A 71,254-nucleotide genomic window follows, 5' to 3' on the forward strand; every position below is an offset into this window, starting at 1 on the left:
ACCACTACCTCCAGGACTACCACCACCATCCCCTGTTGGACCTTCCCCTTCCCCCACCCATAGCCCTTCCCCTCACTCTCCTGCCCTTCCTGTTCCCATCCCACCCCCTTTCCTTGCTGTTCCCCCCCAGGAGCAGCCCGACCAGCCTCAGGAGGGGGCGGCCAGTGAGATGGCGGCCTACTCTGCCATCTTGGAGGAGGTGCAGGTAATGAGAGGGTGTGTGGAGAGGATGGAACATGCCCTCTTGCGGCTGGTAGCCGAAAGAGGGCATGGTGCCAGCAGCCATACACCCTCTCAATGACTGCACCTCTTCCGCCCCCCTCGCCTGAGGTAGCTCAAGCTGCTCTTGGGGGGCACCCACCCTCTTTCCCTGCGTTGTGTGTTATGTAAATAGTTATTTTTTTCTAAAGTTTACATTTAAAAAAAAGTTTTCTATTAGAATAAACATTTTTTTTATAGTTTAAACTTTCCTGTGTGGTTTTAACCTTGTAGCATCAGCAGTTTAGTGGACAGAGTCCAAGGTAGATAGGGGTTCAGGAGGGACTGCTGAATGGGCCCTTTTCAATATAACAACAAGGTGACATATAGAAAGTTTGACAATCTTTATTGGGGTCTGTCATTCATTCTATTACCTGCTAGCCACTCTGATGTCAAATCATTGCAGAATCTAGGAAAAAAGTAAGTGAATGCAAGGGTATATGCAACTGTAGGTAGATGACGACATCTCAGCTATGATGTGCAAAGTAAGGCAGTCCCTGTTCCAAAGTAAATGGCTACATAAGGAAGAGAATATAAGTCACTGTGGTAGATTTGTTGTTAAGGAATAGGGTTACTGCTACTAAGAGTTGGCTCCACACCAGGAGAATCCAAATGAGACATGTGGGTTTTTCTTCCTTTCACCGAAGGTGATGGAAGTAAAGGCCAGATACCTCAATCTATCCTCCTGGTTCTTGAGCTGCACTATTTTGGTTAAGCAGGTGTGGAAACCACAAAGATGCTCACAGCTGCAATGCTCTCAGTAATACAAAACTCCATCTGACAATACTGCAGTTGCCTGTCTAAGACACCTGAAAACAGAAAAGAGGAGAAGCTGGTTTACACAAGGTTCACAAACAGGGGGTTCAACCCCCAAGGTCCATATCTGTCCTCCCTTCCCTGAAGCAATGTGTTAACCTCATTTATGTTGAGCTGCTTAGATGTCACCGTGGTAGAGTTGTTAAAGCAATAGCCTTAACTCGCTGATGGTGTGGGTTAATATCACCTGTAATCCTCCACTGCTACTGTTTAGAACTCATGTGAGGGAATAGACTAACTGAAAACAAAAAGTTTGTGTGCATATAACAGCAGGAATGCGTGCCATGGTGTTCTATGAGGCCAACATTATCAATTTACTATTGTTCCTGAAAGTCATCAAGGATACCTGTGTGACGAGAACAATAGAAGTGTGAAACATTTATTTCACTCATCAGAAGAGTGACTCAAGTGAAGAATAGTAGAGTATCATTCTCACCTACAACTGTTTGGCTAGGTGCAAGCTGGTGTGCTGAGCTGATGAGCATAGTTAACCTGAAATGAAGAATAGAGAAACTGTTAACAAAGACCTATGTCTCCAAAATGAAACACTGAAGTTGTGGCAGAACACACACCTAGAAGTAACAGAGGTGCTAACATACCTTTAGACTCCTTATTAAAAATGGCAGCCATTAGCCACTCATTAGGAATTTTCCACCTGAACCATGTACACTGATTGGATGTCCACTGAATGGCAGTGTTTCCCCCCCCCCCCCAACACACCCAACCTATTCTTATCAATGAGTTAGTACACAGAACCATTCCTCACCTGATTTTAACTTGCCTGTAATTTGATTCTACAAAGAATTAACTTTAGCTCTATGAGTAAACCCTCTCAGATGTGTGAACACATCCATTTTACTTACATATCCATATTTCTACCAGTAAAATATCTACCAGCATGGTCTTTATCAGTCTTCTCAGTCATTTTTGTCAGCCCTGTGGAATGGAGAGTAAGAGATATCAGAAATAAAATAACTATTATAAACAATTGCACACAACGAAAGCCCATAAAGAGAAGTCAGTTGTTGCTGGTTGGTTTCTTTAGTTCTATCATAAGGACACCTAAGTAGCTTACAAATTATCATTCTCACCTGGACTTACTATCTGAGCTGCTTCTAGAAAAGATAAAAAAACATATTAGAATGACATGTAGCTTGTTAATGGCTCTGTAGAATAGAGAGAAATGGGAGGCAGAGATAGGAAAAAAAAAGTAAAAGACTAAGACAGAGTAAAGTCTCAAACATCTGCATAAGGAATAGGACAGAATAGAAAAGAAACACTGCTCACCTAGACCTTCTTATACCCATGCACGCCTACTTAGCGTCTGACGTCAGTAGGACGGGAAAAGTTTCTCAATGCCTATTGGGCACCGTTCGGGTGCGGTTCCTTGGCCCGCTTCCTAACCACGCCCATCACACCTCATTGGCTATCCTATGGGGGGGGTGTTTGAACGTGTTCTACAAGTAGCCTGAAAAGATATCTTCACCTTACAACATGGCTCCAAAACGGAAATCGAATTTCTTGCATGGAGAGTTGCAGATATGGAAAATGGAAGTGGGGCAGACATTATGAAAGCTGGGAGAGTGGTGGGTGTAGGCATCTGTGTGTAACCTGGCCTGGCCCCTTCTTTTCCCTAACAATTGATTCCCCTCCACACTTAACACAAAACCTAAGTCCTCAACAATCCCTCACACCAACACCCAGAAAAATCCATAAACTAAAGAAATACAGATAATGGGGGTGGGGAGGAGTGTCAAAGGCAGAAGGGAGTATAAAGGAGAACAGGCAAGTCATAGCACAAAGTTTCATCATTGAGGAAACGGAACACCACAAACACCAACTCACATGAGGGGGTCTTACAAAGGAAAAATGGCTGTGCCAAAGCTTTCTATATACTAAGCACGCCTAATTAGCGACTGACGTCATAGGAACCGTTAGGATTCAAATCTAATTGGATGTGCATTGGATGTGGTTTTGCAATATACAGCTGTAGTGACATTGTAGTAATTTCCTTCACATCTCTAAGCTCTATGTTCTAAACAATGTTACCTCTATAGCTCTATGCCTTAATGCATTGCTTTTCATCTTCCATACATCAGGGGGTTCAAGTCTTGAGTAAGGTTAGCAAATAGTTTATATTCATTTCTCAGCCAGGACACCTGGTAACTCTTTAGCCTTGCCTTTCCATATCAATATTTTGCTTCAGCTTTTATTATGTGCAGCCCATTGTCTAATATTTAATGCAACCTGTTCTCTCTCATGCTGAACACCCTCCCCCCCCTAACTGGATCATTCTTCAACACCTGTCCAAGCCCTCTGAAGTTTGATTTAACTCATAGCTGTTGCCCAATGCCTATATTGCATCAAAAGAAACACATTCCTACTAGAATGGCTTGCAGTTAGGAGCAAATGAAAATATCTCATGCACCTGTGGCTGCAGAATGCTGAGGAGAAACAGCAAATTCCACCACTTCTGAGAACTGTTAGGATGCCAGGAAACAAAAGTGAACAACAAACAGCAGTGCAATCGGCTCTCTTTTGAAAGCAAAGAAAAACCAGCACACATTATCAGCACTTAAAAAGAGAATAAACAGATACACACCTTAACATTCCAGCTTCCCTCATTGCAAAATGGAGGTGTTCAGTTGCACAAAACTGACCTCATTGTGACCTCATCAATCTGCATTTTCCAAAGTAATATGACACAATTAAAAGATATGCCGGGTGTAGAACCCACAACCTCTGGATCTTAGGAGCACAGGCTGGTTCCTAAGCCACAGAGCTACAGCTGCTTGACTGAGCTGTCTGTGCTTCATTAGGAATCATATCAGGATGAACTCAAATAAGTTTAAGCAAAGGAATGCCTAAAGATTTGGAAAGTTTTCAAGTAGAACACAAATATGAAATATGTATTAAAGAATTGCAGCACAAAGAACGCCTAAACGGAACAGATTATTTACAGTCCTATATATGCATTAGTACAGTGCTTAAAATGAAGATTAGCGTGTGAGAAAAACAGAGCTCCACCTCACATGCATTCAAGCACACTTGGGAATATGGGTTTGGGGCTCAAGGAAAGCAGCGCTTTTAACCATTGAGCTACCACTTGTTTTGTCTCAGCCTACTATGACATTATAGCTAAACTCCTTTTCCCTTAGCACTTCACTAAGATATGATATGACAAGGGAGCCAGAGGCATTGTAGCTGTGGGTCAGTGAGGAAAGGCACTCTCTACCAATCTTCCGGGCTTTGAGGGTTCAAATCCCAGCCTGTATTTTACTTGTGGCGTATCTGCCTTCCAGGTGCACTTTGATGATGCTTTCCACTTCTTATAGGAGTTGAATATAACATTTCTCCTTTTAAACATGGCATACTTTGTTAGTTTTTATCGTGGTAAAGTATACATTTCTGAAATGGTGAAGAAACAATAAGCGGTATAAGCAAATCCAAACTGCTGTAAGCACAAGAAAGCATGTGTAGCTCAACATGCTAATGCTCCTCTTCTGAGCTCTGACCTCTGAAACTCCCCGGTTCGACTCCCACCTTTGCTCATTTTAATAAGGTCCTAGTTTTTTCCTGTTAGCTCTTATAACATTTCCCTTTGCAGGCAAACCTATTTTCAACTTACCATGGCTCGGACATCCTACGCAGTGATGAGAGCACATTAAGCAGGCGATCCACAAATGTCATCTTGCTGTCAGAGGAAAGGTTTCTCTCATCACTGCGTAGGATGTCCGAGCCATGGTAAGTTGAAAATAGGTTTGCCTGCAAAGGGAAATGTTATAAGATCTAATAGGAAAAAACTAGGACCTTATTAAAATGAGCAAAGGTGGGAGTTGAACCGGGGAGTTTTAGATGGCAAAGCTCAGAAAAGGAACATTAGCGTGTTGAGCTACAAATGCTTTCTTGTGCTTATAGCAGTTTGGATTTGCTTATACCGCTTATTGTTTCTTCACCATTTCAGAAATGTATACTTTACCACGATAAAAACTAACAACGTATGCCATGTTTAAATGGAGAAATGTTATATTCAACTCCTATAAGAAGTGGAAAGCATCATCAAAGTGCACCTGGAAGGCAGATACGCCACAAGTAAAATACAGGCTGGGATTTGAACCCTCAAAGCCCGGAAGATTGGTAGAGAGTGCCTTTCCTCACTGACCCACAGCTACAATTCCTCTGGTTCCCTTGTCATATCATATCTTAGTGAAGTGCTAAGGGAAAAGGAGTTTAGCTATAATGTCATAGTAGGCTGAGACAAAAGAGTGGTAGCTCAATGGTTAAAAGCGCTGCTTTCACTGAGCCCCAAACCCATATTCCCAAGTGTGCTTGAATGCATGTGAGGTGGAGCTCCGTTTTTCTCACACGCTAATCTTCATTTTATGCACTGTACTAATGCATATATAGGACTGTAAATAATCTGTTCCGTGTAGGCGTTCTTTGTGCTGCAATTCTTTAATACATATTTCATATTTGTTTTCTACTTGAAAACGTTCCAAATCTTTAGGCATTCCTTTGCTTAAACTTATTTGAGTTCATCCTGATATGATACCTAATGAAGCACAAACAGTTCAGTCAAGCAGCTGTAGCTCTATCGGTTAGGAGCCCAGCCTTTGCTGCTAACATCCAGAGGTTGTGGGTTCAACACCCACCACATCTTTTAATTGTGGCATATTACTTTGGAAGATGCAGATTGATGAGGTCACAATGAGGTCAGTTTTGTGCAACTGAACACCTCCATTTTGCAATGAGGGAAGCTGGAATGTTAAGGTGTGTATCTGTTTATTCTCTTTTTAAGTGCTGATAATGTGTGCTGGTTTTTCTTTGCTTTCAAAAGAGAGCCGATTGCACTGCTGTTTGTTGAGACAAAAAAGGGGGATGTAAAAGCCATGTGAAAATTATATTATGGTTTGGGCTGAAATGTGGTTTGTTATCCATGCAATATAATGTGTTCCATTGTTATGGTGTCATTATATTTATTAGGACAGAGAAAATATGAAAACTACCTATTGAAATTCACTATTGGAATTATTGATGAAAAAACACAGTGGACGTCTGCCTCGCGTGTAACAAAGAGCCGCAATTACGATAGTTGAAACGGCATTGAAATCCAAGTTAGACCAGGGTTTCTTACGTCTACATAATTCACGAGATTTAGACGCACAGGTTCGCCCAGGTAGCGCCTATCCAGCGTCCCCACGTGGCACGCCCACGGAACGCCCACGGAACGCCCACGTCCAGAGCTGCAGACGGGACTATGCTTTCGATAGACGTTAGTTCGTTATGTACTACCTAGGGACGTCTATGTGTCGTTCATTACCCAATTAACATTAATTAACACCCTTAACTCCGTGATTATTCAATTATATCCGACGTCCAAAGCACGCCTAAGTTAAACGCAGTAATAGAGAATTTAGGCCTAAGTGCAGAGGGTATGTCCAGCCTTTTGCATGAAAATCCCACATAGTTAACCAGGCACTGGTGGATATTTAAACAGGAGCCAAGTTAACACTCAGCCTTTTGCTGTCCAAATTTTACCCCCTTTAGTCAAGCTGCATATCAGAGGTTAGCTCTCGTTTTGCTCTTCGAGATTGGACATTATACCAACAATTTGAGTTCGACTGGACCCTTGAAAAAGGCTTGCCAGCCGAAACACAGCCCTTGTCGGGTCATGATAGTCTTTTATATGTTTTATGTGAACTTATTTTACCATTGTTCGAAGATATCTTGAAGAAATAAAGGAAAGTCAAGTCTCCACAGCATGTTTTCATTTGGATTGCTCCTTCTTCTGTGGAATTTTGGGTCTTCTTGCTTTGTGCCAGCAAAATAAGTGCGTCTTTGTTTTCCATTCCTTTCCTGATAATTCCTAACATTCTATTTGCTTTCTTAGCTGCGGCCGCACATTGAGATGAGGGTTTCAACGTATCCTCAACAATGACACCTAGATCCTTTTCCTGGACAGTGACTCCTAACACAAAACCCAGAATCACATAGCTGTAGTTCAGGTTCTTCTTTCCCACATGCATCACTTTGCTCTTACTCACATTAAACATCATCTGCCATTTTGATGCCCAGTCTGCTGGACGTCTGCTAATCTTATCTTAGTGTAATGTATAGGGACTGGTGATATATGAGTGTATTGTATAGGGGATGCTAAGGGGAGGCCTCCATGTACAGTCCTGCCAGTAGGAAAAAGGAGGTATTGATGGCCCTGTATAAGACTCTGGTGAGACCTCATTTAGAATATTGTGTACATTCAAAAAGATATAAAAAGGATGGAGTCAGTCCAGAGGAAGGCTACTAAAATGATGTGTGGTCTTCATCATAAAGCGTATGGGGACAGACTTAAAGATCTCAATCTATATACTTTGGAGGAAAGGCAGGAGAGGGGAGATATGATAGAGACGTTTAAATACCTACGTGGCATAAATGTGCATGAGTCGAGTCTCTTTCATTTGAAATGAGAAGTCATAAGATGAAATTAAGAGGTGATAGGCTCAGGAGTAATCTAAGGAAATACTTTTTTTACAGAAAGGGTGGTAGATGCGTGAAACAGTCTCCCAGAAGAGGTGGTGGAGACAGAGACTGTCTGATTTTAAGACAGCCTGGGAATGGCAAGTGGGATCTCTTAGAGAGAGGAAGAGATAATGGTTACTGCGGATGGGCAGACTGAATGGGCCATTTGGCCTTTATCTGCCATCATGTTTCTATGTTTCTTCCCCCAATCCAGCATGTGCCCTTTTTTCTCTCTCCTTCCCACTTCCATTCAGCATCTGCTCTCCTCTCCTCTCCTCCCCACTTCCTTCCAGCATCTGTGCCCCTCTCTCACCCCCCTCCACTTCCATCTAGTATCTGTCCCCCCTCTTTCTCCACCCAATAAAACTAAAGCACCACTCAACCTCTTCCCCTTGTTGGGCCATGTCCTTCCCTTCACCTTCATGAAGGCTTTCCAAAAAACCAAAGTTCTCTCTCTCAGAGGGTCCCTGACGTGGCAGCCGTTATCGCTAGTTGGACATGGGCACCTCGAAGCTTCTCTGATGCAACTTCTGGTTTCCGCCAGATTGCATCAGAGCAACTAGTGAGACCGGCTGCCACATTAGGATCCCTCTGAGAGAGAAAACTTTGGTTTGGAAAAGCACCGCGAAGGTGAGGGGAAGGGAGGGAGATAGTCTGACAAGAGGAAGAGATGCTTGGACCGTGGAGCCCAATTGCCCTCCCTTGACACTGGTCCTGGTCATAGCACAACACCGGTGGGCCCCCCTGACATTTTTGGGCCTTTATCGGACATTTTCTGGGCCTACCCTTTAATCCAGCCCTGCTAAGAACTGAACCTTGAGGCACACCACTGGTAACAGCTCTTTCCTCAGAATGTTCTCCATTGACCACTATCCTCTGTCACCTTCCACTCAACTATTTCCTTATTCCATCACTTTGGGGCAGGGTTTCCATATTTGCAAAGACAAAAAAGAGGACACATGACCCTGCACTAGCCCCACCCATACTCCCACAATGCCTTGCCTGGCCTCTGCCTCCCACTGGTCCCAGTCCCACCCTTGCCCCACCTCTCCACCTTTCACTTATTTCCTTAGTCCCCTTTCCCATCCTCTGTACCCTTTTGGCCCTCATCTCCCCTCCACTGCATCTCATCACCCTATCAGTCCCAGCTTCATCCCTATCTCTCCTTCCTTCCCTTGCCTCTAAGACCATTCTACCCCTGTCCCCATGTTTTTTTGTTGTTTTTTTAAAAATAATTTTTATTAGAAAGGGTTCAACAAGATAACAGGAATAACACTGATACCAAAGGTGCAAATATAAACAGCAAGTTAAAAAAACAAACAAACAAACAAAAAAAAACTCAGGTCACCTGATTAGAAGGTACTTATATACTCTGCTGTATCACAGACCAAAGCTTTGATTTTTGTTTTGTTTTTTTTCAGCTGTCAGCTTTAAATAATCTAGTTAGGCAACTCCAGGCTTAAGCTTCCTACCTGGCCTCCAGAGACCTCATTCCAAGGCTCTGGGGGAGAGTGAAAGCCGCCCATTGCTGAATAAACCAAGTGCAGAGTTTCCTAAGGTCTTGACCTCTCTCCAGCCTCCCACCCCAGTCGGGTATGGCTCTCCCGACTCCCCGCTCCCCCCACGCCTACTTCCTCCCCAGTCGCTGCATTGAATCTTTGGGCAGCCGGCAGCAGCGACAAGGAAGTAGTCCTTCTGCTATCGGCATGCCCCAGAAACATTTTCTCTGCAGTGTTACACCTACGTGGGAACAGGAAGTTGTTGCAGAGAGGTGATTTCTGGGGCAGGCCAATGGCAGCAGGCTCTCTTCATTGCCGCTACCATCAGATGCCTGAAGATTCATTGCAGTGGCCAGGGAGGAGGTAGATGGGGGAGTCGGGAGAGCCAGCTAAGCCCGGACAGACTCCTGGATTTAAAAAAAGAAAATGTCCGGACACCTGGACAGTCCTCCAAAAACAGAAAACATGGTAACACTACTTTGGGACCGTGCCGAGGGCATTCGGTTTATTTATTAGACACCAGTGTGGAACACTGTCAAAGGCTTTGCTAAAATTTAAATACACCATATCTAGTGCTCTCCCAAACTGAATTCTTCTTCGTCCTAAAGCCTGAATGATTGTGGTGTGAATAGAGAGATGGTTATTTGCTGCTGTGAAGAGGATGTGGGGGGGAGTATCCACAATGCCTTTTTCCATTTTTACTCTCAGGGTTGGTCACCCCAAATCGGGAGGATGATTTTTTTTAAAAAAATGAACCGATTCAAATCGATTCATCCGAAGTGAATAGGTAAATCGATTCGAATCATGAATTGGGCAGCACTAGTTCAAACCCCATGCTGCTCCCTGTGACCTTGGGCAAGTCACTTAATTTTCCACTGCCCCAGGTACATTAGATAGATTGTGAGTTGTATAACTATAAAAAGGCCCAATCCCCTATCATCATGAATGTTTAGAAAATTTGCACTATTGTGCCACAGTGAATCTTTATTGGCACCTTAGAGAGTGAAACAGACGAGGACTCTGAAGTTCAAGCATTTTTATTCTTCCTACTTTAGATGGAAAGTGACCTTCTCTGCTGGCTCCCTGGTATCGAAAGCAAGGCCAGTTTGGCAGTGCTGGTGGTAGGTGTTTCCATTCATGCAGTTGTAGAAGCCATTTGCTTTGCCAGCATAGAACCCGCTGCTGTGTCAGGAGATGCCTTATTGACTGGAGATTTGCAGTCTACAGAGATTGGAAGGAAAAGGGAACGTCAGTGTTTTGCACTGGTCTCCTCTAGCTGTTTGTCGAAGAGAATGCTTGAGTACCTGAGCTCCCCTGTGAGAATGGTATAGAAAATTGAATAAATAAATGAAGAATCTTCCCAAGGCAGAAGTGTCATTATCAGCTTCCACTTCTGAGCAAAAGTGTTTCTAAATGAATGGTGAAACAGATGTTTACAGCAATAATATTAGGAAATCATTCCTTTCATAATAATGTTCTATCCAAGTCATCATCAGAACATTTACAGAACTTAAAATTAACTGTTATGGTCACAGAACACAAATGTAAGGTCCAGGAACCTGCAAACAGTATAATCGCACTTTGCTTTCTCAGTCGGGTGTAATGGGGCACTTGGGGGGTTTATAAAAACAGATTACGTACTAGGAGAGGAGATTCCCAGTGTGGACTTCAGTAGGTTCACCAGAGGATATTTGCCTTCACCGCAGAATGTACCATTGAAATCGTCCAAAGGCAGAGCCCAAACCATCGCACCGCCAAATTTATTCTTCATCAGCCACTCTGCCTGTGGAAGAGAAGCACCCTGGGATTGTGGGTTCAAACCCCACGCTGCTCCTTGTGACCCTGGCCAAGTCACTCAGTCCTCCATAGCCCCAGGTACGTTAGATAGATTGTGAGCCCACCAGGACAGACAGGGAAAATGCTTGCGCACCTGATTGTAAAACCGCTTAGATAACCTTGATAGGCGGTAGATAAACACCTAAATTTTTTTTTTTTTTCATGAGAAGAAAAAAATGGTAGCAGCTAGCTGAGCACTGCAGAACTTTGCACCTCATTCTGTCAGTGAAGGGAACAGAAAACGTGCTTTATGGGATAACTTTAAACGTCTTTTATTGATATAACTTGACTCGACACGACCGTGTTTCGGCCCCAACAGGGCCTGCCTCAGGAGTGTATAAGAAGGTTGGTGTATTGCCTGCTGTCTTCTTACAAATATCCTGTATAACTATGTGAGACGTAGCAATTTGCTCTGTGAGCGGGCGTAGCGATTCGTGATACAAAGGCTGGCCTCATATCTAAATACACAATTTCCTGCAAATGAGCGAAATTTGAAAATTCCTGGAGAAATATCTAGGATAACTAACTGGCTTTTGCTTTCTTTGGTGAACAAGTTACTGCTTTAAAGGAGGGGGGTGGGGTTTAACAAGAAAAATAGACTTACTTTGATGTGGAAGCTTTTTAGGTCATCGTAGCCCATCCACTCACTTCCTTTGTAGGCATAGGGGACCTCTTGGGGACTGTTCCACACCACTGTGGCACCCCCTTTCAAAAAAGTACAGATCTGGGAGGGTGAAGGCAACAGAAAAGGATTATGAGTGTGGTTTTTTTTAAATTATACCTAGAGCCTGGCTTTGTACAGGTTGTGTACGGATCAGGTGTGCAAAGCTAGGCCAGTATTTTATAAAAAGCTCAGTTAGCACAGAGTCTATCATAAAATACAAAGAACACCATCAAAGATCTATATCTCTATAGAAATGGTGCTACACACACCAGAAATCACCATTTAAAAAATGTGAAAATTCAAATTAGGGGATTTGTGAATAAATGACAGATTAATGCACAGTGTATGAACCTGCACATGCCACCTCTAAAAACACAGAAACATGATGGCAGATAAAGGCCAAATGGCCCATCCAGTCTGCCCATCCGCAGTAACCATTATCTCTTCCTCTTTCTAAGAGATCCCAGGCCCTCTTGAATTCAGACACAGTCTCTGTCTCCACCACCTCTTCTGGGAGACTGTTCCACGCATCTACCACCCTTTCTGTAAAAAAGTATTTCCTTAGATTACTCCGGAGCCCATCACCTCTTAACTTCATCCTATGTCCTCTCATCGCAGAGTTTCCTTTCAAATGAAAGAGACTCGACTGATGTGCATTTAGGCCACATAGGTATTTAAACGTCTCTATCATAACTCCCCTCTCCCGCCATTCCTCCAAAGTATACAGATTGAGATCTTTAAGTCTGTCCCCATACGCCATATCACGAAGACCACACACCATTTTAGTAGCCTTCCTCTGGACCGACTCCATCCTTTTTATATCTTTTTGAAGGTGCATCTCCAGAATAGTACACAATATTCTAAATGAGGTCTGACCAGAGTCTTCTACAGGGGCATCAATACTTCCTTCTTCCTACTGGCCATTCTTCTCCCTTTGCCTTTTCATTATTGCATACTATCTCCTCTAATATGTGATGGATTTAAACCTGCATTTATAAGAAGAGCTAATTACTACTACTTATCATTTCTATAGTGCTGAAAGGCCTACACAGTGCTGTACATTTAACATGTAATATACGGACCCTTCTCAGAAGAGGTTACAATCTAATTGGGACAGATTTGGTTGGGGAGTTTCTTGCAGAGAGAATGATTGATAGGGTGGACATAGGTATCTTACAGTGAGTGGTAGCTAGGAGTTGAATTAGGAAGGCAACCTGCAAAAGTCGATATTTGTCCCAAGGGGAGTTGGTTTTAAAGGTCAGAAAGGTGAGAACATCCCCCCTTAAGCATTCCTCTTAAACTGCTGTCAGTGCTGATGGGAATTTAAGCCCACCTGGAAGACTCACCCAGGACATGTCCCCTTTCAATCTCTGCATTCTGCCATTAACACCTCAAGGTCTTTCCTAAAATCACTTCTTCTATGCTGATATACATGTTTTTAGCACTGTTACTTTACCTCAAAATAGGCAATGAATCCAGCTTCCTGGGTGTAAGGGGCCGAGGGACCTTGTCCAGTGGTAGGAGCCCCCAAGCCTGTGTTTGAGGGGGTGGTGAGTGTGAAAGAACGACCATAGGCTGGGAACCCCACCATCAGCTTTTCCGCTGCTGAACCATTTTCCTTCCAGTAGTTCATGGCATAGTCCTAGAAGGAACGTGGAGATTTATAGTCGTGACACCCAATGAGAGGGGCCAGTGTGATTGCTTTTATTACAGCTGTCTTGAGGCTGATGTTACACCTAGTGCAACATCAGGACTTGTTTTCAGCTGGGCCGAAGAATTAATTATTCAGGAATAAAGCTCATCTTGTTAAAAGGCATCCAGACCAGGTCCTTTGTTGTCCTGTGAGCGGACAGACTGACTTAGCCCATAATAAGTTCTCGGGCTAGTGCAGGGAATCGGGAAGTATGCATACGAATGTTTTAATTGAGGTGATTGTCAGGGTTTATTAGAAGGATCCTGTATATGTCCTTACATAGGAGAATCTGTACGTGCCAGGTTACTGCAAGTACTATCAAGGCAGATATTCAGAAGTGGGACATCTCTGTTGCCAGGGAAATGTCTTTGCATGAGATCAAATGCTGATGAACCAAATGCTACTTCTTAAATTGAGAAAGAACTGGCCTGGATGAAAGCTGTTTACAGCAGTTACTCACCACATTAAAGTAGATGTAATCCCCCTGATCAGCAGGGCCTTGGAAAAGGGGACTATTCTCACCCGTGAATCCCTCCCACGAGCCGCGCAGATCATACGTCATAACATTGATGAGGTCAAGATACCTTGAGCGGAGAAACAAGAGACCGTAAATCACTTTGTCTTCATATTTTGTTCACAAATATTTTAGAGAAAAGGTGGGAGAGCCACCAAAATAACGAAAAGTCCAAAGAAGCTTTCTCCAAAACTCAAAGAGGGACCAGACTTTCCATCAGAGAACCATTAATGATCTGAAAATTGCTTCTGAAATCTCCAGAGCATATGTCCAACAGCAAAACTTCACCTTCACCTCACTCAACCCCCCTTCCTGACCCCAATCCATCCCTCTTGATTGTAAATCTACACCAACAAACTCAATTTCTCCATTTAGCCTCATCCCCAACATAACTAATTCTCTTATCCAAAAGTTTATTAAACCATTCCAAACAAACCTCTCAAATTCTTGCTTTCCTCCATAATAATTTAAGCAAAAAATTCATGTAGCTTTCACTATCTCAAGTAATACTCATTGTCTCTGCCAACAGCATCTCGTATTTTCACACATCTCCACTCCAACCTCCTCACTTTCAATTCCTCATTAAACCAACCCTCACTCCATCGATTCTGCCTTTCTCAACGTACCAGAGCCATTTCATCCAGTACCCATTTCCAAATTGCCAACAGACACTCCACAGAGACTCCTGCACATCACCTAACATTTACATATCTGCTCCCCATCAATCTTTCCCCTCCCATTCTTCTCCAAACTCCACCGTTCTCTACCCTTTTCCATAACCCAAACTTTCCTACAAGAGAAACCCACCACATAATGGTCCAACCAAAACTACCAGGAAGCAGCTACTCACTTGCAACTACTGTAATTCTCCTCTACCAAATATGCTGGTACATTTCCTGACTGCATTAAATCAATGTCATCTAAACATTTTTTTAAAATGTCATACTACCAGTCATTGCTGGTCATCTACAAAGAAAAAGAAATTGAACCAGCAACAGAACTAATTTTATGCCTTGTGTTCTTGCAGGATAGTTTGTTGAAGTCCTTTTCTACTTTCTTTCATGACCCATCGGATTTTGCTGAATGTTAAGAGTCAGAATTCAAACTCACTGGGACAACTGTGGGATCTGGTAGCCCTTTTCAATGGTGGATTTGCCAGCAGACACAGCGGCTGAGATCAGCAACCGTGGTCGATTACTCTTTCTGGCTTCCTGTACAAAAGCTTCATACATTTCCTGGAGTATGAAAAATAAATCATTTAGACCTTGCAGGAAAATACGCAAATCTGATGCAACGCCATCTCAGGCGATGGTCTGCTCCCGTGCACCGAATACCTGGAAATATCCTGATCAGCTGTGTTCGCTTTTACCTGGAGTAAGATGCTGAAAAGCTGCTGTGTTTGAGGAGGGCTGCCTCGGTCAGAATCCCCGGGGTATTCCCAGTCGATGTCCAGCCCATCAAACCCGTACTGGCGCAGGAACTTGATGACAGAAGTGATGAAGGTCTGGCGGTTCTGTGGGCTAGAAACCATGGTGTTAAATCTGAAAAAGAAAGAAACAGAGGTTTCACATGACATGGAATCTGAGGAACTACTATTGCTAATCACGCAGCGCTGTACATTTTGACATATATAGACGGTCCCTGATCAGAAGAGCTTGCAATCTAACTTGGACAGACAGACATGACATATAGGGTTGGGGAAGCAGAATCCAAGGTGAGAGGAGTTAGGAGTCGAAAGCACTCTCAAAGAGGTGGGCTTTTAAATGGGCCTTGAACACTGCCAGAGACGGAGCCTGCCATAGGGACTCGGGCAGCTTGTTCTAAGCATACTGCGCAGCAAGGCAGAAAGTCTGGAGTTGGCAGTTGAAGAGACGGACACAGATAGGAGGGACTTACCAGCTGAGTGGAGCTCTCGGGGGGGGGGGGGGGAAACACAGGGGGAGATAAGTGAAGTGAGATAGTGAGGGGCAGTTGAGTGAGTGCATTTGTAGGTCAGTAAGAGGAGTTTGAATTGTATTCGGAAATGGATGGGAAGCTAATGAGGTGATTTTAGGAGAAGGGTAACGTGGGTAAAGCGGCTCTCCCTGAATATGAGTCGTGCAGCCAAATTCTAGACGGATTGGAGGGGAACGAGATGGCTAAGCGGAAGGCCTGAGAGTAGCTGAAAAGGATTTGGTCCCAATTACTGCCTCACACACTCTGTCATTGATAAGTCAGATGCATCTGGGGACAATATCTTAGAGATAACAGACGCCCATTATCTCCCAAACATGTCCAATTTATTGTCAGCTCTACAACCCTTTTTATATCATTTTACATGGGTCAGTGTCGTCAGCATATGACGTAAATACAAACCATATATGGACACAGATCACATGGAACTTTAAAGAAATAACATGCATCTTACTATCTAAAGGCCAAAGTTTAAAGGTGCTTTGCTTAGCAGAGACTTTTTTTTATCTAAAGCTTCTTACAAATACAGCTATGAAGACAATTGAATTCACTTCACAACAGGATAAGAAAACACATCTCTCAAACATAAAATGGACTTGTAGTATATCAGCAAGAGAAGGAAAAACAAACAGGGTCTGGTTTTTTACAGCTTCAAACACAATTGAAAGAAAACTACAAGACACATGAAAAGTATCCCTTCAGTAGCGAGTTGCAGTAGTCTAAGTGTGAGGTGATGAAGGCGAACACAGCAAAAGGCCAGGAGAGAGAACATTTCTCGTTTATTTCATTAGTTGTTTTGGTGACTCCGCAGACTGTTTAAGACCCTGTAACTTCCAACTTCACAGAGTTGGACAGGAGCAATTCATTCAGTGAAACTGAAGGTCATTGCTGACATTTGAGCCCCAGTTGTGGGTACAATAATTTATAGATATATTATCACTGAGCACTCCTTACCCTGAGGTACCAAAATTCCAGCCGCCAACAGATAGAAGGGTTTTCAGTTCACTGTTACTGTAGAGAAACACAGGAAGTTAGGCCAAGACCAGTAGAAACAGCAGCTTTCCAACACAGCTGTTACCTCCCTCATACTAGAGTTGGATTACCGAGATATTGGGCCCCAAACTAATGATACTGACCCCACGGATACTGTTTTCAGTCTTAAAAAATGTCTTTTTAGGGGACAGGGAGGGAAAAGAAAATTGGCCCAGGTCTGAACTCATTTGCTGTATAAACTAACCCCAGCTATTCATCAGCCTCTCATTGGGTGACACTTTGGGGCCGCGTTTCAGTCACTCTTGGGTGCCTTTGAAACGTAGGCGAGGGTTTTAAAAGCCTACATTTCAGGTGCCTAAGTTGTTGGAGAATCGTGCTTAGAGGCGCCTAGATCACGCTCTGCCCACTTAGGCGTTAGGCGCTGCTAAGTGCTATGGGATAGACCCCCGCCCCCAGGTCCACCTAGTTCCACCCATCCCCCACCCTCGCCCCACCCCCGCTGCCTGCCCGACGCAATTTAGAGGAGGCTTTTCAAAACCCGGACAAAGTGCTGGGTTTTGAAAATTCTTCTGGACCCCTGGACATGTTATCAAAAGGATTTCTTTTACAGAATCAGAAAGGTGCCTATCACCTAATTACATTTTTTTTTCCCCAATTATTGAGGCTATTAAGGCCCCCTTTCATCAAGCCACATTAGGGTTTTTATCGCCAGCCATTGCAGTAAAAGCTCCAACGCCTAGGCGTCCTTTATAGAATCGGCGCCTTTGTGACTGCTGAGCAGGTGGGGTTAGGGTTTCAGTATTTAATGAAATGCCATTCATGGGGACTTCATGCAGAATCATAAAAAGAGTAACCAGTCAACAGGGGATCTCAAAGCACTTGTTCACGTCCCAGATCAATCCCTAGATCTAGCCAGTAAATGTTAAGTAAGACAGAAGCAAGAGAGAGCTTGGCATTGTGTCAGACTTTCAGGAGAGGAACCTGGCAAGCAAGAGAATGGAGTGAGATTAGAAGGCAGTGCCGCACACTGAAGAAGGGAGCAGAGACAAGCTTGGAACTCACTGCTGCTTCAGGGCATTGAAAGAGCCATAGAGCGTTGCATCATTCCATTCGAAGGTGGCAATCTGATTATTTGTCATGGTGGCAAAGGCATAGATCAGGTGAGTGCACAGGCATGGGTCCACATTATCGGGCATAAACCGTGCCACTCCTGGGTAATACTGTGCCCAGTTAGTGAAGTAGCACACCAGCTTGAAGGAAGAGCCTGAGGATCACACGGAAAGCAAAGAAATAGTTATACTTATTTCTACATCACATTTTCAGTTGTAGCTCTGAGCAGTTTCCAACATTTTTCAGATACATTAAGACCCTCTCCCACACAGCTATCAGTCTAAGGGGGTATCTGGGACAAGGAAGGGTGCAATAATTTGCCCAAGATCACAAAGAACATGAGTGGAAGAGGTGGGATTTGAACCCAGGTTTGCCTGTTGCTCTGATCACTAGTCATTCCTGGCCCCACCAAGCTGCAGAAAACAGCTGTGAATTGTTTTTGCCATTCTCTTCTGTTAGTGACTAATCTATTACTGTGTCAGATGTGCTAATAGCTTTTAAACCAGCCCCGGTGATATTTGGTGCAGACCTACGAAGGGTTATCTTTCTTTTAGGTGCTGAGTCAACACTTAGACATATCCTAGGGAATTCTCTATTTGGAGCCTAATGTTATGCGCTATTTCCGTGCTGTTTGCGGGGGGGGGGGGGGAGGGGACATGGACGGGTCAGGGGCATTAGAAATAGAGGGATCTATGCCTAATTTGCCTGGCAGGAATTACAGCTGTAGATCTTCGTGCCCAAAGGTGTTACGCAGTGTTGTCCCAGGAGCCCTTTACAGAATACCATTCAGGGCTCATTTTTTTCAGCATCCCTTTTTGGTGTCATACACTGAGTCTAGCCTTTTAGGGACAATGCCACACGCAGAGCACTGCAACATAACAGTGCCAAAATGGGACATGAAAATGTCTGGATGGGAAAAGAGGCACCTTAATTATTCCTAGACACAACATACACTATAAATGGCACCGCTGCACGCCCTAGGCGCCGTTTATGGAATCAAGCGGACTTAGGCTTTAACTGGCTTAACTTCCTGGCGCCTGCCTCAGACGCCTAAGTCAACCGCGCCTATTCTCCGCTCCTAACCTCGCCTACTTTTTAGGTAGATGTCATTCGGCATTAGAGGACACTTTGACTTAGGCATTGCTACCCTAGGAGCAGCGTGGATATCATTGATCATTAGAATTATGTGTTTTTAATGGCGAGGTCAATTTAACTAATTAAAAACAATTGAGTTCTGCATGGCATTAACCACCTCTTTTAGAAAACCGTGGATTTTAGCACCGGCTACGGCAGTAACAGCTCCAATGCTCATAGAATTCCTAGGTGCTAAAAACCGTACTCAAAGGGAGGGGGGATAAATTAACAATCCAAAATGAATTCAGTATCATTAGTTTTCATATTATTTCTATTAGCAGTCCATTTTGTCCTGTTTTTTTAATATCTTATCCCCCATTTTACTAAACTGGTTCCTATGAGTGTTGGGAGCAGCGTGGAGCATTCAGCATGGCTCCCTGCGCTAATAACCGCTATCGCGGTTTAGTAAAGGGGGTGGGGTTCGTTTGTTCTATACCAGTAAACTGAAATTGGTGCCTCAAAATTTAGGCACAACTGTTTAAGTGCCAGTGTAAAGCACATAACATGTAGTTAAGCCCATTGGTGCACGTCCACATCCCCGCTAGCAGTTATACGCCGTTAACCGTGTAAACTTTAAAATGGCGCTAACTTAATACGGGTGACTTCTGACGCATTTAGAATTCCTAAAACAATGATATTAAAAAGGGATATTGGGAGGAAGACTGGAGTTATGCAACTTTCTACAAACCTTGTCTTCTCCTTTTCAAATGATATGTCAGCTTTTGAATGATGTTCAAGGGAAAAGTGCAATGGTGAAATGAAGACATTTTAATACTTACCCGGCTGTACATACAGCAACAGCACCAGACCTTGAAAAGAAAGAGAAGAGAGGCAGATTGAAGTGGTCCTCCGGCACTCTGAAAACTGCTGATTTCTCTCTCATGTCATGCCTGCTTTGGGGTTCACGTAAAGCCAAAGTTTGTAGGAAAATTGTGTACTTGGCAGCCCACACAGGGGGAACAGCAGTTTCAGCAAACACACATTTGGAAAAAAAGGTCTCTGTGAGGGCAAATGCCAGTGTTTCCACAGCTAGAGAGTGGATTTTGCAAACTGCACATAGGAGACGACAATTCCAAGGGCATCCAATCAGGAAGCCAAGCTTCAAACTTAAGCACAATTCCTGCCCAGGTCCAAATGATGGTGCCAGGGAATAGATTGCTCCAATAGTCACTGCTAGTAACCCAGACAGGTGTTCATCCATGCACACTGACCACCCTGTTCATAGGCTCCCTTCTGTGTCAATACCTAGTTATTTCTAGGCAAATATTTCAATTTAAAACAATTTTCAGCCCCCACCTCAGTGACCAGCACCCTCCAACTAAGCTTTCAATTTCTGGAGCAAGCAGAGAGAGAAATCCATTGTTAGGTGCAGTTTCACTTTCTGATCATAAGAGTAATTAAAAAATAAGGACCATATTACTGAAACCTGTACACAAGTGGCGTTTTACCATCTGTCTTACCTGCAAATAGCAGCAACTTGCCCATTTTGGAACCTCTATACTGGAGCCATCTGCACCTGGCATCTAGCCTTATAGTCTCTTGCCAGTCACGGGTCAAGACATTCAAAATGATCTTTTGTTTAACTTCAAGTGCAAAGTTTCATGGGTCAATATTTCAATGTACTGTATTTCAATGTTATCTGTATTTCTAACTTATGGCTGTTCTGGAAATACTCAATGTTTGAAAATGCTAAACCTGTTTTCATCAATGATTTACTGAGGATAAATCCACACACTCCGATCAAACTGAAGTTAACCTTCGGAAGCAGATTCAGGAAATAGCACCCAAAGCTATTCTATAAATGGTGCTCTGGGCTAAATGCACATAATGCTGATTCCCACGTCCAAATTTGGGCACCAGGTATGATCAGGAAAGGAATGGAAAACAAAGATGAAAATGTTATCATGCCCTTGTATCGCTCTATGGTACGGCTATACCTTGAATACTGTGTGCAGTTCTGGTCACAATTTCTCAAAAATGATATAGTGGAATTAGAAAAGGTACAGAAAAAGGAGACAAAAATGATAAAAGGGATGGGATGACTTCCCTATGAGGAGAGGCTAAAGCGGCTTGGAGAAGAGAAGGCTTAGGGGAGATATGATAGAGGTCTATAAAATACTGAGTGGAGTGGAAAGGGTAGATGTGAATTGCTTGTTCACTCTTTCCAAAAACACTACGACTAGGGGGCATGCGATGAAGCTGCTAAGTAGTAGATTTAAAACAAAGCGGAGAAAATATTTCTTCACACAATGTATAATTAAACTCTGGAATTCATTGCTGGAGAATGTGGTGAAATAGCTTAGCAGGGTTTAAAAAAAGTTTGGATAATTTTCTAAAAGAGAAGTCCATAGGCTATTGTCTTCAACAACTGCACTGAGTGCCTGTGGCATTTATAGTACAATATAAGATTATGATGATCTGTCATCAATATTCCAGCATTTTTCAAGAGTAAGATGACCACTTATCAGCCCAAAAGATCGTTAAGCTCTGAAACTTCTGCTCTGTTAAAGGCCAATGTTAACCCAAAATATGTAGAAACTAGTGCAATGATCTTTTGTTATGCTGGGGAGAAAGTACGCAATTCGCTGGTAGGACAGTTAAGGAACTTGACAGAGTAACTTGAAATTAATATAATATAGGAAATGAAGCAGCCATCACCACTGCTACTTGCAGAGCAAAACACAAGGAGAGTTAACCATCCTCAACAGGGCCGTTTCAGCGCAATGAATATCCTTATGTAGTTGCTTAAGAGAGACTGGGCTTCCAGCATCCCAGGGACAATTTAGCAAATTCTACCCTCCCCCTTTTCCATTAAGGAGACCCAGGGTGGTATGTTCTGTTTTATTATGTATGTATCGTTGTTATTCTAATAGATGGTTGATATGCGGGCTACAAGTGTTTTAAATAAATAATATAGACAAGAGCAAATGACAGCGTTGGCAGGTTCCAGCAAGAGTTGCAAGTGAGGGAGCAAACTTGCAGTGCCGCAGGGGCGGGAGAGAAAGAGGGAGGGAGCCAAGCTGGGTTGGCCACTGTGGTTTGATGGGCCTTTGGTCTGTCCCAGTAGGGTCATTCTTATGTTCTTTTGGGAACCATTGTGACATCACTGCTGAGGTTGGTGGAATGAGGCATTATGACATCACAATACCAGCTCTGGGTCTTTGCCACAGTCAGGTACCTGTTGTTGGATGTAGACATATGGTCCATACGCTACTGTAGATGGAGGTGGCACCTTTTTTTGGACTGATTGAAAACATCATGTTTAGGCAGGAATCGCTGTTTTCTCAGGGAAAGCCCTTTGTGAGCTTTTCCTGGTGATAAACACCTTGAACTTCCCCTCACTTCGGCAGACTGCACGATTAAGATCTCTGTGCCTGGAGCAGAATTTTGGACTGTGAGGTTCCAGCTCTTCTTTGTCATGGTATGAGGGATCAATACGACTCACGTTCTTCTCTTGTACATCAGATCACCATTTCTAGTTGCCCCCAAACTGCCAGAAACTGATCTGAGGAAATGCCCCGCCCAGACATTAAGGCAATTCCTCTGTCTTATCATTTCTCATCCTTCTGCTACATTTTCTAGAGTCTCCATGAAATGCAAAAAAATGTACTTTTATTAATTAAAGAGATGCTGTCCAGAATCACTGGATCCGCTTTGAACTGTTGAAAAATGGGTTTCATTCTTCTGGGATGTTACTAAGAAGCAATGTCTGCATTACAAATCTAATTCTGAACGAGATTATGAACTTATAGTCAGGGTCATGTTTAGCTGCGAACGTCTGGCAGTGTTATAGAAATGATAAGAAGTACCAAATTATTCTACAATTGTAGAATTCACTGTGATCCACTTGTCATGCTAGGGATTAGAACGTAAGAATAGCCTTACTAGGTCTGACCAATGGTCCAGCAGCCCGTCTTTAAGGTGGTCAATTCAGTACCTGGCAAACATACTAGAGCTGAGATTGTGATGTCATAAAGCCTCATTCCACCAATGCCTACGAGCCAACTTTATCAGTGATGTCACAGTGGCTCAATTGTCCTAGATTTGGCTCACATAAAGATATCTTTACTGAGTTAGACCAATGGCCCATCTAGCCCAGTAGCCCGTCTTCATGGTGGCCAATCCAGATCACTAGTACCTGGCAAAATTCCAAGTGGTTGCAACATTCCATGCTACCGATCCAGGGAAAATCTCCAAACTAGAAAACCTGAGCAAATGTGTCCCTTTGAGAAACTCCTGTGGCATGCTAGGGAACGCAGATGCAGACAATCAAAGAAATGAGTCGTCACTCCACAAATCAGTTCATTTGCTGTTTTAATTTTCAGTAAAATGGCATAAAATGTAACATTTCCTTAATTATGTAATTCTTGGTTATAACATTCATCAGAATTATAAGTGTGATTCACCACTGGGACACTGAGTCACTTCCCAGTAACTATCTTTTAAAGCAGCTAAAAGGATTTGGGGATACAGTGAAACTATGGCATAATTGAGAGGCTGGCGCTCAGGACCAATTACAACATTTGCATGTGTCATTGAAGACCAGTTCTTTTGGACATGAAAAGCTAAAGGTCATAGCATGTGAACACATGTAATACTTGGAGGGGTCCGCTGGGTCTGCAAAGATGCCATCAGCTCTGTCCAGGCAAAAGTTATTCTGGAAGGAATGGCTGCTGGTTTTGACATGGTGGGTGGAAGGAGATGGCGTGGGGTCAATGTTATCAACTGTTATATCTCCTAAAGGAAAAATATTCAGTTAGTCAAGAATCAAGGGATGAGCTTCTGGCAAAATATTTTTGCTTAAACTGAGACTTTTACATGAGCAACACACACATATGAGTTCCAATGGCCACCTCTGTTCAGATCTCTACCTCAAGAACTCTCTGGAAAGATGAAACCCTGCTCTCACCTGTTCATCTTACCTCATGAGCTTTAAGCAGCCTGGGCTAATTTTCAAATGAACCAGATCATAATATCAGACTTAGCTGCAGATAATAAACTCATTCTTTATCCACAACAATTTGTGGCTTATATGTTCAGGAAATGTAATCAGTCAACTGTTTGTGAAGCTGAGGAGTCCTCCCTGACCTAGTGGAGTAATAGTGAAAATCAGTACTAGTTGGCTAAATTGTGGACTTTACCTGGGACACCTCCAGAGTCATCCGTTTTTTTTAGGGCGGTGGAGACTTAGATCCTTAGCTGTAGAACTGCGAGAACATGACTAGGGGTTACTAGAACCATAACAACATAAGAATAGCCTTAATGGTCCATCAAGCCCAATAGCCCGTTTTCACAGTAGCCAATCCAGGTCCCTAGTACCTGGACAAAACCCAAAGAGTAGCAACATTCCATGCTACCTATCCAGGGCAAGCAGTGGCTTCCCCATGTCTTTCTCAAGACCAGACTATGGTATGGACTTTTCCTCCAGGAACTTGTCCAAACCTTTCTTAAAGCCAGCTACGCTATCCGCTCTTACCACAACCTCTGGCAATGCATTCCACAGCTTAACCATTCTCTGAGTGAAAAAATATTTCCTCCTATTGGTTTTAAAAGTATTTCCCTGTAACTTCATCGAGTGTCCCCTAGACTTTATAATTTTTGACCGAGTGAAAAATCGATTCACTTGTACCCGTTCTATTCCACTCAGGATTTTCTAGACTTCAATCCTATCTTCCCCTCAACCATCTCTTTTCCAAGCTTAAGAGCCCTAACCGTTTTAGTCTTTCCTCGTACGAGAGGAGTTCCATCCCCTTTACCATCTTGGACGCTCTTCTTTGAACCTTTTCTAGCACCACTATATCTTTCTTGAGATAAGGAGACAAGAATTGAACGCAATACTCCAAATGAGATCACACCATGGAGCGATACAGGAGCATTTTAACATTCTTAGTGTTGTTAACCATCTCTTTCTTAATAATTCCTAGCATCTTGTTTGTTTTTTTGACACCCCCGCTGCACATTGGGTGGAAGATTTCATCGTATTGTCAACGATGACACCTAGATCCTTTTCTTGGGCGCTAACCCCCAAGGTGGATCTGGTAACTGTGATTCAGGTTATTCTTCCCAATGTGCATCACTTTGCATTTGTCCACATTAAATTTTATCTGCCACTTTGACGTCTAGTCTTCCAATTTCCTCAGGTCTGCCTGCAATTTTTCACAATCTGCATTCTTTTTAGCAACTTTGGACAGTTTAGTATCATCTGCAAATTTAATCACCTCACTCATCATTTCAATTTCCAGATCATTTATAAATAAGTTAAATAGAACCGGTCCCAGTACAGACCCCTGCGGCACTCCACTGTTTACTCTTCTCCATTGAGAAAAATGACCATTTAACCCCTACTTTTGAAAGAGGAGTATAAATCATACGCTGGTGGAGTTTTTTTTATGACCAATGATGATTTGAGGGCTCAATTCTCCAGCTTTCCTAATCTCTGAAAACATTTCTTCATCTATCTGCTCATTTTATCCTGTGGGATGGTAGTATAACCCTACCTTTATATTTCTTCCCTTCACACATGGACTTTCTATCCATATGGATTCCACACTACTCTCTATGTCATGCAGAATGTGTATTTTATTTGATTCAATTCGCTTTTTAACATATAGCATAACCCCCCTTCCAATTTGATCTACTCTATCCTTGCGATATAATTAGTACCCAGGTAATACAGTGTCCCATTGATTGTCCTCCTTCCACCAGGTCTCCGAAATGCCTATCATCATTCAGTGCTACATACTCTAACTCTCCTATTTTATTTTTTAGGCTTCTAGCATTTGTATACAGACACTTCAAATTGAAACCATTTTGAACCCAGCTCTGGCAGCAGCAAGAGCAACTGGGCATCACTCCTACCTGACCTCAGTACACTCAGGAATTTTTCAAGGTTGGCCTGGGGGAGGGGGGTTCTTGGAAAGAGGAAGAGGCATCGTCAGGAAGGGGCAGCTTTCATTCAAAATGGCCGCCCCTTTAAGAATAGGCTTAGTGGCCCACTGTTCCTGGCAGCTTTTTGTTGGTTTAATTTTCCAAAGAATACTACCCTAGCAGTAAGCAAGCTGTGTTAGTCAATTTACATAATACCAAGGTGTTTTGCATTTCTTTACTAGGTATTCTGCAGTATCTTCAATTAACCTGCTTTAAAATAATATAATTGCACATTATTGCTCTTTCACGTGGATATGAAGGGGTAAATAACCCCCTTGAATTAGCTAAATAGTTAGGGAGAATGATTACCCTGCAAAATCTAGTCAGACACTTCATACTCAGACAGATGCCACTGCAAATACCCCCCCCCCCCCCCCCCCCCCGTTTGCTACTCGGTTTTTCTCTCTTTCTGAAAGTAACCTCTGTTACCTGTTAATTTACCGAGAGCCAGTTGAGTTTTCAGAGTTCCTATAAGAGGATATTTCCCCTGATTGCAGGCAGAGCCTGTAAAATCATCCAAATCAATGGCCCAAACCATGGCCCCTCCGAAGCCATTCTTCTTCAAATACTGCACCTGTGAAGCAGAGAAGAAAGATCAGGATGTGTTGCGATATTCATATGATAGTGCGAGTTTAAAGACCAGAAATATTCTCAGGATACACATGAGCCCAGTATGTGCACACACTTACCTGCATTTGGCCGAGGTGTTCAGAGGGTGGGCTGGGGTGTTTATGCATACACGTCTAGATGGTAACAGGTGTCACGGCAATATTATAAACACCAAGGACATGTAATTAAGGTTCAAAGCAGAGTTCAGCATGCTGAAAACTTGGTAACTCATTCATGCAACACCCTGTAACACTTTTTTGTGCCTGTGATGGCACAAAATAAGTGCCTTTTTTCTGCCCCTCCCTGTTGGGGTGAACTCAAGGGCCGATGGCCTCATAAACCACACACTTGAGATGAGGACCAGCGCTCTGGAAGAAGTGAGCCATTGCATATTTCTATGTGTTCACCTTAAGTTTGATGCTTTCAATGTTCTCGTATCCCACCCACTGGTTCCTTTTCACAGAAAATGGCACTTTCTGTTCCTCAATCCACGTGGTACTTGCATCTCTCAGGAAAGTGCAAATCTGTAGTAACGAAAGGAGGTGTATAAGGGCATGCCGCTCCCTGGGAAGGTGGTTCCCGCTGACGACTAGTTATAAAACCACGAACAAAGAAAAGGACTGCAGACAGGTGTACAAGATGCCGGCAAAATTTACGTACAAAGAAACCACTTCTAGCAATATGGGACCTGACACGGTCCATGTTTCGATCAACACTGTCTTCCTCAAAACAAATATGCCTGGTCTGTATTTGAAAAAAGCTAAGGCCAGACCCTTTGCATAAAGACATTCAAAACCCAGATAGCCACCTATGAAAAGACAAGAGCTATCAATATTACATTAGGCCCTAGAATAGCAACATACCTACTGCTGGATCATTACAGATCCTTCACCTCCATCACACATGGACAGACCATTACTCAGTGGAGGATAAGGTATCTTTCTCCTTGGTCAGTTCTAGGGTTACCAGATTTCCCCGGACTTTGAATTTGTCGGGGTGGGTCTCTTCCCGAAGATACGTAGGCATAGAATTCCAAAGAGTTGGAGCAGTAACTGAAAAGATCAAATATATGGCCTAGTGAAGGGATTTTGAGGAGATGTTGATTACCGGATTTTATTTGTATACCGCAATACCCCATGAAGTTCAATGCGGTTAACAGGAATGAAGTAGAAGACCGTACATGAGAGGTGAGGGTACAAGTGCAAATAACGTAGGAGCGTGACAAGGTCAGTGTCAGATACAATCATGAAGCTGGGTTGGCAAATCAGTTTTGGGGGAGGCACTGGCTCCCCCTCCTCCGTAGTGATGCTTATGCTGGGCCTACCTTAGAAGCACTAGTGGTCTAGTTGCCTGGTTGGGCAGGAAAGATTCCTACTTGCTGCTATTCATGCTAGTTCCGTAACCAAAATGGCACCTGGAGCCTCCCAAAGCAGCCATTTTGAGATTGGAACCAGAATGGGCAGGAACTGACTGGGGATTGCTCCTGCCCCAAGACAACTAAACCATCAAGATCTCTAAGGTAAACCCAGAGAGGGGCCTACAGTTTTTTGGGGGAGAGGGAGCCAGTGGCTATGGCAATAGTGGGCTTCAGCACCAAAGTCAAAACTGGAATTTAATTGGCCTCTAGTTGGGAGCTGACTTCTGCACTTACCGCCCTGATAATGCTCTTTATTGCATGTTAAGACTGTTTTAATTTAATCCCTCCTCTTCAGGAAACATTACGTGCACAAGAAGTCCTGCGCAGTCCAGGCCCGTCTCCCTCCCTGCATAGCATGCATTAAACATGTGCTAGCTCATAGGTCCACTAAGTTAGGCTCTGGGAACTATTGCAAGCAGCTCCAAGCCATGGTCTGACCCCTGGTGATGTCAGTAGAGGTCTCCAAAGCACTGGCCATGTAAAGGACCTAGCTCCAAACTTTTGACTGGTCATTTGCATGCCTTGAATAACAAAAGAGGAACAGACATAGCCCACCAGCTCTGAGAGGTGAAACCCAGACCAAAGAAGAGAATATCGGAAGCTTTACATGTTATGACAGTGCACTAATTCACAAGTTAACTGCTTAACAGACGTTAATAAAAGAGCCCCAAATGTTTACCTCGTAGTAAGCCCAGAATCCAGCCTCTCGAGTGAATTGCCCAGGTAATGCAGGCCCGGCAGCTGCTGCTCCGACAGCAGAATCTGAAGAGGCCAGGATGAAGGATCTGCCGTATGTCGGGATTCCCATGATCAGCTTCTCAGCAGGGGCCCCTTTGGCTTTCCAATGGCTCATGGCGTAATCCTGTTAGAGCAGGGGCTGAACATTATTTCTAAAGCTGCAAATTATGCTTCCATACTTAAAAATGAGAAGAAATGTAAGACTGGATTCTCACCACATTAAAGTATCTGGCTGGTCCGGTATCTTTCATTCCCTTGTACAGAGGACTGACATGTCCTGTGACAGATTCCCAAGCCCCATGCAAATCATAGGTCATGACATTGATAAAATCCAGGACCCTGGAGAGCAGAGACAGAGAGTCTTTCAGACAGAAGCATTCAGCGTGCTGGAAGAGACGGGGTGCAGATACCTCGACCACTACAGACACCCGCACCCGCTCCTTCCCCGCCCTCAAACCTCTGTAACATTTCAGGCGTGAGCAGTAACCCCTAACCTGCTGTCATACCAGCGTCGGATCTTCCTCTGACGTCACTTCCTGGACCCTCGCCTAGGAAGTGACATCAGAGGATGAGCCGATGCCGCCATGACAGCAGGATGGGGGTTGCTACTCATGCCAGGAACATTACAGAGATACAGGGAAAGGGAAGCGGTGTGCGCACGGCAGGAGGGGCAGGGAAGGAGCATGTGGATGTGTGTGTGGGGGAGGGGAGCTACCTGCCCGGGCACCTCTCATCCTCGCTACACTTCGGGACAGTGATTGGCAGTTTGTAGCGTTCCTGGACTACTCACTGTGAAATTTTGGCTATTTCATAACCGGCATCGATGACGTCTTTTCCTGCAGCCACGGCAGCACTGAGGAGCAGCCGCTGTTGTCCCGTCTGCTCAGCTTCTTGCTGGAAGGATTTCATCAGGTCCTGGGCATACAAATTCGTAGCTGCATCTTCTAAATTTTCATGCAAACGTAATCCTTTTATGACGTCCCAGTTAACAGAAGCACTGAGGTCCCCTCTAAGAATTCCCTAACTTACAATACAATACAATATAATTCTTAGAACCCGCTGTGATGGGGTGTATGTCCCGTCACATGAGAGAGTGCTTCTTTGAGGGAAACTCTCCCAAGGGTTTCTCACGGGATGGGGTTAAACAGAGTAGCCAGGTCAATCTAATTCCTAATGGGATGGTTCTAGTCATGATGGAGGACTAGGTGGGTGGTATTAGGAACAGGCCACCCCTATTTCCCCAGAGCGCTGCTTTCCCCAATAGCAGAGAAGACTGGATGAGCTGATTTGCATACAATTGAACTACAGAGAAAAGGGCTTATTTACAAAGAGAAAAGACTCTTATAAACACTTGAACTTTACTCCTGATAGGGAGCAGATAAGAACATAAGAACTGCCATCTCCGGATCAGACCCATGGTCCATCGAGTCCGGCGATCCGCACACGCGGAGGCCCAGTCAGGTATACACCTGATGTAGTTGTTCCGCATGGACCCTTTTACCCATTAGGGGACATTTTAAGGGATCAAGAGGGTCCTCACCCTGAACTAAAAGGGGGTACCGGTTAATGGTCTCCCACCACAAAGGAATATAGTATGGAGTTTATGGGACAAGTACTCTTAGGTAACTTTTGAGGGAAGGAATGTTGGCTTCTGTCTAATTCTCAGTGGACCTACAACCTGATCTGAGTGACTTGTGTCCCAGTGGTATTTGGTAATAGCTATAGGACACTCAGCCTACATCCTCAAGTAGGTGGTATCAGAGACTTTTACACCTGCATCATACCTCCTCGACTCAGTAAGAATAATGAGGATTGACAAAAACTTGGAATGTGCCTGGCAAATCCAGAACTCAGATGGGGGCTGGTGACAAGTGTCCCAGGACTGGAGATGCTCACCCTACTTCCTCTCTTCTGGGGTGTGGCATTCACCATTCCCTCTAAGCTGGGCGGGAGGCAGTGTTTCAATACTGTATCATCACTAAGAACAGGTAGGGTCCCTGGAGTCCTGCAGAGTTTGCCTGTCTCTCACTATTGAAAATATGATAGCAAAATGGTGCCCTCCACTCTCAGGACTATAAGTGCAGGACTCCAACTCAACTTAGAGGGAACAGGGATTGGCATTCCTAACCTATTTTGCTTGTCTTCATAAGGGAGGAGCTCTGTCCCCTTCATCATTCTTCTCACCCTTCTTTAAACTTTTTCTAGTTCTGCTTTCTAGGGCCATCCCAAGGTTTGTGCAGGTGATGAAGCTACATAGGATGCAAGGGAAACATGCTGCAAGATGGCAGAAACCACTCCCCATTCGTGGTTATAGCACAGTGGTGGGGGCGTATGGCACAAGTGGCCATGGCGCAGTGGGCAAGATTGCTGGGGGGTGTCGCCCAGAGCACCATTCTGACTTAGGCTGCTGCTGCCACTGTGAAATGGGGGAGGGGGGGTGTCACACCATGTACTTACACAAAAGCATAATGATCTTCTCCAACTCTTCTCAGAAAATCCCTAACAGCTGTGGCACCCTGGGCTCTCATTAAGGCTTCAGCGCAGTTACTTCTCTGTGGCTTTAAATACCTGAACCAAGGCTGTGAACAGTGTTTTATCTTGCGGAGGACTTTCTCTGGACCCTGGATACTCCCAGTCTAGGTCCAGACCATCGAATCCATGTTTCCGCAGGAATCGCACCACTGAACTCATGAACATCTGGCGCGTGGCAGCAGAAGAGACCATTTGCGTAAACCTATCAATGGAAAGACATTTTCACAAAATTCAGAGGTGGTAACGATTACAGGAGATGATAGAAAAGCACGTAATGGTTAGGCGTGCACTCAACAGGATTCTATAACTAGCACACAATTATTAAAAACAAATCTATTTAACCGATTTGTAGCCCAAGACCCCTACCCTACCCTTGTCCCCTAGATCTCCTTTCTCCTCCCTCCCGCTCACCTTACTCCTAACCCCTTATATTGTACCAGCTCCCCTACTTACATCTATTAATTGTATCTATTTTGCAGATTGTTCCCATTCACCGATTGTATTTGCTGACTGCACCCTTTCTCTGATTGTACCCATTCGCTGATTGTCCAGCTTTTCTTTATTGTAAACCGCCTCGAACTTCTACGGCTTTGGCGGTATATAAGAAATAAATTATTATTATTATTATTCTTATTCATGCGTGGCTCCCACTTATGCATGTAACTTACAGAAGTAAAGTGCCCCATTGAAAATGATGAATTGCAGGCTCACTGCCTGTGTAAAGTGCGCACTTAAACTGTGGCTCTTAGTTATAGAATTTGAAGGTCATCCAGACCAGCAGAGTGCGCTGCACTCTCTTTAAAGCAGCTGAACAAAGCCAGGAGAACTGGGTTTGAAGTCCTCAGAAGCAGATTCTTCACACTCTGAACTAAGTAAATTTGTGTGCCAGAAGGCTTTCTTTTTCATGCCATTATATTGTTTGGAATGAAATCCATTAGCACCCCATAGTTAAAGGACTCCTAAATAAATGAGATTCCCAGACAGGGGTTAGTTACTAGTCATAGTAAAACTTGCCACTTTATCCAGAAGTCACTAGCCTGCCTTACCTCAGTGCTATACAGTTAGACTTGTATTTTGTGCTGCTGCAGCTGGGAACACTATACTCTATGTGCTTGGCCAAAGCGAAGGGGGCAGACCCAGAGCCCGTTGTACCAGGATCAACCTGACTATCCCCCAGTATAACCCTCCCAGCCTTCCCATCTCTACGACTAGGGGTCAAGCATAAGCTGTGCTATTCAATTTGCACAATAGTTTTGCACGTTTGGCATTGCGTTTATTACTTGCCCTGCCCTAAAGAAACATGTAGCTAATGGGTGGGTGGGGGTGGGGTGGGGGGCTAAATCTGTAACCTGAGTATGTGCCTATTATGTCCATATTCATGCATAACTTGCAAATACCCACTAAGCTTACACAGCGTGTGTCTGCAAGAGGATGCACACATGGGCGGAACTTACCCCCACATGAACTTATAGAATACTATAAGCTAAGCACATATCTGGGATGTGTAAGCATTGCTTTGCCCTGAGATTGTTAGCATGGAATGTCGCTACCCCTTGGGTTTTTGCCAGGTTCTTGTGACCTGCATTGGCCACTGGGGCTAGATAATAATAACTTTATTCTTTTATACTGAAGGTACCTTTTAGGATAAGGCCCTCCTTTAGTAGTGCAGAGACTTGAGCCAGAGACTGAAGAGATTTTAAAAAGGCTTTTATTAAACTAGCATATATGCTGGACTTCTGGGCAGAACTGGCTGCATAAACAGAAGACCCTGAGAATTTCAAACACAAAGATTATATAGTGTCCTAACCAGTCCGAACCAGTTTGACCAGTTCTGACCAAAAGGTAGGAGCAAAGAGAAAAACAAAACCATAAATCCATCCTATAATCTACACATCTTAGGCTAACTAGCATCTACATTCCTCTGCCTCCTGGCTGTACCAGGCACTAAGACAGATACATAGTACAGGCCTGCATGCATACGTGATTTCTCAGAGCAGTAAAATGGAGTCACAACTTGTTCTTTGTACTGATTATGACCCACTGATCTAAAATAAAGCTTTCTTCATCTACACCGTGACCCAGCCATGTCAGCTAGCTAGGGATCCTTCATTCCCAACTTTTCTTCTGTAGGCTAGCTGACTAACTGGGTTACGGGAGGTCAGGGCCATCTGTATCAGAGGTGGGGACTGGGTGATAGGAGGAAAGGGCCAGGACTAGGGCGGTGGTACTTTAGTCAATCGTAGTCCTAATAGTACGGTTAAGGGTTTTCAATAAACATGGTAACAGGCAAGGAAGAACACAAAATATGACAGAGAATACCAGGAAAATTATGGTGAGGGCTTTAAAGAGTCCCGGTTTGGAGGCCCAATCAGTCAGTGAGTTGAGTCCAAACATATCATCATCAGCCCAAGTAGCAGGACCGTAGACAGCAATGATGCGCTCCGGGGGCCAAGTGTCTCCCCATTTACCAATTTCCAGGCTTCTTTCAGAACGGGCCCGTTGATCGAATACTGGGACAGCCAGATGTTCTCCTTCGGATAACGGGAGGAGGAAGAAGGCTGGTTTGATAGTGCCCAGAACACAAGTGCCAGTCCAATTTGAGGGTAGAGTGGGGTATGCCGTTTTCCCACAGATCCAGTAGTATCCTTCCGGTGCAGCCCAAGGGGCAGAAGCAGGCAGGTGGAGGTAGACATTTAATGTGGTAGCATTGCCAGTAGTATTCCATCGTCTGGGTATTTCTAACTTAGGATCTCCGGTCCAATAAGTCCATCCGGGCTGAGAGGTACTGTTTTTAGTCCATAAGGATTGGCACTGCAGGTGTCCAACACGAGTGGTAAAGGATGGTCCGAGACGCTGTATGCAGTGTTTTGCCAGAATGGAGTTTTTCAGGGGCCAGCTGGGTGCCCCCGCAGACATAACAGTTTGTCAGATTTAAGGTGGCTCCTATGGTTTCAGCGAACTGTATGAAAAGGTTGCGGGTGGTGGCAGAGGGCACAAAGTCTTGTTGGTCAAGTTTCATATGTTCATAAAAGTCTGGAAACACAATGCTGTGTTGTTCAGGAATTCGGTGTCTCTCAACGAGTTTGATGTGTAAGACAGTACCAGGGTCTGTGCCCTTACCATATATCTGTAGGCCCACAAGATAGCGAGCTTTCCGGAGGCTATCATCGAGGTTCCATTTAAACGGCTGTAGGATAGTGAAGTTAAGTGGGTTACAGTTCTGGAGGCCACAGTCAGAGGTAGTCACCCATTTTGGATAATATGGCTCGGGTGGTAGGCAGTCGGGTCATACCCCAAGTAGCCCAGGATACACATCTCCAGTAGTTACAGTAGTAGTGTTCGGAAGAACCTTCACAGTGGGACGGCTTCTGTCCCGCCAGGCACATGTATTTATCGTTGTGCATATATTCCCTCCTCTATGCTAGGGCACCACAACGTCCAAGGAAGGTGGGGTTCTTGTCCATGGCATGGCAAGCATGACTAGAGGACTGAGGCCGGGACATGGGGATTAGTGACCAGGGTTTGTTGAATCAGGGGGCCCTGATCCCAGACTGACCTGACCTCTATCCAAGTATCCCTATTAGTTGCTTTGGGGTCGAAACAGATCTGTGAATCTCCATTATTACATATAGAATATTCAACCTTGTTATATATATATACAGGGGTCACTAGTTGACCCTTACACTCATAATTAGTTTGAAATCTAATAACATTTTCCGTTTTGCCCCCATTGTCCACTAGTGCCACACAAGGGGCACACCCAGGCGTGGGAGGGGTAGGGGACATGGACAATGTTGGCAAGACGTAAATCACAAGCAGTAAATATACACAACAGAGTTCATATTAAATATCTTGACAGATCTCTGGATCAGACATGCGTGATTACTCTTCCAGAGTGTGGGGCAGCCGTGTGATTTTCAGTTGAAGGTCAGTAGGCCCTTTTTCACAAATATACTCAGCAGCGGGCTTCACACGGCTGTAGTGAATCCAAGACTCGTGGCGGGACAATTTGACAGCTGTGGGAGAAGCAAGTAAGACAGTGAAAGGCCCTGTCCAAAGGGGTTTCAGCGGTTCAAATGGGGACAACTGATTGCGTTTACCTGGGGTACAGCGGATGCAAAATAGAACAGAAGGAATCAGTTTGGGCCATGGCAGGCGGCTTTCCTCTGCCGCTTTTCCGAGGAGGGTTTTAATAGTTCTGTTGATGCGTTCAACTTGGCCAGAGCTCTGGGGGTGATAGGCCGTATGTAATTTCCAGGTGATTTGCAGAGCCCGAGAGACAGCTTGTGTGACTTGTGATATGTAGGCGGGGCCATTATCGCTGCCAATCACTAGGGGCAGGCCATAGCGAGGGATGATGTCATGGAGTAAAGCCTTTACTATTTCCCTACTTTTCTCTGTGCACACTGGGTAGGCCTCTGGCCACCCAGTGTGGGAATCAATGAAAACCAGGAGGTAACGGAACCCATGGGAGGGGGGCAAGTGGGTAAAATCTGTAGAGAGGACTTGCATGGGGTGTGAACCGATAGGCTGGTGACCAGGAACGGGGGACCTGACAGAAGAGGGGTTGTGTCGGAGGCAAATGACACAGCGGAGCAGAACATGGGAGATGAGTTGAGAGAGATTCGGGATATAGAAATTCTGTCGGAGAAGAGTGCGGAGGGCTGGGTTACCGGCATGAGAAAAATCGTGTGCACGTTGGACAACAGTGAGGGCCAGGAGTTGAGGGACGTACAGGAGGGGGGTGGATGTGTGAGAGGAAGGTATAGTAATCCATCCAGATGGGAGGGTACAATGGCCAGATTGCTGCACGGCCCACTTGCGCTTGGGGTCAGTGTACTGGGGGGAAAGGGAATGAAGGAAAGGTTGAGGGGAGGAAAGGGATAACAGAAGAGGGGGTGTGGGCGGACCTTGGAGGGCCGCCTGGCGAGCCGAGCGGTCAGCCAAGGCATTACCGCGGCTGATGAAATCACGGAGGCGACGGTGGGCCCGGCAGTGCATGATAGAAACTTTGGAGGGTAGCAGGATAGCATCCAAAAGGTCCAGGATGAGTTGGTGGTGTTGGATAGGGGATCCAGAGGAGGTGAGGAAGGAACGCTGGCGCCAGAGGACAGCGTGGGCATGAACAGCTAGAAAGGCAATTTAGATAGGAAAAAAACAAAAATGCAAAAAGGGAGAGAAAAATCTCCCAAAATGGCCAATGGTATGGTTGGTTTCCCTGGGGTACCCCACAAACCAAACAGATAGACAACACAAAGATTACAGGGCATAAACAAACATAGAAAACAGAAAAGGCGTGAAACTTTTCTTCCAGCTGGCAAGGATTCAGAGCTGAACTTAGATCTGCAGAGAAATGCACAGTTATACAAAAACAAAACGTCCATCATAGCACGAATCATAATTGTGTGCACACAGTGGCAAAGTAAAGTGCGATATAACACATGGCATAATAATCACATAATCATAAAAGGCATCTATTAATGGTTATTGGAACATCCGAAAGAGAAAACGTAAGAATGTGATCACTCTGGCTTGGTGCCCTGCCAATTACATTCATAAGGCAGACAGGGACGCAACTGCTAGGGTGTGCTTCAATCTTGAAAAATAAGCAAAACTTACTAGGTAAAGTAAGATACAGTGTACAATGTTAAATATAGAGGTATTCTGAAGTATGGCAATGTCAATTCAAAGGGGAAAAAAAGAAACATGTTAAATGTTAAGTGCAAGGTCATTTCAAGGTTACTGAAAGCAGAACATTGTCCTCCTTCTCTGGGTAGAAAAAGGCTCATTGTAACAGGTCCAGAACAGCTCTGTATGTATGACTGCGAAGACAAAGAAGAGACATTTTAACGTGACACCACCCCTGAGGTCACTTAGCCATGTTCCCTGCAGGCAGACCTGGAACCCTTGTCTGCCACCTGGGTCCCGCTACACTCTGAGGAGTGGGCACTGCTGCAGACTAGATGTAGCTACTTTACTCTGCACTGTCCTTACATAATAACTACCCCCTTCCTCTGGAGTTTGAGCTACCAAGTTTATTTTAAAGGTATTTCTGTTTCCAATTGTATTTAGAATCTGATTGATAATAACACTTTATACAAACATGCATGGGAAGAAAGAATTCATAAAGAACACCAGGATAAAGACACAATACGGGAAAGCAAGGGAGACTGTTAGCACAAAAGAAGTAATCTCAATCCATCCGTTATCAATAAAACTCATTCATAAAGGAAAAAAAAAAAAAAGTTGACCACATTACACCGCTATTGATTAAGTCCCATTGGCTACCTATTAGCCAACGAATTACTTTTAAGATATTATTCTTGGTTTTTAAAGTTCTAGCTTTCAATGAGCCTCAATTCATGTCTAGAATGATCATTCCTTATTATGCCCCTCGTTCTCTACGATCATCATCACAAGACTTATTAATTGTCCCTTCCTTAAAAATTGTGGGTACAAGAAGAAATGACATGTTTTCTGTTACAGCGCCACAAACGTGGAATGCACTGCTACTGTACATCAGAAAAGAAAAAGATCTTATCTCTTTTATAAAAACTTTGTTATTTAACTTTGTACTTGTGTCTTAAAATTGTTTGTCCTCTAAAATGTGTTTTTTTTTTTTTTTTTTTTTTTTTTAATTGTTCAGCGCTTAGAATGTTTGTATAGGCGATTCATCAAATAATAATAAAACTTGAAACTTGAACTTGAATTATCAAGCCCATGTTTAGCAAATATTTCAATTTTCAGAAAAATATGGATACTTAACCTCTATCATTGTTAGTCTTGTACTTTAAATCCCCCAACACTGGAATACAAAGGCAGGGATGTGCCAAACACAAACCCCACATGTCTGACAAACGGTTGCTTTTTTTTTTCTTCTTTTTTTTTTTTTTTATTACCAGCAGACACACTTTGACAACTGCGAGAACACGTAAACTATCTGGCTCAACTTTCTTTAAATTACTCACTGTCTGTAACAAATCCACTGCACGCAACATATATCTAAAATCACAGTCCTTATTCTCGTTCATCAGTGCGAACTCACATTCTTAATTCTGTCTTGATCCACATGCATTTTACCCTGTTAAGCAACTTACACTATCCTGTCTGCAACTTTCGGCAAAACAATCATGCTGGCTTGCTTTACCAACTTTTCCCAGGTTTCCAACCTAAATGCTATTTCCATCTCCCTGGGTAATTTCTCAACATCACCAATTTCTTGTTCTCTGTGTCTTGTCAGGTGTCCCCAGAGCTTTTGTTTTATTAATTTGACAAGTATGACAAAAGGTTGATTAAATTCCAAATACTAAGCCTCGGACAACAATAAAAATAAGGGTGAAGAAAACAGTAAAGAATTACAAAATTACAAAAAAACCTCTACAAACCCAGAATTAAACGTATAAGAAACAATGAGAGAAAAAAAAAGAACTTCAAGGAGGAAAGGAAAGAGGACATAGATGGAAGAAAAGCAATAGGGCAAAGGGAAAATGTTTGGGTGTTTGTTTTGTTACTTTGAATTGATCTAAATGGTGCTAAACCATACGATTAGGAGAGTTAATCCAGTCCAAGCATGACTGTGTCTAGCTAACTAAGTGTTTTGTTTTATTAGTAATCAAACTCAGTTAACATTGATTCTCCATAATTACCCAATTAAAAATTGCATTGTATTAGCCTGCCATAACTGGCAGGGTTGAGATGTTACATCTCATGATGAAAAGCAGGACTATGTACGCTATGTATTCCCCCCTCTTGTAAGAAGGAAAAGAGGGTCAGTCGTAAAATGTTTAAGCATGATCTGAAGGGGGTCGATGGTGCTCTGACCCATATTATACAATCTATATATGCACCCAACAAAAGTTCCAATTTCCAGAAACCAGAATCCTATATACCTCTCTGTGCTTCACAACGGATTAAGAAGTTACTAGACAGAAGAGGTAGAGACAGGATAGAGAAGGAATCAACTTCTCACTTACCAAGACAGGTCCGGTACCGGCACAACAAAACCAGGAGCCAGAAATCTCCACCGATTCGTTCCTTCTCGAGGTGCAATCCGTTGTCTTCGACGAGAAAACCGTTCCTGGTCAACCACCAGGTTAATGCCGGCTATTACGGGTCTCGTAGGAGGCAAGGTTTGAAATCCTCCGAGGGAGACGATCGTGCCAAACAGGCTCAAGTCTGTAGATCAAGTCCCTGTTCGGCTGCGCCAAATGAAGGTACCTTTTAGGATAAGGCCCTCCTTTAGTAGTGCAGAGACTTGAGCCAGAGACTGAAGAGATTTTAAAAAGGCTTTTATTAAACTAGCATATATGCTGGACTTCTGGGCAGAACTGGCTGCATAAACAGAAGACCCTGAGAATTTCAAACACAAAGATTATATAGTGTCCTAACCAGTCCGAACCAGTTTGACCAGTTCTGACCAAAAGGTAGGAGCAAAGAGAAAAACAAAACCATAAATCCATCCTATAATCTACACATCTTAGGCTAACTAGCATCTACATTCCTCTGCCTCCTGGCTGTACCAGGCACTAAGACAGATACATAGTACAGGCCTGCATGCATACGTGATTTCTCAGAGCAGTAAAATGGAGTCACAACTTGTTCTTTGTACTGATTATGACCCACTGATCTAAAATAAAGCTTTCTTCATCTACACCGTGACCCAGCCATGTCAGCTAGCTAGGGATCCTTCAATACCACCATAACCAAAAGTTCTAGGCGGTTTATACTAAAAAGAGCTGAACAATCATCGAAATACAATAATACAGTAAAAAAAATACAAATATTTATAAAATAGAATTTCAATAATAAAACTCACTAAGTAATAAACTTATCAAACAAAGTGGTCTTAATTAATTTCCGAAAACTGCAGTAGGATAACATAACTTGCTGAATACATTTACCTAACCAAAATTGTTGCCTACCAGCTTGAAATGCTAGGGTCCTAGCTAAGAAGGTCTAATTTTTGGATAAGCAAATAAATAGAAGTTTCTAGTTCTCTTGATGGTCTATGCCACTGTTCTTCAGCCACCGGTCCGTGGACTGGTGCCAATCTGCAGGAAATTTCTGCCGGTCCGCACAGGGCTGGCAAGATTAAGGTGACCATAGGTCCCGTTTTCAGACCTCCTGTCCCGTTGTCCCCACACAGTGGGGGACGAAGGACATGAGAAGGAGGCACTGGGGGCACTAAAGACTTGGGAAGGAGGCACTGGGGGCACTAAGGACTTGGGAAGGAGGCACTGGAGACACTACATACATGGGAAGGAAGCACTGCGGGCACTAAAGACGGGAAGGGGCACTAAGGACATGGGAAGGAGGCACCGGGGGCACTAAGGACATAGGAAGGAAAGAGGGAGGGAATAGAAAGGGACAATTCTTGGGCCTGAGTGTAGAAAGGAAGAAATGAAAGAAAGGATGCACAGACAGAAGGAAACGCAACCAGAGACTCATGAAATCACCAGACAGCAAAGGTAGGAAAAATGATTTTATTTTCAATTTAGTGATCAAAATGTGTCAGTTTTGAGAATTTATATCTGCTGTCTATATTTTGCACTATATTTGTCTATTTTTCTATAGTTACTGAGGTGACCGAGCTCACGGAGATGGGGCGGAAACGTGGTTTTTAAATTTTAGTCCTAGTAGTTTGCCAATCCATAAAATAATTATTTTATTTCTGCCAGTCCACGGTTGTAAAAAGGTTGAAAAACACTGGTCTATGCAACCCAAAATGAGGAAAAAGGTAAGCTGGAGACAATCCCGATATCAGCTTAAAGCAGATACAGGAAAATTTGAATAAATCTCTTGCCTCCAAAGGCAGCCAATGAAGTAAACGATAATAGGGACTAATATGGTTGTTCTTTTTTAAATCAAAAATCAATCAAACAGCTGTATTCTTAATTATCCTTAGAATTTTTTGGGGTGCTCTTAAATAGATGATGTTAAAATAGTCTAAAATAGATAAAACTAATGCCTACACCAATAGATTGAACGATAAAGGATCAAAATATTTTTTATGATTCTTAATTTCCACAATGTAAAAAAGCATTTTTGTACCACTAAGTTTGTGTGTTCGGCTAGTGTTAAAAGTCGGTCTAGTAGTGTGACTTCCAGAATTTTGATAGATTTAATAATCGGGTAGTCCATGAGTCTGACCTAGTAAGGCTATTCTTATTTTCTTATGTTCTAACACTTTCACCAGTGCATGCATGTTATATGTATATTTATGTGGTTAAAGGAATGTAAGTACCTATGAACATGCTGGGTCAGACCAAGGGTCCATCTAGTCCAGAATCCTGCCTTTGCGGTGGCCAATCCAGGTCCCAAGTACTGGGCAGAAACCCAAAGAGTTGCAACATTCCAGAGCTGGGATTGTGATGTCATAATGCCTCATTCTACCAATGCCTAAGAGTCAACCTCATCAGTGATGTCACAATGGCTTGACTTGTCACAAAATGTGGGAGATATTAACAAAATAGCTGGATGAACTTCTCCAATGATATCCAAAATCTCAGCTTTATTAATATATCTCCATCAAAATGATCATTCAAATGTGAATATCAAACTTTTTGCACTAGTTCACTTTCACACAGTGGTTATAAGTGAAATTCAACTCAAGGAGAGACTTTAAATGAGCGTTTTAGTTCATTGATAGAAGATTGACAATACGGTAATGAAGAGTACAAAGTCTACTCACTAACCACACGTTTGAATGATCATTTTGATGGAGATATATTAATAAAGCTGAGATTTTGGATATCATTCCTAATGGCTTGGCTCACATAAGAATAGCCCTACTGGGTCAGATCCAATGGTCCATCTAGCCCAGTATCCTGTTTCCAACAGTGGCCAATCCAGATCCCAAATAGTAGCAACATTCCAAGCTACCAGGGTAGGCACCCTGTTATAGAATTTCCCTTAACAAGTTAGCAACTATAGCTCAATTGCATTTATATCACACGTATGTACAATGGAATCCATGTACAGCTTCATCTTTCACCAGCAAATCTGGAGAGAAAGCTCAGAACTTACTTCCGGGTCCCAAAATTCCATCCACCAATGGCGAGGAGCGTCTTCAGATGAGGATTCCTGGGGAGAGAGCAAAGGAAAATGCTTTGTTTGCTGTGTCAACGTCTAAGCTCGACTTTCAGTTCAGTGAAGAAAAGATAGCTGACACTAGGATCTATCTCGTAGTGGAGAGGCCAAGAGTCTTTCAGCCATTTTGCACTGTCCATAGGGTTCTTTAAAAAAGAATAGAACTTTCAACTAATGGTGTTCTCTTCTAGTTCTTGATTGTAACTAATGGTTCAGGTTTTTAGGTTATCCCTAGTGAATATGTTTGCAAATCTGTTGTGTGTGTTAATTAAGTGTATCCTGACAAGCCGATGTGTTTGCAGGCCCTAAGGACCGTCAGTGAATGCCTTGAGCTAAATGTCCCCCACCCCACCCCCAGAGATAAAACTGCTTTAATTCTGAACCTTCCTCACATTTTCTTGAGTCCATTGAACCTCTGATACAATGTTTCATCGTTCCATTCAAAGGTCGTGATCTTGTTGTTGTGCATATTGGCAAAGGCATAGATGAGATGTGTGCACAAGTGAGGGTCAACGTTCTCTGGTAGGAAGCGCCCCACTTCAGGTCTGTACTGGGCCCAGTTGGTGAAATAGCAAACTAGTTTAAAAGCAGAACCTGCAAAGACAGGGCAAGTTACAAGGCAGACATAGGGGGGAAAGATGGAGGTCGTCTCAGACATACCTGTAAGAGGGCAATCGCGTTACACTTGAAGACAATTCTATAAGAGAGCACTTTGGTTAATAGGGAGGAAGGTGCCTATTTTTAAAGAATGCAGCTAGCACAATTCTTAGCTTGTGGACCTCAACATTGGCACCTGTGCAGCAGCAGATATGCATGGAAATTGTGGCTCCATCTTTGCAAATTTACTCTACACCAGTGTCTCTCAAACTGTGTGCCCCAAAGAGATTCTGGGTGTGCCACGAGGGGTTCCAGAATTGTATTTACTTAAAAAAATTCCCTTCATAAGTATATACTAGAATAGATGACATGTACGTCAATGTTATGAGTGTCTGTATGCGTAAGGATACAACCTCCCAGACAAACATCGTTCTTTGACGTGATTGGTCCTTGAAAACTAACGGCAAATAATTTTATTTTTATTTTTTAAGCAGTAGTTATCTTAACTTGAGCAACAAAGCAATCGAGGCTTTGTTTTGTTACTGCTTAGATCTTCTTATCTTTGCAAACTTGGATTTTTAGCTCTGACAGAAATTAAAATGAAAAAAAGAGTTAATTTGCAGTCAAAAACAAGAGCATCCATCACATTGATTAGCAATTCTATTCTATCTACTTTCGTTTCACCGTTGTTACAATTACCTGTACATAGCTTAAAGAACTTTAAATAAATAAGTCTCAAATTTAATTTTTTGTTGGTTTTGCAATTTTAGCATTTCAATTATAATGTGCCATGAAAAACATTTGCTCTGTTTAGTGTGCCTGAGCTAAAAAAAAGTTGGATAGACACTGCTCTACATGTACCAGCCTCCTCTCAGCATGTTACAGGTAAGTTCCCATTGCAAGGTTTAAAAGAAAATCTAAAAGTCCAAACTCCGCCCCAGGACACTTCAGCAAAACATGGCTTCCTGCAGTGCAGAAGGTCCTGTTTCTGCTTAAAATTACTCCTCCCTGTGCCGAATGCTGGTGCTCGTGAAAATCGCACCTTAAGCAGACAAACTTCCTCACCCAGCTACACAAGTGGAGCCATCTGACTGTTCAGTAAATGGGAAGCACTGGGGTCATTGTAACTTAAGTGGACCCTTGGAAGCTGGTGTTAGAAGAACCTGACTAAAGGGTTTAAAAGGAAAACGTGGATGGGTCCCAACTCCTCCCAGTAACTCTTGCAAGTCACATTAAAGTGAAACCAGTTACTCACTGGACTGAATGAAGAGCAGGACGGCCAAAGCTGGAAAGATGCAAAATGAGAGAAAAGAAAAGAGTTAGGCATCCCAAGGTCAGCTTTTTCTTTATTACAGGGGCTTCAATACCTGATATCCCCAAATTCTGCCTGTCCTTTGCACACATACCTGCACTCAGCCTCATCTTCCCCATCCTGCCTCTGGACACTCTGGTCTGCCCTTGTGCTTTAATCATCTTCCTCTCCCCTTCCCCTGAACTCCAGAAATGAAGAAGTCACTGAAAGTCACCCACCATGTTTCATCATCATTCTGACTTGGGAGTTTCAGACTTGTGCAAGACATTGTGGTCGACCATTGGGTCACATTGTTTATCCTATGACACATTCAGTTATTAAAAAGATTTCCTAACCGCCTATAACTAGGCAGTTTTACAAAAACAAAAACCCAATCGTATCAAAATAAGAAACATACAACACATATTATACAAACAATAACAGCAGTTCCTTCATATCAGCCATATTTTATGGCATAACCCAGAAAAGACAGTCTGGCGACTTCAAGGCTGGCACCGTGAAGTCTGAGTAGCGAAGCTTGGCTTTACCCTCTTCACACTACCAAGATCAGTGGGCTTCACTAGCAAAGCATCAGCTTCCTGAGTGCCAGGCAGGTCTCATCCTATGACCCAGTTCAAAGTGTCTGACCTGTGAACGCTTTGAACGCACAGAAGCCCACTAAAATGTAAACACTTCCCCCCCTCCCCCGAAAGATGAAATCAGTACAGATTTTCAATTCTGGGGTTACTATTGCTTTGTAGGATTGACTGTAACTGGTCCCTCGCCAAAGTCTGATGGGTCTGGATGGCTAAAATATAATCCTCTTGCTGTTTGCAGTGGATTTATCTCACACAGGGCTCTAGGCCTCGATCAGTCCTCCTGGAAGCTTAGCCCTTGTGCAGAAAGAGTTGACCCAGGTGTCAGTCCTGGAGGGTGGCGCTAAGATTTTTTAAAAATCCATTTTCATAGATTTTTAATGGCGGCTTTTTGGAGAATTCAGCCCTTAGTGTGCAACTGAAAAGGGGCAGCTCAGAGGTGTTCACTGAAGAAGTGATCTCTGTCTTAGAATTCGATCTACACCAAGTTCCAGTTTGCATCAATCCTTTCACCCATATTTGGGCACAAATCCCAGACCCCAGCGCTGCCAACTCTTCTGTAAAGGGTGCCCAACTCAAAGGCTCAGTGCTAATTTCTTCAACGCCAACATTTGGGACCATTCATTGAATCTAGTCCCAAATGTATTTAGCTGGTATCTGATATGAAGCCTATTATCAGTACCCCACATAAAGCTCCTTCCCCATGAAATGTGCAGTAGATAACTTCTCCCAAAATGGAGAGATAGATAAATCTGGCACTTTCCTATTTTTTTCAATTTGTGGGACCTTCTTTTCACGTTCAGATCCATCTGGCTTCACCCCCTGCTCGTTCACACTGTGCAGATACTTCAAACGGAATAGAACATTGGGGGCCTGTGGGCAAAAATATTGCGAGGGTCCCCCATATAATAGTTTCCCCCCTCTCTCTACACCCAATCGTTCCCCACCCTGTGCAGCATTTCTTCTCATGCCCTTCTACCACTCAAGAGGCTGCGGGCTGCAGTTTTTAACACTGCCAGCGACTGACCCGGAAGGCTTCCAGGTCAGCCAATTGAAACATGTCAGAGGGAAAGCTTCCAGGCCAGCCAATTGAAACGTTTCAGAGGGAAGGCTTCCAGGCCAGCCAATTGAAACGTGTCAGAGGGAAGGCTTCTAGGTCAGTCAATTGAAACGTGTCAGAGGGAAGGTTTCCAGGCCAGCCAATTGAAACGTGTCAGAGGGAAGGCTTCCAGGCCAGCCAATTGAATCGTGTCAGAGGGAAGGCTTCCAGGCCAGCCAATTGAAATGTGTCAGAGGGAAGGCTTCCAGGCCAGCCAGTTGAAACGTGTCAGAGGGAAGGCTTCCAGGCCAGCCAATTGAATCGTGTCAGAGGGAAGGCTTCCAGGCCAGCCAATTGAAATGTGTCAGAGGGAACGCTCCCAGGCCAGCCAATTGAAATGTGTCAGAGGGAAGGCTTCCAGGCCAGCCAGTTGAAATGTGTCAGAGGGAAGGCTTCCAGGCCAGCCAATTGAAACGTGTCAGAGGGAAGGCTTCCAGGCCAACCAATTTAAACGTGTCAGAGGGAAGGCTTCCAGGCCAGCCAATTGAAACGTGTCAGAGGGAAGGCTTCCAGGCCAACCAATTTAAACGTGTCAGAGGGAAGGCTTCCAGGCCAGCCAATTGCAGCGTGTAGGAACCTATGTCCCTCTAAGTGGGGCACGTGAGCAATCGCTTGGCATTTCAGGCTAGTGTAATGAATTCATGTTGGAATGTTTTTATTCCCCAAACCCAGTCTTATTATCTATTCCGGAAAACTCTTAAAACTAATTTGTTTGAAAAATATTCGACTTAATTGCAATTGTATTTTTTCAGAAACATTCGATACTTATGATTGCTATGTATTGCTTGTCCAGCCACTTCTTAATGTGAACCATTTTTGAGAACTATCTGACCTAATTACAATTTGTATTTTTCTGAGAAGCATTTGATATTTGCATTGTAATTCGCTGTTTGTCCAGCTTTTCTTATTGTAAACCGCCTTGAACTAACGGTTTGGCGGTATATAAGAATAAATTATTATTACTCTAAATTACCCGTTCCCATGCTTAGGGGGCTTCCCCAGGTTCGGGGGTCAGTGGGATTTCCTGCCCATTGCATGTAGTTGCTACACCACTGGTTTGGCCCCAAAACACCTGGAAAAAATTACTCATGTAACCATCTCCCTCAGCCATTCCAGGATTCTGCTGCTTCTTGGTTTGTTGATTGCTTCCCCCATGTCTCTCTCAATAACAGACTATGGACTTTTCCTCCAGGAACTTGTCCAAGCCTTTCTTAAAACCAGCTGCGCTATCTGCTCTTACCACAACCTCTGGCAGAAGTGAGACTGAGGAGGGCTCACTCAGCTTCCTTTTATGCGGGTATTTTTGAAATTTCCTTCCAGCTCCATCATGGACTGGCCTATTGAAAGGCTTTCTGGTTCTACAAGCTTTAGGCCAGTTTAAAAAGGTTCAACTGTTTTGGGATTTCTGATAGCTCCATATGTTGTTTGTGTAAATTGAATTTTTGAACCCTTTGATGTCTTTGTATCATTATCATCATGGCCATGGAGAATATTCTAGATATTACAGCATTTGGACATCAGTGCTAGAGAATTTTTCCTGTCAATATATTTGTTTGTCTGTATCATGTATTGTGCCATTTGGCATTTTGCTTCCTGTCCTATTTTACCCCCGCCCCCTTTTACGAAGCCATGTTAGGCTTTTTTAATCACCAGCCATTCCTATGAGCGTCGGAGCTAATACTGCAGCAGTTGGTGATAAAAAAAAGCCTAACACACCTTCATAAAAGGGGGGTTAGTTTTAGAGTTCCTTTCCAATGTTATTCTTTATTAAGTATTGTGAACTGCCCTGACCTGCCTGCTTAGATAGGATGGTATATCAAATGGTAATAAATATTAACTTAAATTATAATGCATGAAATTAACACAGGGAACTGAAGAATAGTTTGAAATTTGGCAGCTAAAATTTAAAGCTAAGAAATGCAAGGTCATGTATTTGGGCTACAAAAACCCAAGGGAATGGTACAGTTTACGGGGTGAAGAAGTTATGTGCATGATAGAAGAGCGGGACTTGGGTGTGACTGTATGTGATGATCTTAAGGTGGCCAAACCGGTTGAAAAGGTGACGATGAGAGGTTTGGGCAGTAGGAAAAAGGAGGCACTGATGTCTCTGTATAAGACTTTGGTGAGACCTCATTTAGAATATTGTGTACAATTCTGGGGATTGCACCTTCAAAAAGATATAAAAAGGATGGAGTAGGTCCAGAGGAAGGCTAGTGTATGAAAACAGACTTAAAGATCTCAATCTGTATACTTTGGAGGAAAGTGGGAGACGGAAAGATATGATGGAGACGTTTAAATACCTACATGATGTAAATGCGCATTGGTCGAGTCTCTTTCATTTGAAAGGAAGCTGTGGAATGAGAGGGCAAAGGATGAAGTTAAGGGGTGATAGGCTCAGGAGTAATCCAAGGAAATACTTTTTAACAGAAAGGGTGGTAGATGCGTGGAACAGTCTCCCGAAGAGGTGGTGGAGACAGTGACTGTGTCTGAATTCAAGAAAGCCTGGGATGGACACGTGGGATCTCTTAGGCAGAGGAGGAGATAGTGGATGCTGCAGATGGGCCATTTGACCTTTATCTGCCATCATGTTTCTATGTGAGCCTGGTGTGACTAAGCACTTCATAATATTTTGCGGTTTAGTTTTTTTAGAGCTGGTTTTTAGATCTGCATTTAAAAATAGGAAAGGAAAGAATAAGAGCGAAAGTTAATTTTCTTTCATAAAATACTATAACAATCAACATCTCAATAGTAACAATTCTACTAATAAAACAATCAAATCTCAATAAACCAAAACTTTTTTTAAAAATTTCTTTATTCAGTTTTGCATATCACAAGTGCATCAATAAAATTCCTATGATCTTATAAATACACACTTGATTTTCCTTCATGTAACACTAAGTACGCCATATCAGTCTTATATTCATATGCTATATTTTAAATAATATGTAATACGTTTAATATGTATAACAATTATAATTAATAAACCAAAACTAATACATACAACTACAAATTTCCATAACAGAAATTAAGCATTACATAAATACAGATTACAGTCCCAGATTAAATTCTTCAATTTGAGAAAGCCAATTGAAAAAAAAAAGTGCTTTTAAATGTCTTTTAAAATTTATATATGATTCTTCTTTTCTCAAGTCTATGGGCAACTTATTCCATAGCCGCGGAACTAAATAAAAGAACGCACAATCTCTAGTTGACGCAAGATGTGCCTTCGAGATTCAAAGATCACAATAAACGCCTTGGGGCATAAAATAACACCAAGTTAGAAAGATATGAAGGCTGTAGATCAGTGGTCTCAAACTCAAACCCTTTGCAGGGCCACATTTTGGATTTGTCGGTACTTGGAGGGCCGCAGAAAAAAATAGTTAATATCTTATTAAAGAAATGACAATTTTGCATGAGGTAAAACTGTTTATAGTTTATAAATCTTTCCTTTTGGCTAAGTCTTAAGAATAATATTGTAATTTATAGCTAAAAAGACATATGATCAAGAAACTGTTTTATTTTACTTTTGTGATTATGATAAACAAACCGAGGGCCTCAAAATAGGACCTGGTGGGTCGCATGTGGCCCCCGGGCCGCGAGTTTAAGACCACTGCTGTAGATGAAGTAATGCTCTATGTGTATGGATGTTTGTGCTGTTGAAAATGCAAAGTTCATAGGGGGATTTGAGAATGATTTCTAGACTACATGCAGAAGAGAGTTCTCTGGTTTTGTTTTGAATCCGGGGACTAAGAGTTAAATTGAAGATATATACATTACACGTAGAAGGTTTTTTGAGGGTAAGCCTTTGAATAATATTTCATTAAGCAGCCATCCTGAGATATACAATATAAGCACGTTTCCTTAAAAAAATCTAGTTGATTTGTGCTAGTGATGTTACTGTTTACAACAAAAATACTAATAGTAAATATTATACACCAATAAAATAAAATACCCTTTCCCAGTACATCAGGAAGAAGGATGGCGAAGGAGGAAAAGAAGGTGCAAGTTCCTCTCTCCACTGGTGAATGCAGTCTGGATTGTGATTCCACAATCTGGCCACCAGAGGGTACTGTTTTCTCTTACTTGCATCGTCTGGGCAATTTACTACTACCGGTCCGGTACTACTATTTAACAACGTATTTAAGAGACAGTCCCTACTCAATAGAGCTTACAATCAAAAATGAATAGACACGTCCATGGGCTTTTTGGTCAAAGGTTGCAGGGTTGTGAGTCTGTAACTTCCTTTACTGCTTCAATTGTATGCAAATCTCACATCCTAAAAATCTGCCCTTGAGAGAGGAACCAAGAAACTGTCCAGATAAGCTCCAGCTCCCGATTCTATAAACAGAGCACACAATTTTACTTCTAATATTTATCATTTCTATAGCATGAAAGGCGTACGCAGCGCTGTACATTTGATATTTGACAGTCCCTGCTCGGAAGAGCTTACAATCTAACTTGGACAGACAGATATGACATATAGGATTGGGGATGCTGTACTAGAGAATGAGAAGGGGACAAATTTGTCCCGTCATGTCTCCACAAGTTTTGTCGCTGTTCCTGTCCCATTCCTGTAAGCTCTGCCTTAACCGCACAAGCCTCGAACACTTATGATTTTAAAGCGTTTGAGGCTTGTGCAGATGAGGACGGAGCTTAGGCATTGGTGGAATGAGGCATTATGACATCACAATCTGAGCTCTAGAATGTTGCTACTTAGGATGTTAAAGGGTTTGAGGGACGGAGCTTAGGCATTGGTGGAATGAGGCATTATGACATCACAATCTCAGCTCTAGAATGTTGCTACTTAGGATGTTAAAGGGTTTGAGGGACGGAGCTTAGGCATTGGTGGAATGAGGCATTATGACATCACAATCTCAGCTCTAGAATGTTGCTACTTAGGATGTTAAAGGGTTTGAGGGACGGAGCTCAGGCATTGGTGGAATGAGGCATTATGACATCACAATCTGAGCTCTAGAATGTTGCTACTTAGGGATTTAAAGCGTTTGAGGCTTGTGCAGATGAGGGCGGAGCTTGCAGGAATGGGGCAGGGATAGGAAAATGAGTTCCCATGGGGATGGGGAAAAATTTGTCCCCGTGTCATTCTCTATGCAAATAGAGGGTCCCTGCTCAGAAGAGCCATTAACAATCAATTATGGATATTAATTGGCTCTAACTTGGATCTGAGTTCCTTCCTATAAAGATCTACACCAAATCCTCTCACGCGCAACCTGAAAGGGGCGTTTCAGAAAATTTGCACAATTATGCAGTGTTATAGAATTTGCCCAGGTTTGTGTGTAATTCCTCGGAGAGTTCTTTATGGAATAGTGATAATTGTGACTGCCCTAGGGCCTTAATGCGTGGAATAGCGCCTACTGAATTGCCGCTACCGCCTCCTTTTGGCTAGCGCATGTACCTGCAAGCAATAAAAGGAGAAACCCCCCCCCAAGTAATAATTCTATCATCCAGACATAAAATTCTCATCTTTCTGTACAATCTTTCCACATGCAGAGAGCTAAAGAGGAAAAAATGACTGCAAGAGAAATGAAAAGGCAGCTGGACCGACCCACTTTAGAGATTCTTGCAACTATTTTGCATCATTTGAACATTTAGCCGGAAATTTCAGCGCAAGAATTTCAGACTTAAAGACAAGATCCGGAGGCCAACTCGCCTCTGTTTCACCCAGTGGGCAGGTGCTGGTAGAAGATAGGTGAGAAATCGACCTCGTCCTGCCCCTCATTTCGAGTGTAAGCTCTTTGGAGCAGGGACTGTCTCTTCTGGGTCGTAGTAGCTACTCTTTGGGGACTGATCCCCGAATCCGCTTTCAGGTGCAAAGCCCCGATGCAGCTCCTCTAGGCTTTGATGTACAGCGCTGCGTAGGTCTAGTGACAGCAGCTAACTTCCAGAATGGGTTCAACGTCTTCGACCGAATCCTAATTCTCGAGCCTCAAAAAGGCCCCTCCCCCTCGCGGACGTTCCAGAATGTCTGCCCCGCCTCTTCTCGCCATGACGTCACCAGGGGAAATTGGCCTAGTATGGTGCTGCTTTCAGCGCCGTGAGCTAATTTGCATGGCCCCGCCTCTTCTCGGCTTCCCGCTTACGTCAGCGGGGGAAATTGGCCTTTTATGGTGCTGAACCGGCTCCTGCGCTCTTTTGGTTCTGGCTCCGGTTTTTGTGGGCGCTGTACATTAACATGGCAGAGACGGTGCCCGCTTCCAAGAGCTTACAACCTAATTATGACAAAGAGACCATAAGGGAGCTGGAGTGAAACATCTGAGAAGTGGGCTTGGAGTCTGCCTTGGGGCTAAGTCCCTGCCCCATTCGGGGACCCCCCCCCCCCCCTATTCCTCTCTCTTTTAGGTCCTAGTTCACACTTGCAGTCCAACACCAGCTCTGGCAGGGGACACATTTCAAATCTGACAAAACCGAAAATGCAATGATTTTTTTCTATTTTCTCTTAACTCCCATTTGACGTTCTCACTATCCATCTTCTATCTCTGTACCTTCCCTTCCACTGCCGTCTTTCTCTCTCTCTCTCTCTCTCTATTTCCCTCCATGCAGCATCTCTTTCTTTCTCCCTGCCCTCAACCCTATGTCTAACATTTCTCCTTTCTTCTCTATACATGTCTCTCTCCCTTCCTCTCATCCACCCCAGTTCTTCCTCTCTCCTTTCTCCCTCCCAAGTGCAGCATCTTTCCTCCCTTCCCTCCCATCCCCCTATGCAATAGCACCCTACCGACCCTCTAACTGTGAGACTGACATACCTCCAAGGCCTCTTGGATGGCCTTCTTCGCTGCCTGCCCTTCTAGGGCTTCCCTCTGCCATATCACTAATGACATCATCAGTGACATGGCAGAGGGAAGGCCCCGACAAGGAAGGCCGCGAAGAGGTAATTCAGAGCACTGCTGCTGCTTTAGGAGGCCTCAGAAGTATATCAGGTCTCACCAGGGTGGGGGGTCGCTGAATCAGTGAGTCCGATTTTCTCAGACAATGAATCGATTTCAATCAGGCAGCACTACGAGTCCAGACTCCACCCTTTCTATCTTGCTGCACCATATGCCTGGAACAGACTGCCTGAGTCATTACGTCAGGCTCCGTCTCGAGCAGAATTCAAATCCAAGCTAAAAGCCCACTTTTTGAAGGCTCCTTTCAATTCCCACTCACCAGGAGTGGGGAGTTTGGTGCCTCAGAACACTGAGGTCGTGGGTTCAAGCCCACACTGCTCCTTGTGACCCTGGATAAGTCACTTAATCCCTCCACTGCCCCTGGTACATTAGATAGATTCTGAGCCCACCAGGACAGAAAGGGGAAAATGCTTGAGTACCTGGATAAGTTCATGTAAACCGTTCTGAGCTCTCTTGGGAGAAAATGGAATGAATAAAGAATAAGTAAGAGACCCATGTCCATCCTACAAAATCCTGAGTGGATTAGTACAGGTACAAGTGGATCAATTTTTTACTGGTGGACACTATGAAGTTACAGGGAAATACTTTTAAAACCAATAGGAGGAAATATTTTTTCACTCAGAGAATAGTTAAGCTCTGGAACACGTTGCCAGAAGATGTGGTAAGAGCAGATAGCGTAACTGGTTTTAAAAAGGTTTGGACAAGTTCCTGGAGGAAAAGTCCATAGTCTGTTATTGAGAAAGACATGGCTACTGGGCTTGATGGACCATTGGTCTGACCCAGGAGGCTATATGTCCTGTCTGTCCAAATTAGATGGTAAGCTCTTCTGAACAGGGATTGTCTATTACATGTTAAATGTGCTCTAGTAGTGGTAGTTCCAGTATCCAAAGATGCAGAGCAGGATCTGGCTCTGGATCTGGGGTGGGGCAGATTCCTTCCCACCCCTCTGAGTCTCAGGGCTCTCGGGGGACTCCCCTGTTTTGTAGGGATGGGGTGTTGGGGGAATCTCCCTCTGTTTCCTCCACTAACCTCAGGCAAATCACTTCCCTATTTAGCCTCAGACATCATAAGGAAAAGAGCTGCTATATCTTATGCGAGGGCCGTGAGCTCATCCGAAAGAGAACTGGCTCATTCAGTCTGCCCTGAAAGGTATCTCTGTGTATGTTCCTCCCTCCGCATTTAGGCTTTTACCAGCTCTGCCTGTTTGTTTTTTAATGTCAGCTCTTCATTCATACCATACCTCTGTTTGCTGCAACCCAATATTTACTGATCTTGCTCTGAAGTTTCCCTTCAACTTCTGGTTCTACAGCCTCTCCATTTTTGGAAAATGTTTTGTTCCATATTACCTTTCAAGTATTTAACTGTCTGTATCATATCCAGGATGTACAAATTCAATCTCTTCTCATACATCACCTAATCACTTTTCCTACGCAAGGTACAGTCTGTCCTCCAAATGTACAGGGACATTGTCACCGTACAGCCCAGCCTTGGCCAACACCTTGTCACCTTGTTTCTCAGCCACTATCATTTCTCTCTGCACCTGCTGTGTTGCCTGAGGTTTTGTGCTGAATTTTGGTCTCTACATGGTCCCCCAGACTCTTAAGACGATGAAACATTGCCAGCGTTGACTCTATGAGCTTTTGTAGCAGATTTACCAATAAAGTGACTCCCGTGGCTGATTACTTGACATCTTATCCTCACAACTCCATGGCTGTGTCTGCTTCCCTCGTCATTGAGGCCTTCCTTTGGCTTTTCTTCAGTGTTGTCTGTATGGTCCCCATTTCCTATCTCACCGCCAGGAGAGATTTCCCAGTAGACAGTAGGTAAAAGCCCCCTGTCTTTTGGGGGGAATTTGGATTTAGCTCACGCCTTTCTCAGTAGTTCAAGACCACGTACATTTGTGTACAGTATTTATTGTTCTGTCCCCAGAAGGCTCACAATGTAAGTTTGTATGTAAGTGGTGGTGGGGGGAGAGAGAGCTGTCCATAGCCTAAGCACAGCTGACTTTTAAATCCACCCCTCTTCAATTCAGCATCCCCACCACCTCCCTCCTCTTGCCAGCCTCTGTGCATCGTACCCCCTTTTTTTCTCCCCCATCCTGTCCTGAGCAGCCTCATGACTCCTTGTTCTTTTCCTGGTTCCCCACCAGCAACTTTTGTCACTTCTAATTTGTAGGGTGTTCTTTCCTTTCTGGGGTGGAGGGAGGAGGTGGCAGTTCTCTCTTTCAGGTCAACCTGGCGGATGCAGTGACAGTGAACGAAAGAAGCAGAAGCTCTCCGAAGACTGAGACCCCTGCAGTGCTTTTCTTCACATGCACTGGCCACATGAAGTACAGGCAGGGGTGCAGCCCACGTGGAAGCAACTCTGAGCTGGCAGCTGTATGAACAGGCTTCACCCTAGATTTCAGTATCCAGCTAATGTTCTAACTGGGCCCTATTCAGCCAGTTGTCCTCTTTATCGATAGAGGAAATCTGGCAACCCTAACTAAACTTGACATGGTAATCGTTAATCCAAGCCTACTGTATGTGCTTAGACAGTAAATGAGACCATAATCTTACTAAAAAGAAAAGCTTTGTAATACATTTGGATTAAACTAAGAAATATGATTTGGAAGGGATGGTTTCATAAAGGTAGCAGAGAAGCCTTAGGGAAAGCAGGCAGCCATTTTGAGCTGCTCTTGACCTGCCCAAATCCCTTCCACACTGGATGTATAGCAACACGTTTGTCCTGCTGTGTTTTACAGGATGTGTTATGGACATGTATTGGGTGGGCTTTGGACTTCTAGAGATGATAATAATCGAACCTTTCCCAAGTCATCCTGGAAAGAACTTAGACGTTCGGAGCTAGACCTGTTTAAAAAGCGTCTAAGTGCCACAGAGGTACTCAAACTGACCAGGTGTCCACTGGATGCATTAAGGTATGACCCCCCCCCCACTGTTCACTAGCCCCCTCCCACCCCCAAAAAATCTGAATGAAAGAGCACCTGTCTATAGAACAGCAGCACTTGGTATGGGAAAGCCTAGTAGAGCATCACACAGGGGTCTTAAGTAAACTTGGGGAGGCCCATTAGCCATTCCAACCACTATATTTAGGTGGAAAGTGTGAACCCACCAAAACCCTACTCTATTGCCATATAGGTGCCACCTGTAGCCATGAGGGCTATTGGGGTTGTAGCCAGGTGGGTCTAGTAGGTTTTGAGGGAGTTTTGGAGGGCTCAGCATAAATTATAAGGGGTATATGGTGAGATGTACTTCTGGCACTTTAGTGCCCACTGGTCTGTGGCCAGTCCATCACAATGCTGGCCCCTCCCACATTCACATGGTCTGGATTTGGACGTTTTCAACTTGGGCATTTCTTTGGTCAAAAATGGGGTATAAAGGGGTATAAAGTTCGGTGTCCTAAGGATTGAAGATCCTGTTGGCCTAGACGTCCAAATAGGCGACTAAAAAAAAAAATATATATATATATATTTGGACATCTAGCGGTTTGGCTTTTGAAAATGGATATTTTTTTGCTTTGGACATTTAGCAGGAAACGTCCAAATTGGACTTAAGACATCCTCATGATCTGAAAACCACATTGAGCCCTAAACCACTATAAGAGATACAAGGGCCAGAACATTTTATACTAGACAAGTGGAGGGACATAATCAAAACATATGTCTAAGTCCGATTCGGTCATATGGCACTAGACACCCAAAGTTGGCAGTGGGAAAATGTCCATTCTCGAAAAATACGTCTAAACTATTTTTTTTAAAAAAATCTTCTATCTGTATGTCCAGGCGTTTGATCGTCCAGACCTATCTTTAGACCACATTTTCGACCAAAAATTTGTCCAAGTCCCAAACGTCCAGAACAAGACCATTTGGATGTGGGGGAGGGGCTTGTCTTGCGACATGGCATCTTATAGGGCACTGCTGTGAACTTCAGCAAAAGTGCCACAACTCCCTTGCAGGTCACGGTGAGCCCCCAAACCCACTCTACCCACGGGGGTTGGTGTTTTGCACCATGAATGCAGGGGCTGGTTTTTGATATCCCTTGGGAGACCATTTGCCAACTTTGCAACATTCCAGCCCAGCTGAGTGCCCCAGAACGGAGCGTCCTTCCGCCAGCGCTGACGTCACTCGTTCCATTTCCATAGCGCAGCGATTGGTGGCTAGAGTCGGGGGGGGGGCGGAGTCTTCCCGGGCTGGCGTCTCGCGCCGTGGCTGCTGCTATAAAAGCGCAGCGAGCAGCGAGCGGGGCGAGGTGCAGCGGATCGGCCGGTCATGCTGGCGGAGGTGGCGGTGGCCGTGAGCTTCGTGGCCCGGCTGCTGCGGAGCCGCGGCCGAGTGAGCGACGAGCAGCTGCGGCTGTTCGGCCGGGCGCTGCGGGAAGCGCTGACGGGTGAGGCTGGCTTTGGACGCCCGAGGCCGCGCTTGCTTTTGCCCATTGAGTCGTGTCTAAAAGTGGCTTCTTTTCCCCCCGCAGAGCACTACCGGCACCACTGGTTCCCCGAGAAGCCCTCCAAGGGCTCCGGCTACCGTTGCATCCGGATCAACCGCAGAATGGACCCCATCATCGGCAAGGTGGCGAGCCGCACTGGACTGGGTAGCCAAGAGCTGCACCGGCTCCTGCCCAGCGAGCTGACCCTGTGGATCGACCCCTTCGAGGTGTCCTATCGCATCGGGGAGGACGGCTCCATCTGCGTGCTTTATGAAGCCGGGCCTGGGACCCCCTGCGGGCTGCAGAGCTGCAAAGAGCAGAGGGGTCCTGCCGAGAGCTGCCTGCTGGCTGTGACCGGCTAGATGCACCGGCAAGACTTTGGCCACCAAACTGTGAAAATGGCACCTGCACTTTAACTGACAAGCCCCAAAGGGATGCTTTCTTCCTTGGAAAGTCCATCTTACAGGGTTTCTGGTGCTAAGTTGACATCTTGCCTCAGATGTGAATGCAATTAATAGTGATCTATAAACCGCTCTGAAATGTGGTGGTGGCCATCTAATAGGTAGAAAGAAAAGACTAGGTAACAGATCCTATGAGCTAGGAGGGGTTTCATGTCCTTTGACTAGCTCTCGAAGGTAACCCAGTTGCCCAGATCTACTGATTTCTCATCTGAGCTAATCATAAACAGCATTAAGGGGTCCTTTCATTAAGGCACAAAAAGCACCTGCTAGCATTTAGCACATCTTAATGAAAGGACCCCTAAGTTAGTCCAATAAAAAAAGGGATTATTTTCTTTCCTTTGGTTTTTGTTGGATTTCTACATATTTCCTCAGGCTTTCTTCTTAAAAGGGGGAGGGGGATATTTGTGCAATATGAATTCCTAAATAAGCTATGCCCCTTGCATTTCAGAGTCACCACTGCAAACTATTTTGTAATGCCTAAGATGCCCTTATCAGGTCTTGAGAATGCATAAAAAGATCAGGCTTCATTTTAAGCTCTTCTCTTTACTAAAAAGCGCTCCAAACCCAGGAGCTGACCTGGGCCAAGTGTTGTGTTGCTTAACTGAGCAAACCAAATCTAGCTCTTAAAATCTCTTTGTTTATTTTTTTTTTTAAATAAAGCTGTGAATTGTCGTGTGGCCTTTGACCTCAGTGTTGCTGCACTGCTGGAGAGCTGTAATGTTCGATAATGGTCTGCGTTTTATACACTTCCTATACTGAGCTGTTGAGCAGCCTGCCGATTTGTTTTGAGTGAGATGGCAGAGCCAGAACAAAATTGTGATTGTATAGTCTTTTATATCAAAATATATAGTTATATTGGTAAATGTACAGTTTTGGTTAAGGTTGTAATAAAAATGTAGAATAATGGGGAGCTGTGTCTGTGTGTAATCTGGGGGTTTTAAGAAGCATCATCTTTCTGAAAGCTGGACTTGCATTTCTTCAAGATAGGAAACCAGAACGCTACAAGTAACTGTACTAAATCATCATTTTCTAGTGTCTCCTCCCCCCAAAACATGGGATACTTTAAATCAGGTTAGGGACATTGGTCAAAAAAAATATTTTCTTTGCTATTGAAAACTTAAGAAGTGTTCTTAGTTAATTTAATGACGCTGATTTCAGATCTGTAATTGAAATTCAGCTAGAACCTCAGGTGAGCATGAACTGTGTCCCACCAAACTTGTGTTACGGAGTTTACTCTAAAGAGACATGTTGCAGCATAAATTTACGCCTCTCTTAACTCACAAAAGTGATGTCAGCATGTTCAGAAATGTTTGAGACACTTGCACAATAGTCTTCCATCATACTGGGATTGAACTTTCCCTGATATCTGTTTTCATCACCCTGATATGTTGGTGAAATCTTTCCCCATGATCATCATCGACACCAAGAAGTTGAGGTGAGAATGTAAGAAGTGCATTTTAAGTGACATTCTGGCACCCGTTAGCTGATATGCTGCCAGCATAATTCTCTGATCTGTGATTACCAAGAAAATTCTGAACAACCAGCACAAATGCTTCCCATTCTGCTGATTCAGCTGGGTTCAACAACTTCTGTTTGAATGCATCATCAAGGATCAGTTCACGGATTTTGGGTCCAACAAAAACACCTTCCTTAATTTTGGCTTCACTTTTCTCAAATCCAAACGTACTTCCTAGGTGCTGATTCTGCAGTATATTGTCCACAGACATAACAGAAATTATCAGGCTGGCTAGCACAACCTCGTCTGTTCATAATTATAATATCTTAGACAAAACCAAACAAACTATAAAAATTCACAGGTAGAAAAAGCAGCACAAACTTTCAAATTACTGGTATATGTGATCGATTAGGTGTCCTAAAATGCAATATTGTGTTACAGAAACAGTAAAATACAGACGCTTCACAGTAGCGTTTTCAGATTTAGAGTCAGCAGGTGACCCTGGTTCAGGTACAGGTGACAGAACTCCAGTAGCAAACTGCTTGTTGACCAGTGGGATCTGCAGTAGAAGGTGTGCTAAATGCTAATGGTGCTTGTTAGTCTGTGGACGCATTAGCGGTTAGCATGTGTGTATATGTAGTGTGTGCTAAAACGCATAGTGCACCTAATGCTGTTGGATTTCTAACTACAGTGCTTTGGTCCTTCCACGCTGTCCAGTTCAAGGAGTCCTTGCTTTTGGATACAAGTAGTGCCAAGGCCTGGGGTTTGTCAGGAGAGATCTCCTGTTTACCAAACCTTCCTCCTGGAACTAATGGACCATCTTTTACGGGAAATGCGATCAAAGGCAAGAAAGCACATCTGTCGCCACTCTTATGTGTATAAATATAGAATCTCCTAAGCTGCCTTTTCCTTAGGCCATGGTCTCAGGTACCAACTTATAATGAAATCCCTCTGGAAAAGGCATGGGCTAAATTGAAATAATAAGGGATTATGAGCAAGAACAGGCTTTGTAGACCATCTGCAATTGGGGGAAAGGTTAGAATGATATAAGGCCATGTGCTAAAAAGGGACGTTTATAACCCTTCATCAAAGCAGCTCCCTGAAACACTCTCTGGTCTCCAGGGGAGGTTATTAAGTCTGCTTGGTTCATGGAAATGTGGCTTGAAGCTCACACTCAGCACCCGGCTCCAGCGTGAGGGCGATGGGGCTTTAAATGAGGTGCAGCCTGTCTGCAGTCTGGGGATTCCAGCCTGCTATGATCCTCTAAACAGGGTGTCCATTACCAATAAGTCTAAAATGAAGACGTTTAAAAGTTGCTGATCATATGGATGAGGGAGATTCTTTGCAGAGAGAAAATGAGTCTTATGTACCCAAATTTATTTTTATTTTGATATACCGCCTATCAAGCCGTCCAGGCGGTGTACATATGTGTTTAAAAGCAGAACACAAGTGTTCAGGGGTCTCAAAGATACAAATGATAGACAAAGACGCCAAACTAATTACAGTATATGCCCTAATAACCAACAAACGCCAGCTCCGTCCACAGCTTCAACAGCTATCACTAAAAATTCCCAAGACAAGATAAATCTCTCATAGCATCCTTTACAACTCACCAAGTTCAATCTAGAAGTAAATAATAAACGATATTTTCAAAAACAAAAAATCCCACGGACAAAATGAAGTATGAATCATATGATATATCACTCAATTCTAAATAAGATTTAAATGTGCTCATAGATCACCTCTTTGCAAAGAATGGCCATGAAGTTACAAAGAACTACTAGTCATTTTTGATATTCTAATCAATGCACAAAATTTTTTATAAAGTGATTAATAAACTACATATGTCAAATTAAATATAAATTCACTTACGCATCGTTATGGCGAAGGCAAACCCTGGCATTGACACAGACTGTGTTTCTCAAGTTGCTGCTTCAGGAAGGCAAGCAATGTGCTCCTGTAAAAAACAAAACAACTGATGAAAGGCCCACCAATATCGATGAACAAATATATTAATAAATTCAATGCAGTAACTTCTTAAAAAGAGTTCAGCAATTTCTGTTGGACTGAAATAATTTTAGAATTTGAAGATTGGCTTTCAAAAAGTTGTGCCCTGAATGGGCGTGGGTCAAACGGTGGCAAGACAAAAGCGCCCTGTAAGCTCTGATAAGTGGTTCTGTGAAACCTGCATCAAAGATGCGTCCAAAGCACTGTGTGTGGCAGCAGCAGGGCCTCATTCACTGTCCCCAAGGTTTCCTGTAGAGTTTCAGGCAGGTTGCTGTGTGCATTGGCTCCCGGTAGCTCACCGGATAACCTATAACTTATGTTTGCTCACATTCAATCTTTACTTTATCAAACTTCTGCCTTCATTTCTAAATTATTAATTCCCTACACTTCTAATAGAACATTGAAATCTAATGAACAGCATTTGCTGACGATCCCCTCTCTCAAAATTATCAATACAAGACGGCAATTTATTTTTTCTATCAAAGCCCCCCAAACTTGGAATTCGCTTCCTATCTACTTGAGGGAAGAACACAACTTGGAAAGATTCAAGAGTAAATTAAAGAGGCCTTTGATAATTCCTAGCCAATTATAACTTCACTGTATAGTTGTATTGAAGTATTTTAAACCCCCCTTGAATGTTTTCTTTACTTTCAAATAACTTTCCCTTCCTTCCTTGTGTTTTTAGTTTTGTCTTGTCTGTCAATAGTCCTGCTGGACTTAGCTTTTGTTAAGCATCGTATTGTTCCCCAAATTTTGTAATTTTACTATTGTATACATCGCTTAGAATTATGATTAAGCGATTAATCAAAACCTCGTTAAACTTGAAACTTGATTGTTCCAGCTGAAGCTCTTCAGTCAAAGAAGGCACTCTTATTAAATTCTCTTGGCGTTATGTAATGATGTGTCTTCTGGCTTCCCTTCGTTGTACCCAAAGGCTCTAGTCTTCACCCACGCCACTGCTTACCTTTTGTATGCCATGTCTGAAGCCCTCGGTTGGACCCATTGGGTAGGAGCCAGATAACTTCTTTTGAATATTGACCCCTAAGAGTCTTATTATATCTAGCAGGCTATGCGCTGTGCATGTTGTCCTGACCGGTGCTGATGGGGTGTTGTCCAGGTAAACTAGGGCTGTGGATTAATTGAGTTTATAGTTTATTTATCTTGTTATACCGCTCGTTCATTTTACTGGTCCAAGAGGTTCACAAAATAGAATCAAATATAAAAAATATAATAAAGAACTCCATTGTTAAATAAGATAGACCTAACCCATACAAGCAGCAAGTTTATTAATGCAATTAGCTAGTTAACTACTTGCATAATTAATCTTGGTCCAGCATCCCTGTACTTGCCTGGGTCATGGGCAGCAGGATTCTTCTGTCGGCCCCGAGTGCCTTCCTCCAGCTGAAGAAACAGGAAGTTGCATCAGAGGACGCAGGATGCAGCTGCAGAAAGACTCTCGGGACCAATGGAGAAAACCTGCTAGCATTGTAGATGCTGCTTTGACACAGGAAACTCCAGGGATCCTGAACCACTTAACTCAAGATTAAAAATTGTAATTGTTGATTAAATGCGATTAAAAATTGTCTTCATCACCAGTGTGTTAGATACCAGCTACAGTGGTGGACATGGGAAGAAAGGAGTACAGAATGCCAATTGCAGAAAGACACATATAATCCTTGGATTATGTTGAAAGCCTCAGCTTCATATACAGTGAGAAGAAAAGCAAATTTGGAATGGGGAGAAATAGATCGGAGATTCTACTGCCCTTATCAATGTATCACGTGATTGCAGTGGCTGCTTTGTGCAGTTTGGTCACTTCATCTAAAAAACGATTCTGTAGAAGAACCAGGAAGAGCTGGTGACCAAAATGCTGAAGTGGGATGGTTTCCTTCCGGAGAAAGGCTGAACAGGTTAGGGGCTCCTTTGAAAAGACAAACGGTTGACCCAACACTGTGTGAACATCATCTCCAGGTACATTAATAGCCCAACGGCTTAGTAACGGTGATAAATCCACCTGTGAGGCTATTTGCAAGGAAGTACATGTCTACAAGGTTCTAGGCCTTGCCCCCCACTAAAATATCCATTTCAGGAATCAAAATAGCTTCAATACAAAAAGATAGAGCTTTCTATTTCTGAAATCTAGGATGCCCCGTATTGCCTCATCCCAGCAAACATGGCTGATGAATGAGGCCTACAGTAAATCCACAATTGACAAAAACCCATCAAACTGCCTTCTGTACGCTTCCAGAGGGTGGGATAGGACAAAGTACGCTCTTGGGTTTCAAGAAGGGATTAGATGATTTCCTGAAGGAAAAGGGGATTGAAGGGTATAGATAGAGAGATGGGCTGCCGCGTGAGCAGACTGCAGGGCGCGATGGACCTCTGGTCTGACCCAGCAGAGGCATTTCTTAGGTTCTTATGATACTTTACGCATCTGCTTGTCAGCCTGTGGTCGTCCTAATAAAAGTCTTTTATCGCCAGCCTCCCCCCCCCTTATGCAGAACATGAATCATCTGCAAGACTGAGGACATCAGTTTTATTTCAGTGTCTCCCGTTAAAAGATCCAAACTGCAGGAGCTACATTAGAGAGATGTGATATTCCAGCCCAGCTGTAAAATGAAAGAAAACCACAGGGAACCAGGAGAAAGTCAGGCCACAGCCTGGAGAAGCAAGATAATGCAGGCGACGGCAGTAGCCTGAAGTGAGGCCTGGCAGATGGCTGGTCACAAGAACTTTCAACATCTGCTTGGCTTTCTTTTCACTGGCTTAGGGACAATTATTACCCTCCCCCCCTGCCATTCTCTTGTTTGAAAGAGGCACAGAGCTGGCGTGGTACTGGGCAAGCGGCAGCCATCTGTCTGGTGAGTGGTTAGGAGGAAGCTGTGTGAACTGAGGCTGTATAAGGCACTTCTCATTGTCCTTAAGGCTGGGGACTGGGGCAGAGTCTTACAAAAGCCAGCCTTGCTTTGTTGATTTATTTTACAGGTCAGGGGCTCAGGGCAGGACTGGCATCAGGAACAGACAGAGATTTACATACTGATTTGCTTTGGAGGGTTTTATGAAAGAAGTCCAGCCTAATGACCGTCTTCCCCCACCCAAAATCAGCGGTGCCCTGCGCTGCTCTAAGGAGGGGGAGGTTGGAGCACATTTCTGACTGATGAAATAAAGAGCGGGTGAAGCAAGAAGATCTATGCCCAGAACAAAAGCTCTGACTGGGTCAACGCTGGAGGAATGAATTCCCAGTGACAAAAGAGTAACAGGGAAAAAGCTCTTATGCACACTGGATTTCTGCCCGGGGGTAAATCTGGTCTGGATATTCCAAAAGGACCTTTCCCAGTCTAGGTGAAGGTTTTTGGGAAGCTTGAAGCATTACTGAGAGATGTAGGACAGCTAAGAAAGACCCAATTTCTCATTCCCTGAAACCCTGAGAGGGCGGAAGAGGCAGACGTGGTAGTGGGGGCACTATATCGTCCTAAGGGACCTGCACAGCTCACAGACGCTGAGGTCAAATTTAGGCCCTTGAAATTAGGGTGTTCAGCTGGTGATAGAACATGAGCCTAAGGTGACCTAAGTGCTCGAATTTTGGCTGTGGCTGGAGGAAAAGGACGGGCCTAAACCCTGCAGTTGTGCCAGGAAATGGGAGTGTTTTATGAAGTGTGAGCAGTTATAGAATAGTGCACTTAGGTCCTGATTCTATTTGCGCCTAACTGAACTGATGAACTGGTTTAAGCAGAGCTGATATTACTCAACGCAGTTCTATAAAAGTAGGCGCCTACATTAAAAGTGGGCGTGGTTAGTGAGTTTGTGAATTAGGTGCCGTTAGGCTCTGATATTAGCATTTACCTTTAGGAATAAAATGGGGAAGCCTTTAAATGTTAGAATGTGGAGCGCCGCCAAAGCACGCTTAGATGACGCTGAGCGTGATTCTATAATGGGCGCCAAATCAGTGCTGATATCAGTGCCTAGCTTTAGGTGGACTTTACAGAATCTCTAAACGGTGCCGTTGTCAGTGGCCGCCGATTGTGCACCAATCACGTGACCACACCATTTAGAGCAGTGGACCACCAGGCCAATCGGGTTTTCAGGCTAGCCCTAATGAATATGTATGAAGCAGATTTGCACGCCTGTCACTTCCATTATATGCAAATCTCTCTCATGCATATTCATTAGGGCTAGCCTGAAAACCCGATTGGCCTGGTGGTCCTCCAGGACAGGGTTGGGGACCACTGGTTTAGAGTATCTTTAATTTTGTCATTAGGGCTCGCCAGGAAGAATTTGTTTTTTTCAGAGTTAAGTTTCAATTTCAAATCAATCATCCACAATTCAATAAAACACAATACAGATACATGTATATAGACTATATTGAGTTGAATAGGCCAAACTCCTTAGGAGGTGGGTAAATATAGCAGCAATAGTAAATTCAATGTTAGATGTGAAGATAGGTAGGATGATGGACTTGGTATGTGCCGGTCTTAATATCTCTGTATTGTAACATGCCACAGAAGCTCACAATAAACAATAGGACAAGTGAGAAATCTGGGACTGATGTGTTTCATAGTGTTTAAACAATGAAATATGTAGCCACTCAATTTTCATCTGTGAATGATAATGTTCAATGTGTCACAAATGAAGAAAGGTTAAGGACCACTGCTATAGGATGATGTCACTAGTTCGGCGGTTCTCAGGCTCCATCTGCTGGCAGGAGAAGGTATTGGTCTGATGGAACGATAAGGAAGCAGTCTTTATTTATTTTTATTATTTTCAAATATACACTTCCAATACGTACAATACAATAATAATAATAATACACATATTATTACAACTTAATGAGGACTATGTCTATTATAAAATAACAACCTAAAATAAAAGAAAAATTAAACATAGAACAAAATAAAATATTAATCTATTCAATTCAGATGGGAGGGAGTTACGGAAGATTCTCCTTCAAATTTTTACAAATCCAGGGGGGCCCATTTCTTAGTAAAATTAGCAATATTATTCTGTTTCTTGGCTATTTCCTCATATTTTCTAATTATACGCAAATGATTCCACCATTCAGGAAAGTTGAGTTTAGAATTATCTTTCCAATTGATGGCGATATGGTGGTGGATGGCTAATGCAATCATTGGGTCAAATATTTTGGTCTGCATTTGTGGGATCAAGAGATCAGGATTAGAGGAGCGTAGAATGATGGATTTGTAAGAGATGGGAGGATTATTTTCTAAATGTGTTATAGAAAGTATTCCACATAGAATCTCAAAGAGTAGCAAGATTCCATGCGGAATCCCCAAGGAGTAGCATCATTCCATGCTACTGATCCAGGGCAAGCAGTGGCTTCCCCCATGTCTTTCTCAATAGCAGACTATGGACTTTTCCTCCAGGAACTTGTCCAAACCTTTCTTAAAACCATCTATGCTATCCGCTCTTATCACAACCTCTGGCAATGCATTCCACAGCTTAACTGTTCTCTAACTGAAAAAAAACTTTCCTCCTATTGGTTTTAAAGCTATTTCCCTGTAACTTCATTGAGTGTCCCCTAGTCTTTGTAATTTTTAACAGAGTGAAAAATTGATCCACTTGTACCCGTTCTACTCCACTCAGGATTTTCTAGACTTCAATCCTATCTTCCCCTCAGCCTTCTCTTTCCAAGCTGAAGAGCCCTAACCATTTTAGTCTTTCCTCATACGAGAGGAGTTCCATCTCCTTTATCATCTTGGTCACTCTTTGAAACTTTTCTAGTAAGAACATAAATATTGCTGCTGCTGGGTCAGACCAGTGGTCCATCATGCCCAGCAGTCCGCTCACGCGGTGGCCCTCTGGTCAAAGACCAGCACCCTAACTGAGACTAGCCTACCTGCTTACGTTCCGGTTCAGCAGGAATTTGTCTAACTTTATCTTGAATCCCTAGAGAGTGTTTTCCCCTATAACAGACTCCGGAAGAGCGTTCCAGTTTTCCACCACTCTTTGGGTGAAGAACTTCCTTACATTTGTACAGAATCTATCCCCTTTCAACTTTAGAGAGTGCCTTCTCGTTCTTCCTACCTTGGAGAGGGTGAACAACCTGTCTTTATCTACTAAGTCTATTCCCTTCATTATCTTGAATGTTTCAATCATGTCCCCTCTCAGTCTCCTCTTTTCAAGGGAGAAGAGGCCTAGTTTCTCTAATCTTTCACTGTACGGCATCTCCTCCATCCCCTTAACCATTTAGTCGCTCTTCTCTGGACCCTTTCGAGCAGTACCGTGTCCTTCTTCATGCATGGCCCGGTACAGCATCTGTTTGTGATCCCCTTCTTAATCATTCCCAACATTCTGTTTGCACTTTTCACTGCGCATTGCGCAGACGGCTTCATTGACTTGTCGACCAGTACTCCCAAGTCTCTTTCCTGGGGGGTCTCTCCAAGTACTGCACTGGACATCCTGTATTCATGTATAAGATTTTTTATTACCGACATGCATCACCTTACACTTATCCACGTTAAATCTCATTTCTCGAGCGTGTTTATGTCACGTTATCAGTGCTGCTATGTCTTTTTTGAAATAAGACCAGAACTGAATGCAATACTCAAGGTGAGGTCGCACCATTGAACAATACAGAGGCATTATATTTATAATATTCTTAATCTTTAAATAATTCCTAGCATCTTGTGCACTTTTTTGGCTGCCGCTGCACATTGGGCGGAAGGTTTCATTGTCTTGTCTATGATGACCCGGATCCCTTTCTTGGGCGCTAACCCCCAAGGTGGACCCTAGCATCCGGTAACTGTGATTTGGGTTATTTTTCCCAATGTGCATCACTTTGCATTTGTCTACATTCAATTTCATCTGCCACTTGGATGCCCAGTCTTCCAATTTCCTAATGATAAGTTTCCCCCTTAATTAAATGAAAAAGAAATGTTTCTGAAAATGGAAATCACTGTTCTATGTATTCAAAATGAGCTAAGTATAGGACTATGAAACCTTGAAATTCTTTTGCACACTGAGAGAACAGAAGAATGAATAGTGGTGAAAAGGGTGAATAGGATGCTAGGAATGATTAAGAAGGGGATCACAATTAGATCGGAGAAGGTTATCATGCTGCTGTACCGGGCCATGGTACGCCCTCACCTGGAATACTGCATCCAGCATTGGTTGCCGTACAAGAAGAAGGACACGGTACTACTCGAAAGGGTGCAGAGAAGAGTGACTAAAATGGTTAAGGGGCTGGAGGAGATTGGAGAAATTGGGCGTCTACTCCCTTGAAAAGAGGAGACTGAGAGGGGACATGATTGAAATATTCAAGGTACTGAAGGGAATAGACTTAGTAGATAAGGACAGGTTGTTCACCCTCTCCAAGGTAGGGAGAACGAGAGGGCACTGTCTAAAGTTAAAAGGGGATAGATTCCGTAAAAACGTAAGGAAGTTCTTCTTCACCCAGAGAGTGGTAGAAAACTGGAACGCTCTTCTGGAGGCTGTTATAGGGGAAAACACCCTCCAGGGATTCAAGACAAAGTTAGACAAGTTCCTGCTGAACTAGAACGTACGCAGGTAAGATAGTCTAAGTTAGGACATTGTTCTTTGGCCTAAGGGCCGCCGCGTGAGCGGACTGCTGGGCACGATGGACCACTGGTCTGACCCAGCAGCGGCAGTTCTTATGTTCTCCAAATACAGGAAACTTAAGGAGCTCTAGGCAGGCCAGAGAAATGTTTCATCTGCTTCAGCTCAACTTTGAAACATTTCAGCACTGATCCGGAGTCCTGGGAAGATTGTATTCATAATCTTTTCATCTGTGCTAAACCTAAAGTTCCTGTCAAGGCAGAGGAGAAGCTCAAACGATGCAAACCCAAAATGATTCACAGAACCAAATCAGGGTTTGGTGGAAAAGTGAAGGATCTGTACATGAAAATGATCCTAGTTCCTTCAAACCTACCAATTCTGAGCACAAAATATGATTCAGGGCTCTTTGTAGGTGACTGCTGCCTTTATTTTTCCTTGCGTACAGAAGATGAAATAAGCGAGAGAGAACGCCCAGGCCTCAAGCTTCCCACAGCAGCAGGGCTGTGAATCAAGCTGTGATGCCTCGTATGGACAACAGGGGGCAGAAGTAGCCCAGGTAAGTGAGGTTTGGGATCCTCCTATAAAAGGATTTCCAGGGGGACTCACCACTACATCAAAAGCTCATTCAAGCCACTTATAGTTTGGAAGCATTTTCTTTTAGGAAGGACTTTCTTGTCAGGGATTCATCATCGTACTATATAATGAAGAAGTAAATCAGATTTACCCTTTCTTACAGCACTTAAAGCGTTTATTGGATTATCACATTTACAAATAAGCTTTCACTTCAGCCTATTTTATTGCTAATTTATATTGTATGCATTATCCATTCCTTACTCCAACTGTCATATCACTAACTTATATTATGCATGTAAACTTGGAACCTGTTCTGGGCTCTTTTGGGAGGACGAGCAAAATGAATACATTTCAGCTACAAAACTGATCCAAAATACCAAAGATCCAGAGATTACACAATATGCTAAGAATCTTCTTGCTGGGAGTCTCAAAGTCCCTCCTCGAGGGTCGCAATCCAGTCGGGTTTTCAGGATTTCCCCAATGAATATGCATAAGATCTATTTGCATGCACTGCTTTCATTATATGCTAATAGATCTCATGCATATTCATTGGGAAAATCCTGAATACCCCACTGGATTGTGGCCCTCGAGGAGGGACTTTGAGACCCCTGGTTTACACTATTTCCCCTCAACCAATTAACCTCCTCGGGTTACTTGAACTTATTTTGCATAATGCTATGGGGGGTATCGTTAAGACAGATTATTTTAGTTCCGGTCCTATTTTATCTAATATCGGGTTAACAGCCCATATTGATAACTTTCACCCTTAATGAAATGAAACAGAAATGTTTCTAGAAATGGAAATCACTGTGATGTCACTGTTAAGGCTGACTCTTATTGGTGGAATGAGGCATTGTGACATCACAACATCAGTTCTGCTTATCAACGTGGGCTACTGTTACCCTGGGTTATTTGACCACAAACAGGTCCCATTTTATGCAAGACCTAGTTACTAATAACTGGGATTAACAGCAAAATAACACATTGAATGGTATCAACTGTTCTAGGCTAAATCTTATGCTGAATCCTTCCAGGGCTATGATAACTTCTGAAGAAAAGTTTTACCCAAGACTGATTAATTTATTGAAATTTAGCCGATACCTTCTCCTGTTGCAGCTCAAGATGAGTTATTTTCAAGTACACTCAGTATTTCTCTGCTCCTGGAGGGATCCGAATCTCTTTTACTTAACTGTGCTAGGAAATTGGGCTGGCACCTTCTTACACAGGCCTGTCCTACATGCTAAGCCATTAAATGGTCTTTTTTCAGTTAGTTTCATTTCTAGCCATGTGTTCGTGTTACCATTAGCAGACAGCCATAAAAAGAAATGAATCCGGGGCCTTTGTGGCCTCCTATGTAGGAGATGGAAGGGGCTCCTGTATTAACCCTGAGGTAATTAGGTAGCATGCATTAATATATACCCATTTGGGCCACTCCTTTAGAGGTGGTGGAGACAGAGACTGTCTGAATTCAAGAAAGCGTGGGATAGGCATGTGGGATCTGAGAGGAAGAGATAATGGTTACTGTGGATGGGCAGACTGGATGGGCCATTTGGTCTTTATCTGCCATCATGTTTCTATAACCATAAAGCTCTATGACCTCACAATGCAGGTGTAAAGAGCCTTAGCCTATAGGAAGAGGAGATGCAAATGTTAAGAGCCTTAGCAAATAGGGAGAGGAGGAGATAGTGGATGCTGCGGATGGGCCATTTGGCCTTTATCTGCCATCAGGTTTCTGTGTTTCTATTGCTTTACTACCAAATGTTTTGGTTTATTAACTAAGGGAGAGTTCAGCATCCCAACCAGCCTTCAGATAAGATCTTTTTTAAAAATCTTAGACTAATGGTTTCCAAACTGTTGTCTGGTCCCCAAATGGACTCTAATTCATCAACAGATGGGGTCACTCACGCTCAGTTTTTTCTTTGACCTATGTCCAGCACTGCCCGTCAGCATTGGGTCTTTGAGTACATGAATGTTTCTAAGCCTTGCCCCCTCCTCTTAGTGCGGGCTTCTTCTTAGAC

At 43.5% G+C, this 71,254-nt stretch overlaps 3 protein-coding genes across 6 annotated transcripts; 1 reads left to right on the forward strand and 2 right to left on the reverse strand.

The window, feature by feature from the left end:
• Positions 1-10,137: 10,137 nt before the first annotated feature.
• Positions 10,138-20,525, reverse strand: LOC117347448 (acidic mammalian chitinase-like). 3 transcript variants are annotated; one of them, XM_033918414.1, is made up of 11 exons: positions 20,447-20,525; positions 19,766-19,795; positions 17,805-18,006; positions 16,704-16,760; positions 15,166-15,337; positions 14,907-15,031; positions 13,743-13,866; positions 13,046-13,231; positions 11,530-11,649; positions 10,731-10,872; positions 10,138-10,310 (listed from the first exon to the last, which is right to left on the reverse strand). In XM_033918414.1, the coding sequence occupies exons 1-11, from the start codon at positions 20,469-20,471 to the stop codon at positions 10,225-10,227; spliced, it is 1,269 nt and encodes a 422-aa protein (XP_033774305.1). In that variant the 5' UTR covers positions 20,472-20,525; the 3' UTR covers positions 10,138-10,224. The 3 variants fall into 3 exon arrangements, with proteins under 3 accessions (XP_033774305.1, XP_033774306.1, XP_033774307.1); XM_033918415.1 differs by having other exon boundaries at positions 10,168-10,403; XM_033918416.1 differs by lacking the exon at positions 10,731-10,872 and having other exon boundaries at positions 10,168-10,403.
• A 2,758-nt stretch (positions 20,526-23,283) lies between these two features.
• LOC117347649 (chitotriosidase-1-like) lies at positions 23,284-44,439 on the reverse strand. Of its 2 annotated transcripts, none has more exons than XM_033918840.1 (11): positions 44,301-44,439; positions 44,150-44,179; positions 42,690-42,891; positions 42,235-42,291; positions 31,246-31,411; positions 29,468-29,592; positions 28,893-29,016; positions 28,619-28,801; positions 26,930-27,046; positions 26,355-26,487; positions 23,284-23,723 (listed from the first exon to the last, which is right to left on the reverse strand). In XM_033918840.1, the coding sequence occupies exons 1-11, from the start codon at positions 44,365-44,367 to the stop codon at positions 23,491-23,493; spliced, it is 1,437 nt and encodes a 478-aa protein (XP_033774731.1). In that variant the 5' UTR covers positions 44,368-44,439; the 3' UTR covers positions 23,284-23,490. The 2 variants fall into 2 exon arrangements, with proteins under 2 accessions (XP_033774731.1, XP_033774730.1); XM_033918839.1 differs by having other exon boundaries at positions 26,343-26,487.
• Positions 44,440-57,007: 12,568 nt separating this feature from the next.
• On the forward strand, positions 57,008-58,575 carry BTG2 (BTG anti-proliferation factor 2). Its single transcript, XM_033917382.1, has 2 exons — positions 57,008-57,167; positions 57,252-58,575. The coding sequence occupies exons 1-2, from the start codon at positions 57,050-57,052 to the stop codon at positions 57,566-57,568; spliced, it is 435 nt and encodes a 144-aa protein (XP_033773273.1). The 5' UTR covers positions 57,008-57,049; the 3' UTR covers positions 57,569-58,575.
• Positions 58,576-71,254: the final 12,679 nt, after the last annotated feature.

Source organism: Geotrypetes seraphini, chromosome 13 (genome assembly GCF_902459505.1).
Source record: "Geotrypetes seraphini chromosome 13, aGeoSer1.1, whole genome shotgun sequence".
Classification (NCBI taxonomy): Eukaryota; Metazoa; Chordata; class Amphibia; order Gymnophiona; family Dermophiidae; genus Geotrypetes; species Geotrypetes seraphini.

What these genes read in the sequence shown, in the direction of transcription:
- BTG2 (XM_033917382.1), top strand. Translation starts at nt 57,050, where the DNA reads ATGCTGGCGGAGGTGGCGGTGGCCGTGAGCTTCGTGGCCCGGCTGCTG. An exon ending in GCTGCGGGAAGCGCTGACGG is followed by an intron (nt 57,168 to 57,251) that starts GTGAGGCTGGCT and finishes TTCCCCCCGCAG; the next exon opens with AGCACTACCGGCACCACTGG.
- LOC117347448 (XM_033918414.1), bottom strand. Translation starts at nt 20,471, where the DNA reads ATGGGCAAGTTGCTGCTATTTGCAG. An exon ending in CAAGTTGCTGCTATTTGCAG is followed by an intron (nt 19,796 to 20,446) that starts GTAAGACAGATG and finishes TTTCTTTTCAAG; the next exon opens with GTCTGGTGCTGTTGCTGTAT. An exon ending in TAAAAAGCTTCCACATCAAA is followed by an intron (nt 10,873 to 11,529) that starts GTAAGTCTATTT and finishes TCTCTTCCACAG; the next exon opens with GCAGAGTGGCTGATGAAGAA.
- LOC117347649 (XM_033918839.1), bottom strand. Translation starts at nt 44,367, where the DNA reads ATGATTAAAGCACAAGGGCAGACCAGAGTGTCCAGAGGCAGGATGGGG. An exon ending in GAAGATGAGGCTGAGTGCAG is followed by an intron (nt 44,180 to 44,300) that starts GTATGTGTGCAA and finishes GCATCTTTCCAG; the next exon opens with CTTTGGCCGTCCTGCTCTTC. An exon ending in CCTGCTCTTCATTCAGTCCA is followed by an intron (nt 42,892 to 44,149) that starts GTGAGTAACTGG and finishes CTGTCTTTGCAG; the next exon opens with GTTCTGCTTTTAAACTAGTT.